This window comes from Pinus tabuliformis, chromosome 9 (genome assembly GCF_031772625.1).
Source record: "Pinus tabuliformis cultivar Carrire ecotype Pingquan chromosome 9, CPIR1, whole genome shotgun sequence".
Classification (NCBI taxonomy): Eukaryota; Viridiplantae; Streptophyta; class Pinopsida; order Pinales; family Pinaceae; genus Pinus; species Pinus tabuliformis.
The window spans coordinates 891,198,585-891,270,673 of NC_142307.1; the positions used below are offsets into that span (position 1 = coordinate 891,198,585).

The 72,089-nt window shown below is 34.5% G+C and overlaps 1 protein-coding gene and 1 pseudogene across 1 annotated transcript; both read right to left on the reverse strand.

The window, feature by feature from the left end:
• Nucleotides 1–32,295: 32,295 nt before the first annotated feature.
• On the reverse strand, nt 32,296–33,279 carry LOC149151630 (copper transporter 6 pseudogene; annotated as a pseudogene).
• Nucleotides 33,280–67,824: 34,545 nt separating this feature from the next.
• Nucleotides 67,825–68,834, reverse strand: LOC149151631 (uncharacterized). Its single transcript, XM_089439703.1, has 2 exons — nt 68,432–68,834; nt 67,825–68,331 (listed from the first exon to the last, which is right to left on the reverse strand). Exons 1-2 carry the CDS (start codon nt 68,720–68,722, stop codon nt 68,224–68,226), a joined length of 399 nt encoding a protein of 132 aa, XP_089295829.1. The 5' UTR covers nt 68,723–68,834; the 3' UTR covers nt 67,825–68,223.
• Between the last annotated feature and the right edge of the window lie 3,255 nt (nt 68,835–72,089).

A 72,089-nucleotide genomic window follows, 5' to 3' on the forward strand; every position in this document is an offset into this window, starting at 1 on the left:
ATTATTGGCCAAAGATGCATATTGATATTAAGATATTTGTTGAGAAGTTTAGGGTATGTCAGCATGTTAAAGGGAGAAGCCAGAATACAGGACTGTACCAGCCATTGCCAATACGAAACCAACCATGGGAAGCAGTTAGCATGGATTTTGTGTTGGGCTTACCTAAAACTCAAAGGGGGAATGATTCTATTTATGTTGTGGTAGATAGATTTTCCAAGATGGCACATTTCATTGCATGTAAGAAGACTAGTGATGCAACACATATTGGTAATCTATTTTTTTCAGAAATTGTAAGATTACATGGATTGTCTGTAAGTATTGTGTCTGATAGAGATACAAAGTTTGTAGGGCATTTTTGGAGAACTCTTTGGAAGAAACTAGGAGCTAACTTCAGTTTTAGTTCAGCATACCATCCTCAAATAGATGGACAAATCGAAGTAGTAAACAAGAGCTTGGGGAACATATTGAGAAGTTTAGTGTATCAAAGTCCTAAATAGTGGGATTTAGCACTAGCTTAGGCTGAATTTGCTTATAATGATACTCCAAACCGAAGTACTGGGATGAGTCCATTTCAGATTGTTTTTCGAATGAATCCAAGAGGTGTGTATGAGCTCAGAGATTTGGGAAAACAGGAGATCAAGAGTGCAAAAGCTTAATAGTTTGAAGAAAAAATGTAGAGACTACAAGAAGATGTCAAAGGCAGATTGCAGGAAAGCAATGGAAAATACAAACAGAGAACAGATATGAAGAGAAGAGAGAAGGCATTCCAAGTGGGAGATTTAGTGATGGTGTATTTGAGAAAAGAAATATTTCCTGCTAATACTTTGTTGGAAATAATACTGAGAGGGGGGGGTGAATCAATATTATCAAATCAAACACTTTTTCATTTCCATACTCAGATTCATATACACTACTTCAGTGAAGGGAACCTGTGTGTACATGCAACTGTGCCTAATGCAACTAGCATATATCTAGTAAAATTATGATTTAGTTAATCCATTAAATGTTGATCTTAGTTAGTGCATCAGAGCTTTTATTAACCATATGAATAGTAAACAAATGTAGTAAAATAGAATAGATCATCACACACAAGAAGCACACATGAACACCATGATGTAAGTTGGAAACCCAATGTGGGTGAAAACCACCTGCTACAAGTCATCTCTATCTTCTTTTAATAAGAAACTTCTTTTTACAATATTTCTGTACTGGTGCAGTATTATACCAGTACACAGGCTTCTACCTGCAGAAGGCTACAACCTTCTCTCATTCTCCAGCTTCTCCTAGAAGGGAGATGCAACCCCCTTAGCTCTTGTACTAGCCGATGTACTAGTACGTAGGTGCCAGCCTACTCAATGCTCCAATATTCACTCGTTTTCCAGCTGCTACTGGAAGGGAGCTACCACCCCCTTAGCTCTTGTACTAGCTAATATACTAGTACGTAGGTGCCAACCTACAGAAGGCTACAACCTTCTCTTTCATCCTCTAGGTACCACATTTCATAAATTTTCAGACTGGATACTCCTGAAGCACAACACCATAATCTGAAAGGCTACGTTTCATCCAATTTTCATACTAGACCCATTAATATCATTGAAGCACAAAATCAATCAACACTCGCATCATCAATCTCTGAATCACTCAATACTGAATCATTGAAACCCTGTCAACAAACTGCAATCACCATAACACAGAGCAAAACACAGATCTCTGCAACAATATTCAGGACCAACTGTATCATCAGAAATCATGCATACGCCACTTGGAAGAGCCGAACTAGCTTGTATACGCAACTTCGCCAAAGTGAACCAGCATATATGGCAACAATTACTTACTGATAACTTCACTGCACTTCCTGACTTCAGACATACTTAGATCATTACGTATACAAGGATAATACATATGTTAGCAACCAGATCTAGTCCATCAGATCACATAAAGATAAGTCATTATGATCCTGATCCATTATAGATCTCATCCATCAAAACTGAAGCTAAACATAATCAACCAATCTGAATATGCAGAATACTGACACCAGTAAACAGTCACCAGAACTCAGACTTTGCATCGACAACCAGAACCACCTATAACTTCAAACATCATAGTTCATATTGTATACGCTACTTAGATGTATCTAACCTGCATATGTACGCGTTTTTATCAAAGTCAACCAGTGTATACATCTGTAAACATTCATTCATGTTTTGCAGCTATTTCAATCTTAAGTTATACCCAGATCAGAACATTACATGCGTTAGTATACAGGTCTAGAACAAGCATGATCAAACCATATAGAGATGATTCATTCCAAACCATTTGATCTCGATCTATCCTTAGATCTTATTCTCCATCAACCGCTGAAATTCCTCCTTAGCTCAAATCAAGCAAAGCATCGTGAACCCATAACCTGCATACTAGATCTCATACATCATCAGATATTCAAGACTTTCTGAATTACCCTTGCCTAATGATCTTCTTCTCCTTTTATAATCTTAGGCCTTACTCAATACCATGGTCCAAAACCATTTAGAACCAATACTAGGGACCCAATACCTAGGTTCAACTCTTCGGATGCAATACCAAGGTCCAAAACCATAGGTCTAAATACCACGGACCCAAAAATAAGCTTTCCCACATGTACGCGATTTTCCGTGCATGAAAGTGCATGCATACGCATATGCAACTTTTGATAAGCAATCTCACGTGTATACGCGCCTTTGTATATAGTGAACCTACATGTATAACCTGCGTGTATACACTACTTGGTATATAGCAAACCTGCGTATATACGCGACTTGGTATATAGTGAACCTGCGTATATGCTCTTCTTTCTTCATTCTTTGTAGTCTGATCATCAATTCTTTGCTACTGACCCGCTACACTATGATCTGTCGTCTGTGTGAGTTGCCATCAAGGACAACACTTGTATCATAATGCCAACAATCACCCCCTTTGGACTTGATGGCAAAGCTAAACTGTCATCTTAACAAGTTTTCATTGTTCATTACATCTGAACTGATTCCTTTAAGTTGTCCCGTATCCCATGTATTCTGTCACATCTGATATCTCTTATGTAGATTCATCTAGTTATATATAAGTGAGTTGTTCTTCTACAAGTGGGTTGCCATCAAGTATAAAACATGCATCATAATGCCAACAATCTCCCCCTTTGGACTTGATGGAAACAACCATACCAAGTCACTCTCCCCCTTTGACATCAAGGGCAAAGGATGAATCAAGATATTCTCTTCCTTGATATACATTCCTCTGTCCATACTCCCCCTGAGTACCTGCTGAAATCTTTGATTGAGCTCCCCCTTTGTATATGCCAAGTTGTACCAATCTGTCCATGCTCCCTCTGAGTACATGCTGAAATCTCTGCTTTGTTGAAGAGTGTTGTTCATGCTCCCCCTGACTGTAAGCAAGGTCTACAAAAAGATGTTCTACAAGAAGAACATGACTCTATCATAAATGACCTTCCTATCACCAAAGACTCATACACACATCCATCTCCCAACCAAGTGGGGATATACCAATATCGATTCATCCACCCAACCAAGTGGGGATACACTAGATACCAATTGTTTATACATGACTAAAATATTACATCATCTTTCCCGTGCATATTGGGGGTACAAATTACATCATATGACCAAAAGGGATTCATCAAATGACTACAATAGATAGATACAAACTATTACATCATGAGCCTTGATATGACCTTTACATGACATTTATAACAGAGACCAAACATCTAAATAAGACCATGATAGTCATTAGCAACTATCATACACAATGTATGATCTGCTCCATAAGCATTTGTCAACAGCATCTAGACCAGCAACAAAATCATTCACATTATATCATATGTGAAAAACACCATAGCCGTCTCATCAAGATCTGCATGATCCAAGTATCATCACTTTGGGAACATTTGCATCAATCAACATATGTAAGTATCAACCTATCATCATATAGGTAAGAAATCATTATCATCCAGTCTCCGACAATGCAACTTTGAGTAATCATTCATGTATCCAGCACTATGTATATTGAGCTCAAGATCATTTGTCAAGACTTCTTGATATCATCAACAGCAACAATCCTCATCCACATGAGTGCCAAGAACTATAGGAATCTTGCATCATAATTGTATTATATGATCTTTATGCATATGACGACAGCAGCATATGAGTGACTCATCATCACGTAATGAAGATGTGTATTCAAGCTTTGCACTTCTCCTTATCCTTATGAATATCACCATGTAAGCACCATATATGCATCATCAGAGAATCAACCACAAATCTGATCTGAACATCAACTATGTAACCCCAAGAATCATATGAGATTTTGTCATGGATAACTCATAACCATATGATAGAAAGATATATCATTTAGCCATATAAGCATCATTACCAAGGACTACTAACCATAATGCCAACAATGCATTATTAAAAGCATATGCTCCCCCTGAACCTGTGCCATCTGTTCAGTGTCAGATCTGATCATGCATATATCAGCAAGAAGTATCAAGGCGTCATCATCATTAATTTAGGATCAAAACACTTCTAAACATCTTACAAGTATCAAGAAATTTCCACATATCATCAGCAGATTGTAGCCTATCCCACTGCTTTTCTCAAACAGACATATATGCGACTATGCTCTATCTAACTCACGTATATACACGACTTTTCTTCATGAAACTTGCGTATGAGATCTAGAACACTGAAGTTTCACACTCTTAGTTCCCTCTGAGTTTGTTATGTCTATACATTGTGTTGTGCCACATTTTCCTTACTGTACTTCCTTCTTCTTCCATATCTTCAAGTGTGATGATGTTTTCTCCTTTTGGTATGGTGCACGTACTTTGTTCCTGCATTCCTTTGCTATATGTCCCAGCTTGTTACATGCATAACATCTTATATTTTTCATATTCCTTCTGTAGCAATCAACAGCTTTGTTACCAAACATATTGCAAGAAAAACAATATCCCTTAAAGTACCTGGAACGAGATGATCTTTCTGTGTGATGGTCTTAAACCATTCTACTTCTGCATCTGGCTGCAACATGTCCAAGATTATGACATACATAACATTAAACATTATTCATCGGAGGAGTAAAAGAATTTCTTTGAAGAATTTCTTTCCTTGGTTGTTGATGGGATTGACCTCTTATCTCCTTGTTGAGTATTTCAGATTGTGCATTTTGTGAACTAGATTCACCTTCAACAGATTCATGAAAACCAAGACCAGTTTTGATAGCAAGAGACCTTTGACTACTAAGAATATCATCCAAGATCTTAGTACTATCTTGAAATCATAAGAGCTTATCCTTCTCTTCTAAGTTATCTTTTAGAATATTTACCTCAACCTGAAGTTGCTCTTCCTTTTCACGATACTGCTTCTTCATGTTTTCTTCAGCTTTTCTTCCTTCTTCCAACTGGTGTCTTAATTCAAGAACTTCATTTTCTTGTTTTTCAAGAGCTTGGAGTAGTTCTTTATTCTGCTTATTTGATTCTTCAAGATCTTCTTTTAGCGAGAGGATTGTGGCTTCAAGACTTTCATAGTAACTGGATCTTTCTCTGAGTTTCTTGATTGTTGTGCTCCTTTCATTTACTTCATTTCTTAATGATGTCACTTCATCCTGCAACTTTTGACATTTTTCCTTGAATAACTTCCTTACCTTGTTTCCTTCCTCTAGTTGAGCTTTTAGTTTGGTAACTTCTTCTTTGGAGATACATTCCCTTTTGTGCAATAGATCTTGTTGATCTCTAATTTTGTCTGTAAACCTTTTAAATTCTGCCTCTATTTGATATCTTTCATTTTCACCCATAAAAGCAAATTCAGTTGTTTCACTATCACTTTCATCATCTTCAAATGGATGGATAAATGTATCACCAGAGGATAACAAATTCATACCTGACAGTTCTTTTGCTTGTTCATCTTCATTTTGAAGTGATTCTGAATCTGAAGTGCGTCTTCCACATATTCCCCAATCGATTCTCCCACTGTCATAGTTCTTCTGAGATGTCTTCTTCTTCTTAGGCGCTTTCTTCTTAAGCTTCTTTCCCATTGTTCTACGGATCTCCTTCAAGCGATCAAGCTTCTTCCAAAGGACCTGCTCTGATTCCAATTGTTGGAAATAATATTGAGGGGGGTGGGGGTGAATCAGTATTATCAAATCAAACACTTTTTCATTTCCATACTCAGATTCATATGCACTACTTCAGTGAAGGGAACCTGCATGTACATGCAACTGTGTCTAATGCAACTAGCGTATATCCAGTAAATTTATGATTCAGTTAATCCATTAAATGTTGATCTTTAGTTAGTGCATCATAACTTTTTTTAACCATATGAATAGTAAACTAGTGCAGTAAAATAGAACAGATCATCACACACAAGTATCACACATGAACAACATGATGTAAGGTGGAAACCCAATGTGGGTGAAAACCACCTACTACAAGTCGTCTCTATATTCTTTTAATAAGAAACTTCTTTTTACAATATTTCTGTACTGGTGCAGTATTATACCAGTACACAGGTTTCTACCTGAAGAAGGCTACAACCTTCTCTCATTCTCCAGCTTCTCCTGGAAGGGAGCTGCAACCCCCTTAGCTCTTGTAGTAGCTGATGTACTAGTACGTAGGTGTCAGCCTATTGAATGCTCCAACCTTCACTCGTTTTCCAGTTGTTACTGGAAGGGAGCTACCACCCCCTTAGCTCTTGTACTAGCTGATGTACTAGTACGTAGGTGCCAACCTACAGAAGGCTACAACCTTCTCTTTCATCCTCCAGGTACCACATTTCATAAATTTTCAGACTGGATACTCCTGAAGCACAACACCATAATCTGAAAGGCCACGTTTCATCCAATTTTCATACTGGACCCATCAATATCATTGAAGCACAAAATCAATCAACACTAGCATCATCAATCTCTGAATCACTCAATACTGAATCACTGAAACCCTGTCAACAAACTGCAATCACCATAACACAGAGTAGAACACAAAACTCTGCAACAATATTCAGAACCAACTGTATCATCAGAAATCATGCATATGCTACTTGGAAGAGCTGAACTAGCATGTATACACAACTTCACCAAAGTGAACCACCGTATATGTCAACAATTACTTACTGATAACTTCACTGCACTTCTTGACTTCAGACATACTCAAATAATTACATATACAAGGATAATACATGTGTTAGCAACCAGATCTAGTCCATTAGATCACATAAAGATAAGTCATTATGATCCTGATCCATTATAGATCTCATCCATCAAAATTGAAGTTAAACATAATCAACCAATCTGAATATGCAGAATACTGACACCAGTAAATAGTCACCAGAACTCAGACTTTGCATCAACAACCAGAACCACCTGTAACTTCAAATATCATATTTCATATTGTATACGCTACTTAGATGTATCTAACCTGTGTATGTACGCACTTTTATCAAAGTCAACCAATGTATACATCTGTAAATATTCATTCATGTTTTGTAGCTATTTCAATCTTAAGTTATACCCAGATCAGAACATTACATGCGTCAATATATAGGTCTAGAACAAGCATTATCAAACCATATAGATATGATTCATTCCAAACCATTTGATCCCGATCTATCCTTAGATCTTGTTCTCCATCAACCGCTGAGATTCCTCCTTAGCTCAGATCAAGAAAAGCATCGTGAACCCATAACCTGCATACTAGACCTCATACATCATCAGATATTCAAGACTTTCTGAATTACCCTTGCCTAATGATCTTATTTTCCTTTTATAGTCTTAGGCCCTGTCAATACCATGATCCAAAACCATTTAGAACCAATACTAGGGACCCAATACCTAGGTTCAACACTTCAGATGCAATACCAAGGTCCAAAACCATAGGTCTAAATACCACGGACCCAAAAATAAGCTTTCCCACATGTACGTGCTTTTCTGTGCATGAAAGTGCATGCATACACATACGCGACTTTTGATCAGCAATCTCGTGTGTATACGCACCTTTGTATATAGTGAACCTGTGTGTATACACTACTTGATATATAGTGAACCTGCATATATATGCAACTTGGTATATAGTGAACCTGCGTATATACTTTTCTTTCTTCATTCTTTGTAGTCTGATCATCAATTCTTTGCTGCTGACCTGCTACACTATGATCTGTCATCTGTGTGAGTTGCCATCAAGGACAACACTTGTATCATAATGCCAACAATCTCCCCCTTTGGACTTGATGGCAAAGCTAAACTGTCATCTTAACGAGTTGTCATTGTTCATTACATCTGAACTGATTCCTTTGAGTTGTCGTGTATCCCATGTATTCTGTCACATCTGATATCTCTTATGTAGATTCATCTAGTTATATATAAGTGAGTTGTTCTTCTACAAGTGGGTTTCCATCAGGTACAACACATGCATCATAATGCCAACAGACTTACAATAAAATAAAGATGAAAAAGATAGGACCATGTAGAATTAAAAGAAAGTTTTCAAGTAATTCTTATGAAATTGAATTGCCAGAAGGGATTGGGATATCACCTATAGTCAATGTTGCAGATTTGTATCCATACAAGGAGACAGAGACAGAGCTACAGGAGGAAACTACAGAAGATGAAGTTCAAACTGTGAACTGGGAAGAACAAATGCCAAAGACAGCTAGGAAAATAAGTAGAAGTTATTTTGGAGAAAAGAGTATCTAAAAGAAAGAGAGGACAGACTTATTTCCAATATCTAGTCAAGTGGAAAGGATAGCCAGTGGAGGATGCTAGCCGGTTGACAACAGCAGAATTGCAGAAGTATGGAGTAAGTCCTGAAAGTTTGAAGGACGATTATTTTCTTCCCTGGGAGTCTGATGCAGAAGCATCCATACTTAGCCAGCAATGTGAAAGTTTGTTCACATGTTGTGGTTAAACAAGTTGAATTTCATTGACCTGATTGATCAAAAGTCAGTTTTACTGAGAGGGTTGCATCTCTCAAGAAATGAGTTGTATTTCACTATTGTAATAGTTAGAAATTGTCTTATTTTCGGTTCAAAGATGAGTTGTTAGCATAGGTGTGTGGTAGAGCTAGGAATTAGAGATTTGCTATTAGATTGATTAAAAATAGGGATTGAGTTGTTAGGCACATAATAGAATGATATTTGATTGATAAAAGAAGGGAAAAAAAAGGTAATGAAAGAGAGGATTGAGTGGAGCGAGAATCAAGAGTAGTGTGTGGATTTCCTTTTGAAACAGAGGTTTTTTATTTGTGTAATCGGGCCAAGGCCGAGACTCTCTAATCTCTTTTATTATGAATAATTGATGTGTGTGTGTAATTAATTATCGAGCCTGTGGAAATCTCGTTGTACTTTTGTTTCTTTGTATTCGGAATAGGGTTGATGATTTCTATTTTTTCATGCTTTGTATTAGCAAACACAGAGTTAAAAGAAAAGTCGCGGACCTTTGTATTTTAAATAGTGTTGAGTCGGATAAGTTCTCAGCCATTGATTCCAGTTTGAACTAACAGAATGAACCTTCCCCAACCGTCGAATCAACATATATTGCACCACAAGATTATTTAATATAAGAGTGGGTTTGAAATAGTATAAGTTGTATATCAGGTGGAGAAAAGGAAATAACCGGTATTTCAAGGAAGACCTCCGATTCCATTCAATGGAGGACACGTAGCAGCGAGGAGGTGAGAGAAAAAATGCTTTTCGAGTGGGTACTCTCTGCGCAAGTTGTGCCCCCAATATCTTTGTGCACCGTTGGATCTGTCACGGGTTAATCGACGGTGGAGGATCATCGATTAGGTTGGTTGATCGAGAGTAACGTCAGCCGTAGGATCAGTGAATGCAAAGGGATGATGGAGATTAATTTGATAGAGTTCGGGTGAAACGGGCAGACCTGAGAGATTTATGAACACAGGCTCAATCTTTTTGAGATACGGCATTTTATGTGTTGAAGCACGTTTTCATGTATTACTCGTGTGGTTTCAATTTTATGTGTTTCCTGGGAATTTAAGCATTAAATACTAAAAGAACGCTTCTAAAATGTTTTGTGGGTCCATAACCCACAGGTCCATGCATGTTGATTTGAGATTGCAGCTTTGCTACATCATAATAGTAGGGATTTAATCTCCACAAAATATTTTAAAATTTTCTTAATTGTATGCACAAATTCTACTATTTATTTCCAAAGTAGTTATACTATTTTTCCCCTTTAATTAATTGACTAATTAAAAAATGTCTTATGAACAAGTGTTATATGAAATAAGTTGTGACTTTTTGGGCATATGGTATTGATAAGCCATGTTATTGGCCCATAGTATTGTAACAAAGAAATTAAGAATATCCATGATGAAGAATGGTGAATCTTCATAGTTAAAAAAATTGTTAATTTTTGTATTGCATATATGTTTAACTTATATATTAACTCTTTTTATAACATATAATAATATAAAATAAAGTTATAATTTAACTAATTTTTATGAATTTTTAAATTTTAATAATATTATATGTATCTTTCCCACATTCAATTGATCATTTTCATGTTATAAAGTATGATGTAAAGCATGAGATTCAATGCTCAAATGCCCTGTGGATCAATCTAACAAAAAAACATAAAATATGAGATGTATCTTGAAGTAAGTGTTTTGATCTTTATCATAGATTGATGTAGTCATATAAATTAATTGGCTAGTAAACACCTATAGGCATCAAGCCATAATAAACATCAAAATACTTATTTAATCATAATCTCACCTCCTTATTTAATTATAAAAAGAATCAATATATAATTTAAACATATATACATTTCAAAACAAAACATGGAACATGATTCTTAATTATGGAGATTTACTTCCATTTTACCATGAAGATTCTTAATATATAATTAAGCTTTATTAAATTGTCATGGGCCAAACCATGGGTTCTCAATACTGTTGTCATTCTATATTTTTGAGGTTGAGGGAGTAAACACATAGGACAACATCAAAAACACTTTGGAAGCTGGGATCTAGCCCTGCCAGCTTCAGAGAGGGATCTCTGTGTTTAATTTAGCTTTGTTTCATGTAAATTTTAGGCTAGTTATGATTGTACTATTTGTTTTGATTTGATTGGTTTGGTTGATTTAAGTGTTATAATTCCATTGGGCTATGGAGTCTATGAATCAAACTGGATTTGGCATCAAAATTTTAGAGGAGTTCTCACAGGGCAAGCTAGGTTGCACTATTTGGATCTTTTCAGAAATTTAAATGGATGGTGAAAGAGCAGAAGTGTAAGGTTTGGTAGAAATTAACGAACAATTAAGAATTCCTTAATTTGACTTTAGTGGAAAACATGAAAATTATTAACAGCCAGAATAGGGTGCTTTAAATAACAAATCCTATTCATCACAGTTTCTGTTAAATAATTGAGCTTTTCAGAATAACGGAGAAAGAAAAACAATGTTTAAACAAATAAACCGAAGAGACACATCACCATTTGGTACACCACATGCATCCTGTGAAAGGTCCTTGTATTATTGATGCTCCAGTACTTTGAAAATTACAATATGAAGAAGAAATTACACTCAGAAATCAACCCTTAATACTTCAAACAATGAAGTATTTATACTAAAAATTACAAAATCATTTACAAAATCTGTGTTAAACTAACAGTGTATTATTAACCTAATTACAAACAATAATATTTATCTCTGGCAGAAAAATAGGCCATGTAGACAGCTGGAAAGAAAGGTGGATCTGTTTTGGTGGATTCGGTTGTTGAGTCAACCTGAAACTGTGATGCGTTGATGTGTTGATTGTTGTGTTGGCTAATGTGTTGGTCATTGTCTTACTACACCTAAATTACTCTTCAATCTAGTAAATCACAAAGCTCTTCCCATCTCTTTTCATCTGGTATGGTTAATTTAATTACCCTCAGGTAAATTTCATCAACCTCTGTGTATTTGGAAAAAGTAGTTTTCACTATAAAAACATGTTTTACCTTTGACACGGTTTCTAAAAATTCCCTTGTTGTCATGCTACCCTTTATCCCGCTGAAATTGATACTGCTTTTGGTCATTTCCTTCATCTTCAGGACCAAGTCTTCCTAAGTGATCAATTTATCATTTATTACATAAATGATGGGTAGCCCTTTCTGGATCAATGCTTCAATCCTGCTGCAGAACCTGTTTACTCCTAGCTCTAATGTTTCACACCTTTCTTGTAACTGATCAATAAGGTTCCTTTTGGTCAAAACTTTCTTGACTTATAAAATAGTGGTAGTTCTGTCCCTGATTCGTAATTCTTAAAGTTCATATTTTGACTTAGAATTCAGGAATCTGATAATGTTGGAGGCTTCCGTGGGCATTTCTCCAAGATTTTCCCTTCCCTGAACAATGGTTTCTGTAGCTTTTTCTATCAATTCCTTCTTCTCAAAGATGATTTGGATAGATGGCCAAATCTCATTCATAGAATCTAGAATACTCAACCAGATGGTTTCCTTGGCTTGGGCCAAGGTCTGACCAATTGAGGTATCCCTTTCTACATTCTGCAACTTCTCCAAAAGTCTATGTGATTTCTGCATTTTAGTAATACTTGAAGCTTCAACTTTGGCCTTTTGTACTTCTAAAGCTTTGATTTGATCCTGCAAAGTCTTGATCTCTTTTGAGTGGATGGACATGTTCTCCAGTGTCTTGGTCACCTGTTCAGCACTTGTAGTATGAGTGGAAGAAGTAGCTGCAGTGGTTGTTCCTATTGCTGGAAGATGAGAAATGGGTATGGCATCAAGGGGGACAATAGCCATATTCTGACTCTGTTCTTTCTCCTTTATCATGTTCTCAATTTTTTCCTCCATCTATCTAATATGTATATTCTACTATATAATCAGCTTCCTCATGTCTGCCTTTTGGTGCTTCTTTTTCTTCAATGTCATTGGTTAATGGACCCTCTATGGCTGGCAACTTAATTTGCTTTCTGAAGGCTGCAATGTCCAAATTATTCTTCTTGATAATCTCTTCTGCAACATTGACATCTTTAGGATCATATCCTATCTTTAGCACCAAGTCTTCCAAAGACTTGATCCTATTATCCTTTGCTAAGGAGGATACTTTCTCCATTTTCAACTGACACTGAACATTAGAAAATGAAACCTGCAACTTGGACAATGACATAGCAGTGTTAGTTAATGTGGAAGATATAATCTCACCAGTTTGCTTATGCATTTCGATTTGATCAATGGGATGTATGTCTTTGGTGCTGAACTCAATTGTAGTGCTCTTGTAGTTCGCTGTTATTTTTGGCTGTGGAATTTGGGCCTCAAGAAAGGCCATCTGCATCTTTCCATGTTCTATGTCAAACATTGATAACAATATGCTCTGTGAGTTGGAGGTTTGCTTCCAAACCTAATTATAGGTATTGTTTTTAAGAATCTCATTCTTAATCTTAATCTCCCTATACCTATAAAAAATTGTCTTTTCCTTCTATGTTTGGACATTTTCTGCTTCTAGCTCAGTTTCCTTTTGACCTTGTGATGATGAAGGTCAAGTAAAATATGTTACAAATTTGTTGCTTGCAGGTGGCAAGTTTGTAATTATGATGGCAGCCTGCTCTTCTATCTCTTTGTCCACATATGTCCTAGGAGTCAATTTTGTCCTCTTCCTATAACTGATTCTGAACTCTTTGGCATCACTTCCTGTTGTTGATGATGATCCTTCCTCCCTCTGTTTTTTGCTCGATTTCTCCTAAGGAGTGGGAATCTGCAAAGTGGAAGTAGAAAGAGTTGTTCTTTAGCTTTATGCAAGGTGTTTTATGTCCATTCCAACTGATTTGAATACTTCTTTATTTCAGGCCTTGAAGTATGGATGTAGGGAGTATTTTTATTCTCTACTCTGAGCTTTGAAATAATACCACAAGGGTCATAAGACCATGTAAAACTCAGGATGAACTTCATATCTTTAAGAATTTCATCTGCTTCTTCACCTACTGTCCCGGTATTACGTACAAATGGGCCCACCTATGTCTTTATGTGGAATTGTGATTTCTTTTTGGCCACCACAAAATGAATGTCATCAAAATTTAACATTTGTCTAATCTACTCCAGGGAAGAAATCCTCATGGGGAGGTATTTGTGGAGTTTGTATGGTGCCAATTCACAACCATAAACCCTGATCTTTGTGTAGTTTTGGTATAAATACCAATACCCAATCTTTGCCTGATCTGTTAGGTGTAAAATTCTCTTGATTTCTTCATTGATTCTGGTATGTATTGAACTGTTAAGGATGTTCATGGCTGGGTGAACAAATTCCTCAATAAAATACTTGTAAGAGAACTCCTACTGCTCTTTCATAACCAATGAGGTCCAAAATATTACTGGTTACTAATTTCCTGCATCATCAATCTTCGACATTGCAAAATTGAACTTATCTACCTGATAGTAAAGGAACATATAGATTAAAACAGAGGTGTAATTAAACACCTGCTCCATGCGAAATTTTAGAAATTTCTCATGAATGTTGTCAGCCAAGAATTAACTGAAATTGAACACAATGGATGGCTTACTATCTGTGGAAAATATGGAGAGGAAACCTAAAATGAGCTCATCTACCCACTGATCATAATAATAACCCAAAATATAGGAAATTGTGGATATGATTTGGTTGGCTTGATCAGGGAAGATGGAGGAAGGATAGGGAGGGTTCTTCTTAGGTAACTGGGTATTCTCAGACAAGAAGATCTCGAAAATTTTGGCTCTGGTAGCAAAATCCAGCTTCTGATAAAGCTAGGTGAGGGCTTCTAAGGAAAAAAGAGTAGTATTTTCCACAGGGGATGCTAGCATCATTTGGTCAATGGACTGGGCAGTAATTGTAAAGAGAATGTCACCGGATGGGGCCATGATAGATCTTTGAGCAGGGACATAATAGTCCTGACATTTTTTGGTAAATGCAGGGGCTTGGAAGGTTAGGGGGAACATGTCATGGGGAAGATTGGACTCCCAGAGTCCAATTTCATCAGTTTTATCTACATGCTTATCTTCCAACCAACAATATAACTCTAAAAAATCATAGTCACACTGGTTTTCATTAATTTGATAATCCCTATCGACCAAAGGGATGTGATCTAAATCAATGGAGGGAGGGATCAAGGGATTAAAAGTTTTATCTTCAGTTTTGCTTTTGGGAGGCATGATTGTATTAGTGAAAGATAAGAAATTGACAGAAGACCTTACCGGGAAACTTTTTGGGTAACCAATTGTCAGGTGAAGGAGACAAAGGACTATTAGTTTTGATTTGGTTCTGGTCGAGGAAACACTCTGAGAATAGGTCGTTGCATAAATGTTGTTAATTTACAAAGGATAAGCAGTGAAAAGGGAGGAAAGCATCAGTTTAAAAATCTTTTAAACAGTGTTGTGAAAGTCCCGTTGGAAATGGCGCAGGACCGTTAATTTCGAACGGTTACCCAGGAAGTATGAAATTAATGTTGAACAATTATTTCTTTGCCAGGAGTGCATTTAATTAGTTAACAGCTAGGTGACATGGTTGGAGGTGAGAAGCAGAGGTATCATGCTGGGGACGCGATAAAGCAGGCGAGGGGATGATGGTTTCAGAGGGGGTAGAGAGTGGTAACTGGTTTTGGCCAGGGGGGTGCGAAAGGCAAAGACGGTGCCACGTAGGGGATGGGGCCCAGATGGGGAAACAACCTTTTCAGACCCCCCCCACTGTAAAGGTAGGATAGAGAGGGGGGCCTTAAGAAAAATATGGGTCGTGGATCATGAGCTAGAGAGGATCCCGACACTCTGACACTATTGTGTTTTAACCATATACGACAAAGAAACTTTATCACCATGTGCCTTTCACAATTTTCCTTTTTGACTTAGGATAAAAGTTTAGGAATAAGATCATGAAAAGTCACTTTATTCCACTGCGCCCATTTGTCTTTTTACCATATCATTAAAACTTAGGATATAAATGGCATAGGCATATATTTACAAAACCATCTAATTTACCTACCCATAACTAAACTAACATTTTATTTTTTCTAAAGGGTGCACTTAGACTAGAAAACCCACATTATTTTCTTTTATACAAAATGAAAAACTATCTAACCTATCACTTATTTCTCCTATTGATTCAGATTAAACAATTGAATCAATGTCATTTTCTACCTAACTACTGATTTACCAAGATTAGACTATTTGGAAAATCTTTATTCTCTAACCTAATTTACAGAAATTTAAACATGTTTTAGCATGATTACACTATATGATTAAACAATTAGCTAGTCATTGCATCATTTTGGACAAGCTACACACAACCTTTATTTAAAAACAATGAAAAAACCTATCTACCAATAGTGGCATTTAGACTTGCAACACTTTTAGTATTATTCTTTTTTTCTTTTCTTTTTTTCTTTTGATAGTGTTCTATTTTTCATTCTTTTCGTTTTTCCTCTTTTTCTTATTTGTACCCTCTTTTAATTTTTTATTCTATTTTTTCTTTTATTTGAAAATCATTGGTATATTGACAAGTATTTACAATATAAGATTCTTGAGATACAATACTCAAATACCTTGAGATCCTATAAATTATAGGATCCTAACAATAGCTCCAGTTGGGGATGGCACTCTCCCTATAAGGTGCCAATAACATTTGATTAGTAGCCTTGAGTGTTCTATTTCAGTAATATCCACCTCTCATCCCTTTTTGTTGTAGTACTTATGGTAACATATCAATGGAAGCTTAGGGCCTTCTCTGCGGGCTTCAACTTCTGTTAATAGGTCACCCAATCAAAATAATAAAGACAATGATATTTACAATGATTAATGCTAGAAAAATCTCTATTTCTCAGAGAAATAGTGCTTCAACATTCTCCCATTCACAAGTCCACCAGGCATTTCTGTCCCATCTATATGCCTAAGAAAAAATGCATTATGTCCTCTGAAAGCATAAATGACATAAGGTCCAATCCATAGATTGTCAAATTTTCCATGCTTCCCTTTGTCCTCTCTTTTGGAATCCCACTTTAAAACTCTATCACCCAAAGTGAAATCATCTGCTTTAGTTTTTCTATCAAAAGACTTTTTGATATTCTCCTAGATGAGTTGAGCCTGATTATAGACTTCTTCCCTAGATTGTTGCAATTGGATTGTATGATCAATTCTCCTTTGGATGTCATTTGGCTCAACCTGCAATTCCTTAATGATCTTCATGACTAGAAATCCCAAATATGATGGGAAAACAACATCCATTCCATAAATCAATTGGTATGGTGACATGCCAATTGATTTCTTGGTTGTGAGCCTATCAACCCAAAGTGCATTTATCAACTTTTTGTGCCATGACTTTTTGTTCTCTTCTAACATCTTCTTAATGATGTTTACTAGACTCTTATTTGAAGATTCATCCAACCCATTACCATGTGGGTAATAAGCAGTTGAATGTCCTAGAGTAATATGGTATTTGTTGCAAAAATCTATCATTTTCTTATATCTAAAAGCTGCAACATTGTGTATAATGAGCTTATTTGGACAACCAAATCTAGACGGGATATTGGTTTCTAAGAATTTGATGATAACAACATCTGTGGCTAGTCTGGAAGAAGTGGCCTCAATCCATTTGGTGAAGTAGTAAGTAGCAGTAAAGATCCATTTATGTTTGGCAGGGGATGGTAGGTGGATTTCTCCAATGAAATCCAATCCCCATTGTTGGAAAGGACTTTCAACATATATGGGTTTCAATGGTAAAGACAATAGCTTTCTTTTCCCCTCAAATGTTTGGCATTTATAGCAAGAGGTTACCTTCTTATGAACATCTGGGAAAAGTGTAGGCCAGTAAAAACCAGCTCTGAGGATCTTGTTAGCAGTGCTTTTCCGGTATAGATGGCCACCACAATCACCTTCATGAAATTCCTACATTGTTCTTTCTGCATCGTCTTTCAACAAACACTTTAGTAGAATACCAGCAGCATCTTTCCAATATAAAACATTATCTATGATGCAAAATTTTACTGCTTTTAACTTTAGAAATCTAGCCTTTGTCTTAGTTAAACCAGGAGGAGCATTTAAATTGAATAAAACAAAAATGAGGTCTGCATACCAGGGTGAGGTCATAAAAGCCTCATCTAATTGTGGAGTCGTTTGTTCCTCTTGATCATCTAATGCAACTACAAAGTTGATATCCAATGCATTAAAGTTAGATTCAACCATCAATTTGGCTAATCCTTGTCCTTTGATAAGCTTGGTTGGCTTGATTTCCATGTCATACTCAAGAATGATGGCAATCCATTTGCCTCTTTTACCATCTGGTCCATTTTGTGTTAAAATATCCTTAACAACAACATTTGGTACATAAGCAATTATGTGAGAATGGAGGATGTACACTCTGAAATTTTTACTTGGTTTTATCAATGCAAAGGCCTGTTTTTTCATGATATTATATTTGAGTGCAGCATCCCTTAAAGCCTTGCTAAAGAAAGAAATGGGTTGTTCATATCCATCATCATTTTTCTATAAAAGGACAATTGCAATAGTATATTCAGAAGCAAATGAAAAAATCCTTAATAAAATCTCGACTGATAAGGACTGGTGCTTTTATCAATTCTTGTTTAACTTGATCAAATGAATGCCTAGCTTCAATGTTCCATCTGATTTATGAATCTCTTTTTAGCATGTTTTTTATGTTTTTGAGAAGTTCTACAAGGTTAGGGATAAATCTTCTTAGGAAGTTTATTCTACCAATAAATGATTGAAGTTCCTTAATGTTTCTTGGATGATTAATTTTTAGAATAGCTTCAATCCTTTTGGGATCAATTTTAATACCTTCCTTAAAGATGATATGACCAAGAAGTTTTCCCTCTTGAAGGCCAAACATTGTTTTCTTAGGGTTTAGTGAAATCCCAAACCTTCTGCATTTCTCAAATACTCTTCTCAGATGTGACATGTGTTCTTGATTAGTTTTAGAATAAACCGTGATGTCATCTAGATAGATCACAATAAATCTGCCAATTTCATCAGCAAAATAAATATCCATTGCTCTTTGAAATGTGGCTCCAACATTCATTAACCCAGAAGGCATCTTCACATACATGAAGGTACCCCATGGAGTAGTAAATTTTGTTTTATCTTGATCATCTGGGTGAACTAAAACCTGATTATAAGCTAAAAAGCCATCTAATAAAGAAATCCTAGAAGACTCAACTACCTTCTGTAGAATATGATCCATTTTTGGTAAAGGGTAGTTGACCTTTAGGGAAACTTTGTCAAGGTTTCTAAAATCTATGCACAATCTAATTTCACTTGTTTTCTTCCTAGTTGGCACAATATTGGAAACCCATTTAGAGTACCTAAGAGGAACTATGATTTTAGAGTCATACATTCTTTTAATTTCCTTCTCAATTAAAGGCATCATAACTATATTTATTCTTCGAAGCTTTTTTTTAAATGGTTTTTGATCATCTTTAATTGAAATTTTGTGTTGTATAATCTTTGTAGCATATGTTTTAAGATCTTCATAGCTCCAAGCAACAACATCACTGAACTCCTTGAATAAAGCAATGTATTTTTGTTTTTCAGCAGCTGGGAGTGATTTAGATAGTTTTATGATTTTGGGGTCTTTTTCAGTGCCTATGTTACAGTCTTCTACTACTGCTCCTGTGGGCTCAATCTTAGGCTTTTTAGCCACATCATTGAAATCAAATAATTCTTGCAGTGGAGCTAGACCTTTAGGTAAAACATTATCTTTTAGCTTAAGTGTCTCAAACTCTTCTTTTTATGGGTCTATTTCAAGCAATTCTAATTTATTTACAACTTTATGTATGGGTGTATTTACATCTGAGTTTTCTAACTACCTTTCTAGATTATAATGTACAACTATTTGATTTTCTACTTCATATTCCAAATCAATACTATCATCTTGAAATCCATCATTAGATTGCAGAAAGCTTTCAATTTGTTTATCACTACCAAACACATGCCAATACCTCATATTATTTGGTACAGTTGGTCGATGTTTCACTTCCACTGTATATTCTCGATTAGGGGAAGAAATTTTGCATGAACTAGCTGAAAAAGAAAGATTATTTGGAATGATATTTTGTTTTCTAGGAATTGTAGAAAGATCATATTCAAGAAATCTCTCTAGAAAATCAAGCACAACATTTCTGTATGCTCTCATTCTAGGGTGTTTCACTGAATACTCTCCTTTAATTTGCTTTATAATTAACTTGGCATCCCCTTGAATGGAGATTCTCTTGGCACCTAATTGTTTTAGCAACTGCAATCCTAATATATGGCTTCATACTCTGTTGTGTTATTGGTACATTGAAAATTGAGCTTGTATGAGTGACCCTCAGCATGATTGTTTTATGTGTTTACCACCCATATTCCTGTTCCATAACCATCTTTGCTACAAGATTCATCAAAGCTCATGTTCCAAAGAGGTTCAGGAGGAGTATTTGGTTCTATTGTTTGTGTTTGGTTTGGGTCTATTTTAGAAATTTCAGTTTCAGCATTGATCACCTAAGTGTTGATGTCTCCATCATTATAAAGAATGAAGGAGTCTAAATCTGAGTGAACAGAGTAAAGTGGATAGTTGTGAGGCTTGTCTTGACTACTCACCATGAATTTCATCAAAGTTTCCCTATATAATATTCTTTGCTGCCCAAAAACTGGTATGGTGGCAAAGATCATATCCATCTGTAGGGTACCTTGTAATTTCTCTCCCCATGAGCATGACAACAGCATGCCATACTTAGGGGGAATATCTGCAACCACTATGTCCATTACTAGACTTTTTGCAGGGATTTGAGCTAAAGTAACACATAGGTCTTTGATGAGACCTAGGCATCTTACTTTGCTAGAATCAAAGGAATACAAGTCTTTATAAGGTCTGGTAATGTCAAGTCCTAATTTCTCCATAACAGCTTTAGGCATTAAATTGTGGGAGGCACCTGAATCCAACATAGCATTATGGAGAATCTTGTCATGAATATTTAGGCTAACATAGAATGGAGGAACTCCTCCTTCCTATGGTTTTCCCTCAACTTCTGGTCCAAATAAGAGTTCAAGCTGGTCATCATTCAGATTTACAGAGTTTGTGTTTTCCCCTATATTTAGAGCTTTCATCACTTGGGGTCTGTACATGTTTTTGTTCATTAACTCTATTAGAGGAATAGGAATTTTCAATTTTGCTAATTCATTCTCAATGTTGAACAATGTTTGAATCTTAATCAAGTTGGGAAGTTCAGATTGATCTGTAATTTCTTTTGATATAGGATCTTTTTGTTGACTAGTGGTTGGGATATCTATTTGAGTAGTTTTAGAAACACTATCAACTATCTTTTTGACAGGAATTTCTACTTTCTTATTACCAGAATTGTCCACAATTTTCTTAGGAAGACTGTCTGTGGTTTTCCTAGGATCAATTTCAGAAGACTTTTTTAGTCGGATTATTAGAGTTTTTGTTGTTGAGAGTGTCTGAATTATTTTTTCTCCTAAGGTTATATTGCCTATAGACCTCCATGATTTCATTTTCAAAACCTTGTTTATATTCATCTGATTCTTCAAATTCTAGTTCAGTTTGAGCTAGGAGAAAAAGTTCTTGCTCCTCTTGAATGAGAAAATATATTTCATCATCATTTATTCCCATAATATTTATTTGATTATCATCAAAATCTTCAATGGTATTACCCTCATCATCAGTGTAATTTTCCTAAAAATGAGGCTGAACCTACTAGTTTGGACCCTTTTGTTCTCGTTGTTTGATTTGGGGAACATTCCTTCTAAAGTTTTGGTTTCTATTTCGAGGATAATTTTGGTTCTCTCTTGTTTGAGCTTTATCATTTATGTTTACTCTTTGCATCATATTTTCGACTGCCCTCACTAGGTTATCAATTTTGGGATCAGAGCCAGAAGTGGAGAGATCTTCTTTTATGGTAACCCTGCATTTAGATTTTAATTTGGCCTTCTTGGCTAAGATGTTAGCTTCAACTTTTATAGCATTTGCTTGCATTTCTTCCAAAGTTTTCGGGTCCCTCTCTCTAAGTTGATATTCCATGTCTACATCAAAAACATTAGGAAAATATGTTAAAGCTAGGCCAAGGTAGGGCTTGATGTCTATAGGAATGGCATTGTAAACTGTATTAAACCGTTCATAGTATCCTTCCACAGTTTCATTTGGATTTCTTTTCAATCTTTTATATTCATTTAGGAGTTGAAGCAAATTTTTCTTGATTTCCCATCTAGCTAAGAAAGTTTGATGGAATGCATCAAGGTTAGTTATACTTCCTGCAGGTAAAATCCTAAACCATTTTTTGACATCACCTCCTAAACTTTGAGCAAACAATCTCATTTTTACATCAGCTTCATCTACTTCTTGAAGGTCAAACACATTATTCATTCTATCCGCATGTTGTTGAGCAATATGAGAACTAGTGTTACTCAAATGGACTGATAATCTCTAGGCATATCATTTAGCTGGCCTAGTAACACCAATGGTGCATACCTACCTACCATAGCTGGTCTGTTAGATTGAATGGAAAATGGACCTATGATAGGTGTAGTTGTGATAACTACAAGGATAGTAAGAATAACAGCGTGAGATATTATAGGTGAGGAAGCAGAGACTATGGAACGAGTAGGACTAGAGGGTTGTAGATTAACAAATTGGGAAGATTGGTTGGAAAAATAATTTTTTGCAACGGTTAAAGATGAAAATTCAACAAATTGTTGAATATAAGCTTCATCAATGGCTTGGTTCAAAACAGAAACTAGATCCTGTAATTTATCAAATTGTTGTAGGGATTCAAGATCAGGATCTGTTTCAAAAGGTTGGGTTTGGGTTATATATGGTCGCAGTATGGTTTTTTCAATGATAGTCTGATCTACAAAACTCTTGGATTTTGATTTAAAAAATCTATGCTGGAAAGGCAAATCAAACTCTATACTTTAATAGTTTCAAATTTCTCTGGAATAGAATTAGACCTTGACACAGGTTTATTCTCAAGAGGAGAATTGAACCGAGACGAAGGACTATTACTACCTTGGCTCTCTGTAAAACTTTTCTTTCTCACCAATTTCTCTAGATTATCTACAAATTCAGCAGGGTTGGAATCAGGGTGAGCTCTAGTGAAAATTATTTTGGGAGCCAGGTCTATAAAAATTCATCACACAACTAATAAATCAAAATTATAACACACTCAAATATATAAAATATAACAACCTTAGATTAGATATTTCATGATGATATACCAATTTTTGTTTAATTGAAATACTGATTAAATACCAGGGAATAATTATTTTTTAATCTAAAGAGTATTGTTCCCCAGTACGGTCGCCACTATGTTGTCGTTCTATATGCTTGAGGTTGAGGGAGTAAACACATAGGACAACATCAAAACCACTTTGGAAGTTGGGATCTAGCCCTGCCAGCATTAGAGAGGGATCTCTCTATTTAATTTAGCTTTGTTTCATCTAAATTTTAGGCTAGTTATGACTATACTATTTGTTTTGATTTGATTGGTTTGGTTGATTTAAGTGTTATAATTCCATGGACCTATGGAGTCTATAAATTAAACGGTATTTGGCATCAAATTTATAGAGGAGTTCTCACAAGGCAATCTAGGTTGCACTATTTGGATCTTTTCATAAATTTAAATGGATGGTGAAAGAGTAGAAGTGTAAGGTTCAGTAGAAATTAAGGAGCAACTAAAAATTCCTTAATTTGACTTCAGTGGGAAACATGAAAATTATTAACAACCAAAATAGGGTGATCTAAATAACAAATCCTATTTATTATAGTTTCTGTTAAATAATTGAGATTTTCATAATAACAAAGAAATAAAAACAATGTTTAAACAAATAAACAGAAGAGACACATCACCATTTTGTACACCACATGAATCTTGTGAAAGGTCCTTGTATTATTGATGCTCCAATACTTTGAAAATTACAATATGCAGAAGAAATTACATTCAGAAATCAACCCTTAATACTTCAAATAGTGAAGTATTTACACTAACAATGATAAAATCATTTACAAAATCATTGTCAAATCGATAATGTATTATTAGCCTAATTACAAACATTAAGATTTATCTCCGGCAGAAAAATAGACCACATAGACAGTTAGAAACAAAGGTGGCTCTATTTTGGTGGATTCGGTTGCTGAGTTAACCTGAAACTCTGTTGCATTGATGTGTTGACTGTTGTGCTAGCTGATGTGCTGGCCGTTGTCTTACTACACCCGAATTGCTCTTCAATCTAGTAAATCACAAAGCTTTTCCCATTTGTTTTCATCGGGTATGGTTAATTTAATTAGCCTCCAGTAAATTTCATCGACCTCTATGTATTTGGAAAAAGTAGGTTTCACTATAAAAATGTGTTTTACCTGATTTTGTATGTAGAAATCATTTGACATGGTTTCTAAAAATGCCTTTGTTTTCATGTTGTCCTTTATCCCACTGAACTTGACTCTGCTTTTGGCCATTTCCTTTAGCTTTAGGACATAGTCTTCCTAAGTGATCAATTTATCATTTATTACATAAATGTTGGGCAACCCTTTCTGGATCAATGCTACAATTATGTTGTAGAACCTATTTACTCCCAGCTCCAATGTTTCACACCTTTCTTCTAACTAATCAATAAGGTTCCTTTTGGTCAAAACTTTCTTGACTTCTAAATAGTCGCAGTTTTGTCACTGATTTATAATTCTTCAAATTCATATTTTGACTTAGAATTCAGGTATCTGATAATGTTAGAGGCTTTTGTGGGCATTTCTCCAAGCTTTTCCCTTCCCTGATGGAAGATCAGGATGGATCTAATTCAATTGAAAAAAGAAAAAGGAAATCTAGCATCACAGTTAGATTGATTAACTATCAATCAATGAACTTGAGATGAAACAGAATTTGAATTAAATTGATTAACTATCATCACTGGTGAATACAAAATTCAACTTGTAAAGTTTTAATTGTGACATAAAAACATTCAACTTTCACCAGGGAGGAGGGGTGGATCAAGCTGCTATAATAGAATATCACAGTATTGCTTCATTTTTTATTGTTGTATGTATGATCTTTCACTTAGGTTTTGGATGATGTATTGGAAACACTTTCTTATTAGGGTTTTCTCACTTACACATGTATGGTTTGAGAAGATTTTTTGGAAAATGTCTAGATGAAATAAGATATGCAAACTATGATGGAATCTCTAATTAATAATTTTACTAGTCTTTATTTCATAATCTAATATACAACCAGTGTTTTTTTCTTCTGATAAAAAACCTTCAACTTTCTCATCTGAAGTTTTGCAGTGTTGCAAACACCAATTTACAAACTAGACTCACGGTAACACTCAATATTGAGAAATAGTTTTACATAAAACCCCTTTAGACCAAAGCAGAACTATGAAATACATCTCTAAACTTTCTACAAAATACCCACAAATAGAAAAATCAAGAAATATAACGGGCAGCTTTCAGGAGACCATTGATCTTTTGCCCCTCTGATATTTTTAGACTTTTCCCAGAATCCATTCATAGTTTGCTTTGAGTATCTGCATCGTATGATTTCTAATTCTTCAAATTCATATTTTGACTTATAATTCAGGAAACTGATAATGTTAGAGGCTTTTGTGGGCATTTTTCCAAGCTTTTCCCTTCCCTGAACAATGGTTTCTGTAGCTTTTTCTATCAATTCCTTCTGCTCAAAGATTATTTGGATAGATGGCCAAATCTCATTCATAGAATCTAGAATACTCAACTAGATGGTTTCCTTGGCTTGGGCCAAGGTCTGAACAATTGAGGTATCCCTTTTTACCTTTTGCAACTTCTCCAACAATCTCTATGATTTCTACATTTCAATAATACGAGAAGCTTCAGCTTTGGCCTTTTGTACTACTAAATCTTTGAGTTGATCCTACAAAGTCTTGATCTCTTTTGACTGGATGGACATGTTCTCTAGTGTCTTGGTCACCTGTTCAGCGCTTGCAGTATGAGTGGAAGAAGTAGCTTCATTGGTTGTTCTTATCGCTGGAAGCTGAGAAATGGGTATGGCATCCAGGGGGACAATAGCCATCTTCTGACTCTGTTATTTCTCCTTTATCATCTTCTCCATTTCTGCCTCCATCTGTCTAATTTGTATGTTCTGATATATAATCAACTTCATCATGTCTGCCTTCTGTGCTTCGTTTTCTGCAATGTCCTTGGTTAATGGATCCTCTGTGGCTGACAACTTAAGCTGCTTTCTCAAGGCTGCAATGTCCAGATTATTCTTCTTGATAATCTCCTCTGCAACATTGACATCTTTAGGATCATATCCTATCTTTAGCACCGAGTCTTCCAAAGACTTGATCCTATTATCCTTTGCTAAGGAGGATACTTTCTCTATTTTCAACTGAGACTGAACATTGGCAAACGAAACCTGCAACTTGGACAATGACATAGCAATGTTAGTTACTGTGGAAGATATCATCTCACCAATTTTCTTATGCATCTCCATTTGATCAATGGGATGTATGTCTTTGGTGTTGAACTTAATTGTAGTGCTCTTGTAGTTTGCTGTTGTTTTTGGCTTTGGAATTTGAACCTCAAGAAAATTCATTTGCATCTTTCCATGCTCTGTGTCAAACACTGATAACAATCTACTCTGTGAGCTGGAGGTCTGCTTCCAAAACTGATTATAGGTAATGTTTTTAGGAATCTCATTCTTAAGCTTAATCTCCATGTACCTATCAAAAACTATATTTTCCTTCTCTGTTTGGACATTCTGTGACTCTAGCTAAGTTTCCTTTTGACCTTGTGATGATGAAGGTCCAATAAAAGATGTTATTAAATTTGCTACTTGCAGGTGGTGAGTCTGTAATTATGATGGAAACTTGCTCTTCTGTCTCTTTGTCCACATCTGTCCTAGGATTCAATTTTGTCCTCTTCCTATAAATGATCCTAAACTCTTTGGCCTCACATACTATTGATGATGATGATCCTTCCTCCCTCTGTCTTTTGCTTGATTTCTCCTCAGGAGTGGGAGTCTGCAAACTAGAAGTAGAAAAGAGTTGTTCTTCAGCTTCCTATAAGGTGTTTTTTGTCCATTCCACCTGATTTGCATACTTTTCTATTTTAGGGCCTTGAAGTATGGATGTAGGGAGTACTTTTATTCTCTACTCTAAGCTTTGAATTAATGCCACAAGGGTCATAAGACCATATAAAACTCAGGCTGAACTTCATATCTTTAAGCATTTTGTCTACTTCTTCACCTGCTGTCCTAGTATTATATACAAATGGGCCCACCTATGTCTTTATGCAAAATTGTGATTTCTTTTTGGCCACCACAAACTGAATGTCATCAGAATTTAACATCTGTCTAATCTACTCTAGGGAAAAAAATCCTCATGGGGAGGTATTTAGGGAGTTTCTATGGTGCCAATTCACAACCATAAACCCTGATCTCTATGTAGTTTTGGTATAAATATCAATCCCCAGTCTTGGCCTAATCTATTAGGTGCTTCATTGATTATAGGTTGTATTGAACTGTTAAGGATGTTCATGGCTGGGTGAACAAATTCCTCGATAAACTGATTGTAAGAGAAATCTTGTTGCTCTTTCATGACCAATGAGGTCCAAAAGATCAATGGTTGTTGATTTCCTGCATCATCAAGCTTTTGCATTGCAAAATTGAACTTATCTGCCTAATAGTAAAGAAACATATAGATAAAACAGAGGTGTAATTTAACAACTACTCCATGGAAAATTTTAGAAATTGTTCATGAATGTTGTCAGCCAAGAATTGGTTGAAATCGAATACAATGGATGGCTTACTGTTTGGAAACCTAAAATGGGTTCATCTACCTACTAATCAGAATGATAACCCAAAATATAGGAAATTATGGATATGATTTCCTTAGCTCGATCAGGGAAGATGGAGGAAGGATATGGAGGGTTCTTCTTAGGTAACTAGGCATTCTCAGGCAAGAAGATCTCGGAAATTTTGGCTCTGGTAGCAAAATCTAGCTTCTGATAAAGCTAGGTGAGGGATTCTAAGGAGAAAGAAGTATTGTTTTCCACAGGGGATGCTAGCATCATTTGGTCAATGGACTGGGCAAGAATTGTAAAGAGAATGTCACCGGATGGGGCCGTGATAACTCTTTGGGTAGGGACATAATAGGCCTGGCATGTTCTGGTAAACTCAAGGGCTTGGAAGGTCAGGGGGAAGATGTAATTGGGAAGATTGGACTCCCAAAGCCCAATTTCATTAGTTTTATTTGCATGCTTGTCTTCCAACCAACAATATGACTCTAAAAAATCACAATCACATTGGGTTTCATTTATTCGATAATCCCTGTCAGCTAAAGGGATGTGATCTAAATCTATGGAGGGAGGGATCAAGGGATTAAAAATTTTATCTTTAGTTTTTCTTTTGGGAGGCATGATTGTATTAGTGAAAGATAAGAAATTGACAGAAGACGTTACTGGGAAACAGTTTAGGTAACGAATTGTTAGGTGAAGGAGACAGAGGATTGTTAGTTTCAATTTGGTTCTGTTCGAGGAAACACTCTGAGAACAGGTCGTTGTATAAAAGCTGTCGATTTATAGAGGATAAGCAGTGAAAAGGGGGGAAGTGTCAATTTCAAAAGCTTTTAAACATTGTTGTCAAAGTCCCTTTGGAAATGGCGCGGGACCGTTAATTTCAAACGGTTACCCGGGAAGTATGAAATTAATGTTGAACATTTATTTCTTTGTCGGGAGTGCATTTAATTGGTTAATGGCTAGGCGACGTGGCGAGAGGTGAGAGGTGAAGGTATCGTTGTGGGGACGTGGTAAAGCGGGCGAGGGGACGGTGGTTTTAGAGGGGGTAGAGAGTGGTAAGCGGTTTCGTCCAAGGGGGATGTGAAATGTGGAAAGGGTGCCGCGTAGGGGATCGGGCCCAGTGGGGAAACAACCTTTTCAGACCAACTCCACCTCCCCCCCCCCCCCCCCCGCAGTAAAGTCAAGATGGAGAGGGGGGCCGAAGAAAAATATGGGCCGTGGATCATGAGCGGGAGAGGATCCCGACGCTCTGGCACCGCTGTCTTTTAACCATATACAATAGAGAAACTTTGTCGCCATGTGTCTTTCATGTTTTTCCTTTTTGACTTAGGATAAAGGTTTAGGAATAAAATCATGAAAAACACTTTATCCCATTGCACCTGTTTGTCTCTTTACCATATCATTAAAACTTAGGATATAAATGGTATAGGCATATATTAACAAAACCATCTAATTTACCTACCCATAACTAAACTAACATTTTCTTTTCTCTAAAGGGTGCACTTAGACTAGCAAACCCACATTATTTTCTTTTATACATAATGAAAAACTATCTAACCTTTCACTTATTTCTCCTATTGATTCAGATTAAACAGTTGAATCAATGTCATTTTCTACTTAAATACTGATTTACCAATATTAGATTGTTTGACAAATCTCTATTCTCTAACCTAATTTACAAAAATTTAAACATGTTTAACCATGATTACACTATATGAATAAACAATTAGCTAGTCATTGTGGCAATTTGAACAAGCTGGCACACAACCTTTATTTAACAATAATGAAAAAATCTATCTATTAGTAGTGGCATTTAGACTTGCAACACTTTCAATATTATTCCCCTTTTTTGTTTTTCTTTTGATAGGGTTTTATTTTTCATTGTTTTTCAATTTTTTTGTTTTTCCTCTTTTTTTTTTATTTAGACCCTCTTTTCATTTTTTATTCTATTTTTTCTTTTATTTGAAAATCATTGACAGGTTGACAAGAATTTACAATATAAGATTCTTGAGATAAAATACTCAAATACCTTGAGATCCTATAAATTAGAAGACCCTAACAAATACTACATGTCCAAAATATCATAAGTCACTACATATAACACTAGTTCTTATGATGTTTGTAAAAATATCCTAACTTCTTTAGAGATAAATCTCAATCATTAATTTGCATATACTACTAAAAATATTCTGGAAAATAAATCCTTACCATCCATTTAATAATTATTGATAATTAAATTACAATTATAAAAATCATATTCTAAAATAAACAAACCTATCAATATAATTAACCAAAAAATTTAACTCAAAATAAATATCGTTAATACTTTTACTTTAATTACTTGAACTATATTTATTCGAGCTGATTCATTTATTCAAAACATATCCACTTTACATTAATCTAAACCATATTTTTGCATTTACATTAACGACATATATTTATATTTTTAATCCATATTAAAAACTATATTTGCGATTTTTAAAAAAATAAAAACTATGTTTTAGATTTTTTTTGCTGATCCATCTCATCTGGGAACTTACTTTTATTTTCCATTATTCTGTGATTACTTTAACCATCCCATCTTGTTCGCATCCGTTCTCTTGAACACATCTTTTATTTTTGGGAAGTTCGTTGTTGGCAGGTGCAGCCCGCTCTTTCTAATTTTAGGAAGTATACTGGTGGATTTGCTTTGATTTCTGGAAGTTTACAGTGTTTTTTATGATGGAAGATCAGGATGGATCTAATTCAATTGAAAAAAAAAAGGAAATCTAGCATCACAGTTAGATTGATTAACTATCAATCAATGAACCCGAGGTGAAACAGAATTTGAATTAAATTGATTAACTATCATCACTGGTGAATACAGAATTCACCCGAGGTGAAACAGAATTTGAATTAAATTGATTAACTATCATCACTGGTGAATACAGAATTCAACTCGTAAAGTTTTAATTGTGATATAAAAACATTCAACTTTTACCAGGGAGGAGGGGTGGATCAAGCTGCTATAATAGAATCTCACAGTATTGCTTCATTTTTTATGGTTGTATGTCTGATCTTTCACTTAGGTTTTGGGTTTTGCTTCTTATTAGGGTTTTCTCACTTACACATGTATGGTTTGAGAAGATTTTTTCGAAAATGTCTAGATGAAATAAGATACGCAGACTATGATGGAATCTCTAATAATAATTTTACTAGTCTTTATTTCATAATCTAATATACCACCAGTGTTTTTTTCTTCTGATAAAAAACATTCAACTTTCTCATCTGAAGTTTTGCAGTGTTGCAAACACCAATTTACAGGCTAGACTCACGGTAACACTCAGTATTGAGAAATAGTTTTATATAAAACCCTTTCAGACCAAAGCAGACCTGTGAAATACATCTCTAAACTTTCTACAAAATACCCACAAACGGAAAAAAGCAAGAAATATAACTGGCAGCTTTCAGGAGACCATTGATCATTCGCCCCTCTGATATTTTCAGATTTTTCTCGGAATCCATTCACAGTTTGCTTTGAGTATCTGCACGTTGTCTACCAAATATGTAGAAACCAATTGCAGAGACTACAATGACAACAACGAACACACCCACGTTGTAAGACATGACCGCTAACGATTCTTGGTGGATTTCTATCACTGTGGGAGAAATTCAGCACAATATTCAGGAGTTCCGCCTCCCTGGTACATAGCATATATATTTCTCTTCTCATTTCTGGTACCTTGAATGCACATCTTCTAAAATTTTGAATCCCCATATACGGTGCGTAGCTTAACCTGTTATATTATATATTTCCTCTTCGCTTCATTATTTCTCTATCATCTTCATCTATTCTGATGTCTATTATACAGCAGACCGTTATAATTTTGATATGTCTAGAGACAGTATCTGTCACATACTGATCTGATTAGGATCTATACCATCCCTCTGTCTTGCTTTTGAGATCTTATAGTTTTTTTTACTCAAGATATTTCTACATGGGCTATCTGGGACTCCTCCTACTATCTGCTATATGATGTATATTCAGAAATATTTATGAATATAATTCAGCTTTTTTTCCTTACAAAAAAAACTATCAATCAATGAACCCGAGATGAAACAGAATTTGAACTATCATCACTGGTGAATACAGAATTCAACTTGTAAAGTTTTAATTGTGACAAAAAAAACATTAAAACTTTCACCAGGGAGGAGGGGTGGATCAAGCTGCTATAATAGAATCTCACAGTATTGCTTCATTTTTTATTGTTGTATGTATGATCTTTCACTTAGGTTTTGGATGATGTATTGGAAACACTTTCTTATTACGGTTTTCTCACTTATACATGTATGGTTTGAGAAGATTTTTTGGAAAATATCTAGATGAAATAGGATATACAGAATAGGATGATTTATAGCTTTATGAATCTTATATATCATGGAATTTCTAATTAATAATTTTACTGGTCTTTATTTCATAATCTAATATAAAACCAGTGTTTTTTCCTTCTGGAAACATTCAACTTTCTCATCTGAAATAATCTAATATAAAACCCGTGTTTTTTTCTTCTGGAAAAAACATTCAGCTTTCTCATCTGAAGTTTTGCAGCGTTGCAAACACCAATTTACTGACAACATTCAACTTTCTCATCTGAAGTTTTGCAGTGTTGCAAACACCAATTTACAGACTATTCAGTGTTGCAAACACCAATTTACAGACTAGGCTCACGGTAACCCTTAGTATTGAGAAATAGTTTTACATAAAACCCTTTCAGACCAAAGCAGACCTGTGAAATACATCTCTAAACTTTCTACAAAATACCCACAAACGGAAAAAGCAAGAAATATAACTGGCAGCTTTCAGGAGACAATTGATCTTTCGCCCCTCTGATATTTTCAGATTTGTCCGGAATCCATTCACAGTTTGCTTTGAGTATCTGCACGTTGTCTACCAAATATGTAGAAACCAATTGCAGAGCCTACAATGACAACAACGAACACACCCAGGTTGTAAGACATGACCGCTAACATAAGTAGGTAGCCGGTGGCAACACGGACTGTGTGCCATAGGGTCTGTACCAATCCAGCAGCTGCCCAAGCTTTATTCCCACCATGATAACCTCTGTAATTAGACAGATACTCATTCATTACAGAAATGACAAGAAGTAACACAAGAGCCAAGATATACATCACCACATGGCCTGAAGGCCAGTTCGCAAAAAAGAATTCAACATCACTGCCCCAATAAAAGCTGCTCCTCATGTGTTCCATGGCCATCTGTGTGGATGGTGGCGAAGGCGGTGTGGGAGGTGACATCGTAGGCATCGGAGGCATACCGTCCATTGTATTTCTCTAGGTTTTTGACAACAATAGTTGCAGAATTGTATGAAGAAATGGATCTGGTCTTCTCTTTTTATAAAGAAACGGAGTTATTCATGGAGTTGTTTCTAATGCCATGAAGTTTTACGTGGATTTATTGTTCGGAATTGGGAAAAATTTGAGGTGAAATTTTGATTTTTGATATTTAAATTGGTTTTTTTTACTGTATATAGATTCAGAGACCTGAAAAACCCTAGAGCACTTCTACCATGCAAATTTTATCCATAAATTTATTATTTCAATGAATTTCTACTAAATTTTAGACAAATTAAATAAGAAAAATAAATGAGAAAAGTTTTAAAAAATCACATTAAAAACAACTATTTTATAAAAATAACATAAAAAATAAAATAGAACTGATAAATATATGTTTGGATCTCAATTTTCATGTTAAATAAACCCAGAACATTATCCAATTAAAAAAAAAAGCACCCAAACAAAGTTTGCTATAACTTTATTTCTATTTTATAAAAATAACATAAAAAAATGAAATAGAACTGATAAATATATGTTTGGATCTCAATTTTCATGTTAAATAAACCCAGAACATTATCCAATTTTAAAAAAAGCACCCAAAACAAAGTTTGCTATAACTTTATTTAATCATGGTGTTGTGTCCACAAATTCGTTGTCTGATGGTAGAAATTTGTTGCAATCCAGTAAAAAATAAATTCAAAAAAATCAGAATGTTTTCTCCGATAGAAATCTGTTGCAATCCAGTAAAAAATAAATTCAAAAAAATCAGAATGTTCTGTCTGATGGTAGAAATCTGTTACAATCTATTAAAAAATTAAATTCAAAAAAATCAAAGATCAGAATGTTGTAGGATTAGAAATCTGTTGCAATCCAGTAAAAGATAAATTCAAAAAAATTAGAATGTTTTGTTTGATGGTAGAAATCTGTCTCAATTCAGTTAAAAAAAATAAATAAAAAAAATCAAAATCTTGAAATGTTTGAATAATTTTTATAATAGAAATAAATTCAACTTTATAAAAATCTCAAATTTTAAAATTTAACAACTATAATTTAGATTTTCAAAATTTCTACCAAATTTTATTATAATCTTACTGATTTTTCTATTATTTTTTTTAATTACTTTATAGATATTTTTCGACTACCTAAAAATAAGCTAAACACATTTTACAGCGACTTTGCAGACTCCCTGTAAAGAAACATTCACAACTGATGAACGGCGATTGGGACGCATGTCCCTTGTCCCTTCTGTTTGTTGTCTTTTCAAGGAATTAACTAAATACCAGTCTCATTTATGTCTGACATGTTTGTTAGGTAGTCCTACGTCCTCGTGGCTGTCAGACTGAGACACACTGAATCTCTTATGAATTTAGATAGAGTCTATTAACCAACGAGAGAGGCGCCCATATCAATGTAATTTGAGATGTTACTTTATTTTTATTTTTTTTAAATTATATAAAAATAAATAAATTTATGATGTAAAATATTATTGTAAAATTGAAGTTTTTAAAAATAGTTGGTTAAAATTAACTTAAAAAAATACTGTGAAAAGGAATTCTATCTATAAGTTAAATTAAATATATATAATAAGATATAATATTTTTAATTTATGGTGTTTTTTTAATGTGAGTTTGTTTTTTTTAAACCATAATGAATTGTTGAAGTAATTTAGGTAAATTAAGAGTATGTTTAATAGTCTACCAGTCAAATATACTTATAATTTATGCCTTAATAAAAAGTCACGTGGATAGAGGTACCTACTCTTCAAACTTTATAAGAATAAACCAAACTTTTTAGAATCGTAAATTTAAATTGTGCCCCTGAATTTTCCAAAACTTTGAATGAAGCATAGTAATTTTATTAAAAATTGTATTCCCAAGTTTTGATGCAGTGGTGTTTTTTTGACATATATTTTAATTATTTGTAAATAAAAAATTTGGATCATAAATCTAAATTGTTGAGTATATTTACTATAAATTTTCAAAATATTTTTTTAAATGTTAAATCCATTTATACATTTAAAAATGCAATTTAAACCATAAATTTGATTTGATTAATAATAATATAAACCATAACAAATTATGATTTCACCCACATTTATATAACCAAAAACTAATATTTGTGAAAAAAAAATTACTTTTATAAAAATTACATTATTTTTTTTAAATTAGATAAATATTAAAATTCTAATTCTAATATAATTATCAAAATATTGAAAAAAATATATTAAAATTAAATATAAAATATTGAAAAATAATATTAAAACTAAATATAAATCATCATACGTCATCCTCCGATTAAATCATAATTATTTATTTTAATAATATTTATTATGTTTAAATAGTTTAAACTTGTATTTTAATTATATCATTTTAATATATTAAAAGTAACTATAAATCATCATCTATCATTGTATTAAATCTTCATTATTTGTTTTAATAATATTTATTAGGATTAAATATTTTTAAAAATATTTTAATTTTATCATTTCAATGATATTTATTATAATGAGATGTTGTAAAATCTGATTAAATCATAATTATTTATTTTAATAATGTTTATTATGATTAAATATTTTTTAAAATATTTTAATTATATCATTTTAATAATATTTATTATAATGAAATGTTTTAAAAATTAAATTTGATGAGAAATATATTTCATTTTCATATATATATATATATATATATATATATATATATAATTAATTTAATATGGTTTCCTTAAAAAAGAGTTAAAAAAAACTATAAAATCAAAAGACATGAACCATGTTAAAACATTTTAATATAATTGTCAGGCCAGGAGTAACTCCAGTTTGGCAGAAAACTCAGAAAATTTGATTTGTGTATATTCCATAGGTAACCCATTGTTATATACAATAGGGAGTGATTGTTCAGTTCATCTCCCGATGACTGTTCACCTTCCCAATTTATTTATTTACATAAAATTCCCAATCATGAAGATTAGGTGTCAACATTCCCCCCTTTAATCTGAAGGGATGTTGGTGAGTCCAAGCATCATTCTGAATCGTTCAAGCTTTTCCCTTCCAAGTGCTTTGGTGAAGATGTCTGCAATTTGCTCATTTGTGGAACAATGACGGAGATGGATTGTTTTGGCCTCAACATGATGTCGAATCAGATGATATTTAGTATATGCTTTGTTCGATCATGGAACTTTGGGTTCTTGGCAAACTTTATTGCAGAGGTATTATCAATCATGAGTGGAGTTGATTGTACTTGTTTTACCTGCAAATCTTCAAGAATTTTCCTGAGCCACACAATTTCTTTCGTTGCTTCAGCTGCTGCCACGTATTCTGCTTCTGTTGTGGAATCTGCTGGAACTGATTGTTTGCATGATCTCCAGGAGACAGCTCCTGATCCAAGGCTCATGGCATATCCTGAAGTAGATACCCCAGTTTCTTTGTCTCCATCAAAGTCTGAATCAGAGTATCCAATCAAGCTGAAGTCGTCCACCTATGTATACTTGATTCCAAGGTCTTGAGTTCCCTTCAAGTACCTTAGAACTCTTTTTGCAGCAGACCAATGTCCCTCACAAGGCTTTTGCATGAACTTGGAGAGGATTCCAACAGTAAATGAAATGTCTGGTCAGGTAGTAGTGAGGTAGATGAGACTTCCTGCAAGCTGTCTATACTTTGTTGCATCCTCAAATTCCTTTCCTTCAATAGATGTGAGCTTTAAGTTTTGTTCCATTGGAGTAGAAAGAGGATTGCATTCTGTCATGCCAAATCTGTTTAACAAATCTCCAATGTATTTCTTTTGAGAAAGAAATATGGCTTTTGGATGTTGGGTTACTTCAATGCCAAGATAGTAATTAACATAGCCCAAATCAGTCATTTCAAAACTTTTCCCCAATTCCTTCTTTATGGATGCAATGTAGCTTTCATTGTTCCCTGTCATTAAAAGATCATCTACATATACCACAAGATACACAACTGTTTTGCCAACTTTCTTGACAAACAAAGTTGCATCATCAAGATCAAAATGATTGAAGTTGAGTTTCAGAAGATGCTCAGTTAGTTTTTCATACCAGGCTCGCGGTGCTTGTTTGAGGCCATACAAGGACTTCACAAGTTTGCATACTTTATGTTCATGTCCTTTCACAGCAAATCCTTCAGGCTGGGACATAAAAACATTCTCTTTTAGATCTCCATTCAAGAATGCAGTTTTTACATCCATTTGATGGACTTTCCAACCATTTTGAGCTGCTAGTGCAAAGAGTGTCCGGATGGTGGCCCATTTTGCTGTGGGGGCAAAAGTTTCCTCATAATCGACCCCTTCCTTCTGTGCAAAACCTTTTGCCACAAGCCTAGCTTTGTGCTTGTCAAGTGAGCCATTAGCTTTGTACTTGTTCTTATAGACCCACTTGCAGCCAATTGGTTTGGTTCCAAATAGAGGATCAACCAGCTTCCAAGTGCCATTCTTTATGAGAGCATCATACTCCTTTTGCATCGCTTCTTTCCATTCATCATGAGAAGCAGCTTCTTTGAAGGAAGTTGGTTCAAAATCTGTAGACAAGTTCAATTCACAATCATAAGTAACATCCATATCAACAGGTGAATTAGAGTCATCTACATCACCTCCATTTTGTTGGTTTGAATTTCTGGTTCCTATTTTTCCAATTTCATCAGGATGAACACTTTCAAGTGTCTTTGTCAGCCACTTTGGGGGACCTTTATGAGATGGTCCAGGCTGCTCTGTCGATTGAGTTGGGACTGAATCAAGATTGAGTCTCCCAGTTCTATCAATTACATCACTTAAAGCATCATCCGTTGTTGGAGTTTCATGCAGGGGAGATTGTTCTTCAGAAGAAGATTCCACATGTTCATCTAGTATAGGAATCCCCCCTTCAAGATGTGGAATCTGATTATCAAATTCTTGAAATGATTTCGTTTTTGCTAATCTATCCAAGCGATCAAGTTGCCGCTCAACAACATTGTCAGATTTGGATGATTCAAGAAAAATGACATCTCTAGATACAACAAACTTTTTATTTACTTCATCATAGAGGTGGTATGCTTTAGAGGTGTTTGAATACCCCAGGAAGATACACTTGTGACTTCTAGCACCAAGTTTGTTTCTATGTACCTTTGGTATCAAAGCATAACAGGTGGAACCAAAGATCCTGAGATGTTTTACCGAAGGAACATGTCCATACCACAATTCATAAGGAGTCTTGTTTCTTATAGCATTTGATGGACATCTATTCTTTATATATGCAGCACATAGAACAGCATCAACCCAAAACATTATCTTTACATTTTTGAAGAAAAGCATGGATCGTACCATATTCAAGATTGTTCTATTCATTCTTTCTGCTACACCATTCTGTTGGGGATTATAAGGCACAGTTGTTTGATGTTTGATCCCATGTTGGCGAAGATAGTTTTCAAATTCATTTGATGTATATTCTTTTCCATTATCAGTGCGAATAGACCCAATATGAGTTTGTGCATCATTTTCAATCCATTTATGAAAATTCTTGAATGTTTGAAAAGCATCAGATTTGTTCTTCAATAAATAAACCCAACACATTCTGGTGTAATCATCAATAAAAGTCATGAGATATTTATTTCCATTTGCAGAAGGAACAGGCATTGGACCACATAAATCTGAATGAATGAGTTCAAGCTTCCTATGTGCTCTTGAATGTGAATCATGAAAAGACTGTTTGCTATGCTTTCCTAGAATGCAAGCATCACATTGCTTATGTTTCCTAGGAATTGTAGGCAAACCAGCAACACCATTTTTCTTCAATAAGCGGAGACTGTCATAGTTTAAATGTCAAAATCTAGCATGCCATAATAAACTTGATGGAAGTGTACCTTCTTCATGATGAGAAATATATGAGAAATGTTGTGCATGAGCAGAGGTTCCTTGCAGTTTGAGAAGTCTTTCTTCTTCTATTCCCCTCATGACAAGTGAGTGGTCAAATGCTTTTCTTACCTCAAGCTTCCCATCAAAAATATGAATGGAGTGACCTTGCTGGCGGATGTGGACCAAGGACAGCAAGTTTCTCTTGAGCTGTGGGAGATATAGAACATGATCCAGAAGAAAGTATGGAAGACCAGGCAGTTTAAGCCTGATTGTGCCAAGCCCTGATGGCTTGATTTTTGACTGATCTGCAAAGTATACTGCTCCATCAACATTGTCAGTGAAATCTTCAAAAAAATCTTTTCAATGAGTCATATGACAGGTTGCTCCTGAATCAAGCAACCAATCATTTTTCGAAGAAGCAAGTGAAGCATTAAACAAATCTTCATTTACTCCAATGTTACATTGTGCCTCAATATAGTGAGCGGATTCAGGTGCTTTACCTTTGTCTGTATCATCAGTTTTACCTTTCTGCTGGTTTCTTTTCTGCTCAATTTTGTCCCATGGTAGCTTGCATGTAGAAGCATCATGTGATCCATTTCGTTTGCAGCGAATGCAATGCAGATCTGCTTTTTCTCCTTGAGAATGTCTGCCCCCCCTGCCTCTGAAGTATCTTCCTCTTCCTCTTCGTCCACCTCTTCCTCTTGTAGAATCTTGAGCAGGATGCTTTTCTTTATGAGCAAGGCAAACAGTCTCTTCAGAAGATTTAGGGACCGTCTTCTTTCCAAAGGCTTTCTCTCTTTCAGCAAACTTTTTCACAAGAGAGTCAAAGGTTATATATTTAAGATTTCCATTTGCTTGTAAAGACTCAAGATAATTGGAGTAGGTAGGATAGAGTGCCTTGAGAAAAGCAATAAGAGGGATATCCAACTCAACCTTAGTGGATTTAATATCATGCATTATAGACTTTACTTCAGATGCAAGAGCAAGAGGATCATTATTTTTCAGTTTAAGAGTGAAGAGTTTAATCATGAGCTGAACAACTTCAAGTGTAGAATGTGAGTCATAGAGTTCTTTCAGCTTTTGTAAAGCTTCAAAGGCAGTTGAATATGATGAAATATGGCGACTTACTTCTTCATTTACAGATGTTGTGATTAATGCATAGGCTTTGTTGTTCTTGTTTTCCCAAATGACGAGCTCTTTGTCTGATGTAGGTTGCACTGGGTCATTTTCTCCTTCTCCGACACACACTCCTTTCCACAACTCATTGAAGATGAGGGTGTGTTTTATCATCCGGGACCATTAAGGATAGTTCTCCTTGCCAGTGAGAATTATTCCTACCATAGAGATGATTGAATGCATTCTGTAAAAAAAAATACTTCTGCTGATAAAAAAAACTTTTGCTGATAAAAAGAACTTTTGCTGACAAAAACTAGAAGTTTTGTTGCAAGCTTTCCTAGCCTATTCCTTCTACCACAGATTCCAAAAAAAATTATCAATCTTTAGATGTTTAAGACACTCGTTCCTTTATAGCCAAAAACTGTCTCCAGGGAAACAACACATGCTACAGAGTAATTCTATACATTTTGACTTGTTCTCGGCACATTGCAGTGGTACATTGGTACATTATTCTATGTATCTATCCTGGTAGCACACCTTTCTCTATGATTAGCATTTCGGTTTTGGCTCTGCGTGTTTTGTTACCAACAAATTGGTTGATTACATTACTTTGGCTTCATCAACAATTGAAAAACATGTCGTTGGGACCTTTGCTTGGAAGTCGGAGGGCGAATTCTCCGTACCACAACACGGATGTGTTGGATCTCTCTGAATTCATGGACTTGTGGGCTTCTAACAGGCTGTCCAATGTCCTCGAGCATTTACACCTTCCGGTGGACTGGAAAGAGACCGCAACGGCACATATCATTAACGTCGATATTCCGATTTGATCGATAAACCCTGTCAAAATAAATTGTTTTCCACAGATTGAGAGGGTCGGACACCATTCTCAACGGAGCAGACTAAAACAAATTGTTTCCATCTCTACTGACTGGAAAAAAAACTCGATGAATTATACCACCATGCGTTTGCTGATGCTGAATATACGATTTCTGTGTGTCAATGTCAGGCAGCGTTCAACAGCGTTCACAATCAGGCAGCGTTCAACGATCTTGTCGATGGCGTTTTCGCTGCGCATGGAATCCCTCAGAATGGTGAGAGCGTTAGGTGAGATAATGGTGAGAGCATTGGGTGAGAGCGAAATGAGGCACCAACGCATCTCTGGGTATGTCAGGCCATCGACAGAGGCAGAGCAGCGCTCAGAACTGACGCAGTGGCAGACTATTTCAGGACAGAGGCAGTGGCAGAGATGAAGGGAGTTACGACTATTTTTAGGACTGGCTCTGACACCATGTCAGGCCAGGAGTAACTCCAGTTTGGCAAAAAACTCAAAAAAACCGATTCGTGTATATTCCATAGGTAACCCATTGTTATATACAATAGGGAGTGATTGTTCAGTTCATCTCCCGATGACTGTTCACCTTCCCAATTTATTTATTTACATAAAATTCCCAATCATGAAGATTAGGTGTCAAAAATAATTTAATTATTTTTTAATAATTTTTTTAAACTATAAAATTAAAAAACACGAACCATGTTAAAACATTTTAACATAATTTAATTATTTTTTTTATAATTTTTTTAATTAACATAGATTAAATAAAAAATTTAAGAACGAAAGTCGTGAAATAGAAAAACTATATATGATTTAATTCTCAAAGTAATGAAAGTAATTTTAAGGTATCTTTACATGGAAAAAGTAATTAGTTTTTCAACTGGAGAATTTTTTTTTTTTTTACAATTATATATTAAAAGAATGTTCATTTAATTACTAAATGAAATAGTGTTTTTTTTATTTTTTATGAATTTTTATCTAGTTAATTTAACTAAGATCATGCAAAGATTTTTAAAAACTTAGTTTAAGTTGTTTAATTTATAGAATTTGGGTGTTCCATAAGGAGCTAAATCTATTTATATATTGAAAAAAGTATTTTAAATAATAAAGAATCACAATCTTAGTTGAAATTGTAGGGTCACATTTCTATGAAAAACCATTTCATCTATAAATTAGAGTATGCCTTCAAAAATATATTTAAACTAAACATCAAATTTTATTATTGATTATATTAAATAATTTATAATGTTATAAAAATTTATTGAATATTTATTGAAATTTAAATTATACATAATTTTTTCCCTGATGGGTGTTGTATACAACCAAGTAGAAGTCCAGGACATGGGCGTCCATGTTAGTCCCACATGTCATTAATGTTTATGAAGCATATCAAGCAAGCCTCAGGGGTGAGGAGCGGATGAATGTTCTAGAGAATATTTAGAGTATAATCGGGTTTTTATTCGCAGTAGAGTGCATTTGTAAGTGTCAGGTCATGATGGATAGGAGTGATGGGGGTGATGTGTGTTCGAGTGAGATTGGAGGCTTTCCAATCAAGCCATTCCCATTCTTTGATAGGTCATTGTGTAAAAAGGGCAATGGGAGGAAGAAGAATGGTGTGGTGTTGGTGCTTTAGGTGATGCAAAGTGTTATATGAGACCTGTAGAAATTTTGAATAATATGACACTTATTCACAAAGATTATCCCGATTATACACTATTGCAAAATACATGCATAATACATAACCTCCTTTACGTTGATCATCAATTTAGCAGCATTAAAATCAATGAAACATCAATCGCATGCGCACATTAACACAATATGTAACCCGGGGAAACCATACAGATGAAAACCCCACACTATCTGTATATTATAATGATTGAGAATATGTAACAATACATAGTACAATACTCCTCACAAGTACTCAGTACTATCTCCACCTGTTACACACAAAACTAGCTCAGATCTGATCAATCACAGCTCAAATCTCCTCCACTGCTTTGCCTGCCTCCACTACGCAATCCTGCAAGAGAAATCACGTGAGCACAAGCTACAATTGCCTTGATATTGGCCCACACTGCGCAATCCTCATTGGCATTACTCAATCCATGCATGTGCAAAATGTCATGCACAACTGATAGTCACAACTCACCCTTTCACTTACCTCTAACACCTGTCTCTGTTGAATTGTCCATGCACTGAGTTAACTGATGTATTCTTTAGTTTCTTTATGAGTTAATAATTAGTGAATTAATTAATATTTAATTCACACAACTCATCACTAGTGTATTCTTTAGTTAGACTAAATACAACTAGTTCAACTAAGTCAAACTGAACACAACTCCATCAACTCCACATCCAACTCCACAGAACTCACATGCCTGAGTTCTAACTGAAGTCCTCCATGCAATAGCTCAACTAACACATAAGAAACCACGTGATTCCTTTTGTCAGCTGCATGTGTCACATCCATAGCTCGAACTGAAGTGCTCCAAGAGAATAAGATAATGTTTAGAGTCCAAATATTACTAAGGGCTAATAATATTTGACTGTTTCTATTTTTAGCCTGGCAGTCTAAAAATAGACTCTGATCACTTTGTTGTGAACCAAAAATAGAATTCCATCTATTTTTCCCAACATGACCAATCATCCATAAACAACATCCTGCAACTCATAGACCATGATCCATATGTCTAAAAATAGACATAGTCTAAACATAGACTTTGCGCCAAAAATAGTCTGCAGGCCCACTTAGTGAAGGCGACTCCTTTCCACTAAGATCCATCATCTTGTTGCATTTTCAACACTCCCTCTCAACAAGATATGGATTATCTGCAACCCCTATCCTGCAACTCTAGAATGTTCTGCATGCAACACATTTGCCCGGTCCACTTGCTCCAACAACACTTGGAACAAAAACGCTCCCAACTGACCACTCTGTTGGGTTAGGAACATACTCTGATGCTGAAGCTCTACCTGCTACTGACAAGTGCTCCCTCTCTGACATCTGCACTACTGCAACATCTCCATGCATCTCGCACCATTGCACACCTCTCTGTGCCACCTAGCACTGTGCAAAACACTTGTGCCTCTCACATTGTTGCAGCCTACTAGCTATGCGCTGTCCTGGGATTCCCTACACTGTCGCTCTCTCTGCTGCTCCATCCGCATCTGTCTCTACCCAATCAGTCGGTTCCTGCCACTCCACATCGGGGCTACCGTAGCAAGGTCTCATCCAAGAGGTTGGGTACCTCAAGGATCCTGCCCCTCCTCCTTGGGACGATCAATCTACATCACCCCACCTCCTACCTGGAGGTATGGCTGCATGCGATCCCTCAGCCCACTTGGCTCGAAGTTTCCCCCTACTAGAGGTCTCTGCATGAGTAGATGTCTCTACTCGATCTCCTCTCAGCTTCCCTTGTTGTGGCTGCTCCACAACCTCCTGAAGCTATTGCACCAATCGTGGCTCCTCCACAATTGTCTGAGACTTCTTCTAGCTCTGCATGTTGAGGGGTAATATACGCTCCCTCTCAACCACCAAGTCTCCATCAGTTGCCTCGCTGCTCAAGGCTTTGCATACATCTACATGCAACTGATAAAAGTTCCTGACTCGAACCCCTATCTTCCGGGTTTCTCCAGTTGTCTTGTTGCGTAGGAAAGACTTTCCCTCGCTGAAGACAACATCATATCCCTTGTCTTCTAACATCGCCACAGAGATAAGATTCTTCTTCAATCCTGGAACATGCATCACTTCCTTCAATCTGAAGGGTTTACCAGACTCCCTCTCAAAGGAAATGGTACCAATATCGGTCGCACTGTATCTACCATCATCGCTCATCTCGATGTGCACTCCAAGATCTTTCTCATCCAAATCAGAAAACAAATCTCGATCTCCTCCCATGTGAGAAGACGCACCACTATCCAAGAACCATACCGATCCCATCACACTTTATACTAAGCATATGATCAGCAAAAAATCAAGCTCAAACTGCGAGGCTAGAGCCTCTCCTACTGCAGATCCAGTAGCTTGCTTGTTCTTCTTCTTCTGCGGACAATCTGTGGCATCTCCATTCTAAGCTTTGATGTTTCTGAGTTTATCCTTGAGCGCCATTCCACCAGCTCAAAACTCAACCGCTTCTGATCTAAAATTCGTGAGAAAAAAGTATTTCTTGTACAAAGATCAACTGTATGGGCATTCACCAGATATCTCACCTTCCAAAAGAAGGATGAATCCAGAAGCTACCTGGCCCGATTACAGACTCTGCCTGAAGAAATAAAATGTAAACACTTTCTGAATAATAGATCTGATGATCAATCCCGCTTTGATATCCTGTAGAACTTTTTCTACAAATCAACCAGCTCCGATACCATGTAGAAACTTTTTCTACAAATCATCTAGCTCTGATACCATGTAGAAATTTTGAATAATATGACACTTATTCATAGAGATTATCCCGATTATACACTATTTCGGAATACATGCATAATACATAACCTCCTCTACATTGATCATCAATTCAACAGCATTAAAATCAATGAAACATCAATCGCATGCGCACATTAACACAGTATGTAACCTGGGGAAAGCATGCAACTGAAAACACCACACTATCTGTATATTATAATGATTGAGAACATGTAACAATACATAGTACAATACTCCTCACAAGTACTCAATACTATCTCCACCTGTTACACACAAAACTAGCTCAGATCTGATCAATCACAGCTCAAATCTCCTCCATTGCTTTGCCTACCTCCACTGCGCAATCCTGCAAGAGAAATCACGTGAGCACAAGCTACAATTGCCTTGATATTGGCCCAGACTGTGCAATCCTCATTGGCATTACTCAATCCATGCATGTGCAAAATCTCATGCACAACTTATAGTCACAACTCACCCTTTCACTTACCTCTAACACCTGTCTCTGTTGAACTATCCATGCACTGAGTTAACTGATGTATTCTTTAGTTTCTTTATGAGTTAATAATTAGTGAATTAATTAATATTTAATTCACACAACTCATCACTAGTGTATTCTTTAGTTAGACTAAATACAACTAGTTCAACTAAGTCAAACTAAACACAACTCCATCAACTCCGCATCCAACTCCACAGAACTCACATGCATGAGTTCTAACTGAAGTCCTCCATGCAATAGCTCAACTAACACATAAGAAACCACGTGATTCCTTTTTTCAGCTGCATGTGCCACATCCATAGCTCGAACTGAAGTGCTCCAAGAGAATAAGATAATGTTTAGAGTCCAAATATTACTAAGGGCTAATAATATTTGACTGTTTCTATTTTTAGCCTGGCAGTCTAAAAATAGACTCTGATCACTCCGCTGTGAACCAAAAATAGAAGTCCATCTATTTTTCCCAACATGACCAATCATCCATAAACAACATCCTGCAACTCATAGACCATGATCCATATGTCTAAAAATAGACATAGTGTAAAAATAGACTTTGCACCAAAAATAGCTTGCGGACCCACTTAATGAAGGCGACTCCTTTCCACTAAGATCCATCATCTTGTTGCATTTTCAACAAGACCTTGGATCTCAAAAAATTATGAAGCAGGGGGCCAATTTAATGTTGGTTAAGTGGGAGGTGGTGCGTGAAGCAAGGATCTTCTTCTGTCTAGGCTCTGGGCTAGCAACCCCCACCTAGTTGAAGGTAAATCTATCTTGTTTGGGTTTTCCTAGTTTCAATAGTCGGTATGGTCTATATATTATGTGTGGATTGGGCCCTGGTGTAGGTCTTGGGTTGGATAAGAGGGTCTCTACATCATATCGGTGGCCCTAGTGGCATTCCTCTAATAGCAGTTTCTTTCTCTTGCATCTGTTGGTTTTAATTTCCTGATGTTTTACTTTTATATTATCTTTCAGATGTTCTAGGGCCTTGGAGAGAAGGGTGGTTAGTGTTAGAAGCCCCATGACTAGGTCAGGGTGGTCAATTGTATCGTTCAATGGTGTAAATGGGCGATTGTGGTATTAGTTGGTGGTTTTCTTCCCATAAGGGGCATTGTTTTGAAGGTTGTAAGGGAGAAGATATCAGTGTCCTTGGGGTTACAGTCAGCAGTGGTCAGCTTAGTCAAGGAGTTTTTCGTTGGGGGTTGTTTTATGGAGGATGGGAGTGGGGCATGGGTGTTGTAGGGGATGTAACTTTATGTTCCAGTGAGCGCACATGTGCCACCAATTCAGATTTGGGTTGGAAGAGGTGGTGGGGGCCAAAGGATATCTACCACAACATGAACATGCTTTGTCAAAGAGGTCGACCCAAGAGAGGGGTGAGACCAAGGGAATGGGGAGTTGTGCATCATGCTACATCACAAGATGATTCAAAGGAATTTGAGCAACCACATGATGTCTCCCTTGGGAACATGGACATGCCTCTACCCTTTGTTTCCCTAGAGGCCCAAATTCGTCAAGTGACAATAGTGGTTAAAAAATTGGCCCAAGATAGACATAATGATTGTAGTGAGGTCATTAGTTTCTTGAATGACATATAACATAATCAGTGTCATATTCTTGATTGACTTGTCTCCCTCTGTAGAGGTCAGAAGCAACTCCAAGAATAACTAGATAAATTTGAAGGGAGAATGGCACACATAGAATCTCATGTTCATGAACCATTTCACCACCCTACGGGTGGTGAGCCTGATAAGCCGACTCCAGGTAACATGGACCGTTAATGATGAGTGTGGGATGTATTTTGGTATTTGGATAGTTATGGTCCATTTGGGCCATTGATCTTGGGTTCTCTAGATTTTTTGTTGTTGATGTCATTGCCTTTTTGTTTGTATCTATTGGCCAATAAATTCAACAACAGTGAGGCCTATTTTGATTAGAAATTGTGTTCACCACGATGTAAACTTTTCTTGAATTAATAGAAATGATTGAGTTACAAAAAAATAAACATAAATTTTAAAACTTTATTATTATTATTAAATAGGTAATTTCTTTTTAAAGTGTTAAATTGTATATTAAAATGATGTATCTATGTACAAATTATAATAAAAAGAGTAAAGCCCTGACCCGATCCCCTACGAAAAGAGCTTTGCAGCTCCAACGAGAACAAAGATTCCTTCCCCAATGAGGGAAAGTAGCTCTCGCTTAGCGAAACCTTTCTAGCAAATACTAACTTAATCACAACCTAGGGAAGTTTGTTAAGATTATTATTTTGGAACTTGACTTTAGACCAACACCACTAAGTTATGGTATCTCATTCCTTGAACCACCGAGCCATTTTTGAGACAAGCGTGCTACCACACCCTTGTCAAAGTGGTAAATTTCGGGGGGGGGGGGGGTGGCCTAGCATAGACAATGCCATAGTTAGCAGTATATGCAAATCCATCAAGTTATACACCATTAGGGAAGTAAATCCTCTTTATGATTCAAAGATATGCCTTATAACTTTCAGTGATACCTAAAGCAAGTGCCTACAACTGGTCACATGGTTGGTTACATGGTTCTCATTCATATCATCTTTATTGAAAGTATATTTTTTTGGATTTATTTTTAAAATTTAATATATATTAAAGAAAATTTCAAATGAGAAAGACATAAAACAAGGAAAGTATGAAATATTTATATTTAAATTTATATATTTTTCATACAAAAATCACAAGCATGCCAAATTTAGAACCATAAGACTTAACGGGGAAAGAGACAAAATATATTTTGGTTAAGGAAAATTTACAAACGTTTGGAATGAAAATGAGGTATCCATTATATGTGATGGTTGGACAAATGTTAAAGGTAATTCATTGATAAATATTATTTGTCTTTTATTGGTCCCAGCATCCTTTCATCACATGACTATTCAAATCATTATAGTAGTGGCATCAATGCTACAAAACCCTTAATTAAACTCACCCAAGAATTTGTTCGTACAATACCATTCAAGTCAATTCATAGTCATCGTTTATAACACTCATAATTGTATGTCAAAAAGAGAAATCATTGAGAATATGTATCCTAACATTTTTTGTTACAGTGTTTGGTTTAGACATTGAACCTCTTGATGCATGATATGGTTTAGATGAATAACCATGATTATAAATGGATTTTTGAATTATATAATAGAGGAAGGAAAATGATAACCTTATTAACAATCATAGCATGGTCTACCACACTTTCCACACTCACTCCAGTTTAAGTTATTAAAGATTGCATAGAGAATATTTGCTAACTATTACCTCACCTTTACACGCCTTTTGAACGTAAGAGATTCAATGGATACACTAATACATATGGTGTCTATGTTAAATGGGGAATTTCAATGATATGGATGAAAATAATTGTTTCTTTTTTCTCTTCGTGCCCTAAAATTTGTTGGATGTTTGACTATGGTTGATCTTATCGGACTTGCAATTCCCCTAAGACAGTTTGTAATAGACATATCTACCAAATCACTAGGGACACAAAGCAACCTTTCATGAAACATTAGCAAATTTATTGTCTCATGGGTGCATTTGGCCCCCAAGGGCTTAAATATGCCTACGATGGGGACTAAAAATGCCTAAAGAGGGTTTATTATTCCCACCAATGCTTATTATGATTGTGGGTTTAGTGTGAAAATGATGTTGCAAGTATGATGAAAATGGTATTTATGTAGGTATGCTTTCATATTAGGTTTACAAAGTGTGTGTGTGTCATACAATTTCTAGAAGAGATATGCATTTACTAGATTCGTTGGACATATATATATATATATATATATATATATATATATATATATATATATATATATATATATGATCCAAACTGGATCATTATATTGTTTTTCATCCATATCAATGCTTTTAGAGTGGAAAAAGTGGAAGAATTAGCTCATAGGACCATTTTTACTGGTGGGGCATAGTTTGGCAAATCAAGGTCTAAAACCTTCAATGAGTATTTTGAGACATCAAATGATGTTTTTTAGGGGTAAAAAATCTCCTCTTTAGTGATGCACCTCTTTTTCATATTCTTCACATAGAAACCTTTCAAATGATGCAAGAATCGCCTCAATTAGAGATGACATGCAAAAGTTATGCCACTCAGAAGTTGACCTTCATGTTTTCACCACCATAATTCGAGAGAATGGCACATAATCCCCAATTATTCATGGAATATGGGCTATACACAAGATTATGATAATAAGACTCTAGAATATTTCATATTGTAACTCTGGTCAATAATTGAGTTAGTAAAACCTAACCACTAGTAGGCTATCAAGTTGTGTTATAACCAGGCCATTGAGAGGAAAAGGGGTTCCATTATTTTCGAGTGAATTTGTTCCATATATGGCAAAAAATAGACAATAGGGAGAGGAGATAGAGCACAATGAGGATTTGTGCATTGTAGTATCCCATGAGCACATATAATACTTCTCTATACTTGCAACCATTTTCTATTCAGAGAAAGAGAGAAGAGTGACCTCACCTTCTAGCTAAGTTTTCTTGAAAATGGGTTTCCCAAATCATATCTTTTGTCAAATTGTGGTTTGTGAGTTTTCTTTTCCTTTTTCTCTATTTTATGCATAATTTTAATTTTCATGTATGCATAATTAACAATAATCTACATATCTAGAAATATAAAGAGAAATAAAATCCTAATAGTGTAGATTTCATATTGTTAAATATAGTTTTATCAAATCTCATTGTGACGAATTATCCAGTGGAATGTCCATGGAAGTTTACGGATCATATTGCTATCAAAGCAAGCTACTTTGGGTATATTGTGGAGATTTGTAGGGGATCTAGATTGGGTAAGCAAAAAGTCATAAAACCATAGTCATGGATGATGAACATGTGAATAAACCTCTTAATCCTACAGAGGAGAGGCTTTCACAGTTGGAAGCACAAGTTGCAGATAATTTAATTATCCTCATGCCAACCCTGAGAAAAAATCTTAGGCTATTTGGATAATATGGGGGTTCTACTGTAGAGGACAGATCAGAGGGGAGATCATGAGATCAAGAAGAAATAAGAAACCAACCAAGGAAAGAACCCGAAAATTATCAACCCAGTTCGAGTGCCTTGAATATTCACAATCACTATTGAAAATGGAAGTGAATTTCGATATCAAGTGGTAACAAGGTGACATTGATGCTCTAAAGCTAAATCAATTGTTGTAGCAATTAGAAGTGTATTTTAGTGTCCATCATATTCAGGAAGAATAAATTATTTTATTTGTGTGGCTGAAATTAGAGGGCCATGTCTTGAATTGGTAAGCAAGCCACACAAAGACCTTGAGGTTGGAGATAGAACCTCCAGTGACTAAGTGGGAGGACTTTAAAACCTTCATAAAGTCTTAATTTCACCCTATTTGGTATGTAGAAGACCAGTGGAGCTGGTGGCACTACTTCAAGTAGAAGTTTGGGCAGAGTGTACAAGAATACACCACTAAGTTCATAAAGATGACCATAATGTCGGGTGATGATATTTTTGTTTTTCTGAATATTGTTGAAACACATAGTCAATTTAATTGTTGGTTGAGGTTGGTGAGCTTGTGAGACTCTCAACGCTATATGCATGTGAAGGAAATATTTCTAACTTATTATGATGATACAAAATAGATGCATAATATTGGAGGTCACATTTAAAAGGCTTTACCTATTAACTCAATTCAACTCAATGTCCCTTCGGTTACCCAAGATCACAATAGGTAAGCTCAATGCCACCGAAAGTTAGCAAGGTAGTATACTTGTTTTAATGTTCAATTTTGTAGTGATTTAATTGTTTATGACCTTTACATATGAGACTAATACCAATCCTATTTTAAACTAATTAAAAGAGAACCATACTAAAATAAACTTTGCATAAATTTAAAAATAAAATTAAAGATAAACTATTCTATCATACAATAAAACATAACACAATTCGAAAATAACAATACTATTCACTTATAAACCAAAGGATGATACTATTCAATTTGCATAAAAAAATAAACTATGGGCACTAATCCATGCCTTTGTAACAACCCTGGTTAAAAATCCATGTAAAAATATATTAGGCCACAGTGATGGGACACATATTCCAAGATGAATGGTGGGAAAAAAATCCTAGTGGGTGTTCATTTCAGTTATTAAGGCTAAAGGAAATTGGCAAAGGCAATGGCAAAGGCTTTGGAAAGGAAAACACATTTTTGACACATTTATTTATGAAAATAAAGGAAAATAGGAGAAAAGGAACGTGAAAGGTCACAGGTTGCATGTGAGGAGGAAATTGAAGAAAATAGATGCCTCATTGATAAAAAGGATTTTGAGGATCAATTGGCAAGCTTTTTCTTAGGTTTTTAATTGGATCAAGAAAGGAAAAGAAGGCAAGAGGAAGAAAGGAGCAAGCAAGGAAGAGAAGGATCAAGAACCTACAATAATATTCACTGCAAGTATCAATTTCCATGTGTATTTTCCTTGTTATATTTGGAATGCATGGTATTGCATGTGGTTCTTCACTGTTATGGCATGGGTTTTTCCAGGTGTAACAGTGTTTTTAGCCTAGCCTTTCCATTTCCAGATAGCCATGGTGTGGTGGGGTTCTCATGTTTTGGTTGAGCTTGATTTTTGAATGGATTTGAAGCTGAGTGAGGTGGATCTTCGAATGATAGAGCACATGACCTAGTGGTCCTTGAACCGAACTATGGATCATGGTAAAGCCACTAGCCTAGTGACCCCTGAGCTAGACTTTGGGTTGTGATAAAGGCAAGATTATGTTGCCTCGTTGGGCCTAGGAATCCTTGTCAGTGAATGGCAGGATATACGGTAAAGCCAAGAGGTGGTATGCTCTTTCTTGCACCTAGTAATCCTAGGTTTGGGATATGCAATAAAGCTTGGAGAGTAAGTCTCGGTTTAGGGCCTAGTGATTCAGGTTTGGATTGTGGTAAAGTTTGAGAGACTAGGAGACATGAAAATTCCTCACTATGTAGGTGGTGAAATCTGGTGGCATCCATGCTTGTTTGTCCTAGTGATGTGGTGGAGATCATGGTAAATCATGCTATTACATGTTAATTGTGTTGGCCTAGTAATTTGGGATGGATTACAGTAAATCCTGGTTTCTATTGCTGAGGGTGAGGTGGTTTAGCCTCGGGATGCCATGGTTGGTTCTTTTAGTTTGTGTCTCACATTCATGCTTGAAATATGGCACGGGGGTGAATGGCTGAAGAGAGATTTGGCTCAGCCATTCTATGGTTAGGTGGAATGTGGAAGTCCCATCTCGAGTTTAGATTTTGCATCATTAATATGAGTTTATTTCTCCTTGTATTTCTATGAGTATTATAATGGTTTATATGTGGATCATATAGTTTTGATTTCATTGGTATTTCTGTTGCTATTATGTTGGTTATGTATATGTATTGTGACAGTGGCTATGTATGGCTCACATCATTTTTTTACTTGTATTTGAATGAACAATGTATCTATGGCCTAATGGATAAAACTACAACTAAAGTGATAAGGAAACAATGCCTCATAGTGAATCTCAGATAAGTATAAGACCCCTATGCTTAGATTTGTCATTTACACTTGTAGATTGCATTGATGCCAAGTGTTTGAAAGAAAGTCAGTCCCGGTTGAATATGGTTAAGCCTAGTCCTGGAGTTAGTTTTTGGTTTATTAGTCTTGTCGTCATGTGTTTACTAGATTCTGGAAGTTACAACATGTTTTGGGAAGTGGCCAAAATTCTGGGCTTGAAATGTGCCTTAAAATCCCCGGAATCTAGCACATGCGCATTGGAAATAGTCCCTGGACACAGGCATGTAGGCTTGTGGGAGTGTCTAGAGCCCTCTGGACATTAGCATGCCCACAGCATGGGAGCGTCCAGAGGTAAAGAGGTCTAAAACCTCAGTAGGACTTAGGGGTTTGTTAGCAAAAAGATTGGGATGGTTCTTAGGAGTCCTCTTGTTGATGTTGAAGATCTATATGGTGTTTTTCTGTCATTTCCACTTCCTTCACATGACTTAGGAGGTCGAATCATATCATAGTAGCCTCTCGTCACATGTTTACATTAGTTTTTTAGTTACTTAGATAGATGTGGGAGGAGGGTGTCATAGAGTGGTATAAGAACATAGTTCACCCCTCGGATTGGATGGCTTTTGTGTTGGTCATACAGAGTGAGTATAGAGCACTACTTCTGACAACCTTCTATCATTCCCTATGTGATAAGTGTTGTGGGAGTTTACCTACAACTAAGTAATTAACAATATCTGCAAACCAAGGCATATTAATAGACAAGGAAAAGAAATGTTCATAATGGAAAACATCTTCTATAGGATTAGATTCAGTGGTATGATGGAATTGTGATAAGAAATCAGAAACAACATTCTTCTTCCTAGGTTTATCAATGATAGTAATAAGAAATTATTGTAGGATAAGAACCCATCTGGTCACTCTACCATGTGTAATTGATTTATTCATAAGATATCATATGGTAGAATGATAAATATGTACAAATATAGGATAACCCATAATATAATGACAAAACTTGTTTATTGTATGAACCATTGTGAGGAATTCCTTTCCAGCGATAATGTAATTCAATTTGGTTGGGGTCAAATTCTTACTAATGTAATAAATAACATAAGGTTTATGTTCCTAAGTTTCTGACCTAGTATGGCTCCAATGGTTGTATCTGAAGCATCAATGTGATTATGGAAGGGTAAGGATTATTTAGGGCCTCACAAAATAGGGGTAGAGGATAATATTTTCTTAAGAGATTTAAATGTGGATTGACATTGATCATCCCAATGAAACTCTGTAGTTTTGTTAAAATGCGAAATAGTGGGGATGATGCTTTTGTGAAGTTTTCTATAAACCTCTGATAGTATCCTGCATAGCCTAAAAAATTGTGGACATCCATTTGTGTGGCTAGGAATAATAATTTTAGGATTACCTCTATTTTGGTGGGGTCTGCCTAAATTCCTTTAGGAGAAATATGGTGTCCTAACATGATCCATTTTGTGAGAAGCATTTGATGTTTCTCATTAATAAGAGAAAGGTTGGTTTCCTAACATCGGATTAATACATTTTCAATATTCTTTAGAGCTTCTTCAAAAGGTCCCCATATACGATAAAATCATCTATATAAAGATCAACACATTCATTGGTCAAGTCAGAAAATATCCCAAGAGTGACCTATTGAAAATTTGTTGGAGCACTACATAATCCAAATGGGAGTAATCAATAAGCATAAGTTCCAAATGGGTAGGTAAAAGTGGTTTTCTCCTTGTATTCAAGGGTTACTTGAATTTGGTTGTAGCCATTGAATCCTTTGAGAAACAAGAAAAAATTATTTCCTATTAAAGTATCCAATACTTGATCGATAAAGGGCATAGGAAAATAGTCTTCTAGTGTGTCCTTGTTTATCTCTCAATAATCAACACATACTCGCCACTTACCATTCTTCTTGGGGACAATAACTAGGGGATAAACCCATTTAGTATCAGAAATAGGATAAACGAATCCCACATTCGATAATTTCTATAAATCTTCTTTAACTATATATCCAAGGGTTGGACTCATCCTCCACTAGGGTTTCCTGATATGTCAGGAGTCCTCTTTTATGTAAATGTGGTGAGTACAAAAATTAGGAGATATTCCTTTCATATCAGCGTAATCTCATGCAAACGCATTACTATTCTTCTTGAGAAATTCCACCAATAACTTCTATTATGAGGGTTCTAGCCAGGCATTGATATTAAGATTTTTTCCAAGGTAGATCTTGATAGATTTAATTTGATCTTCCATAGTATTAAAATGAAGCTATCGATTTCACTTGTTGTGTCAACTTAATGGGTGAACATGTCTCCTAAGATTGTTTTCTCAAGACTATGTCAATTGAAGAATTGTTGTTAATATGAGGGTGTGTTAAAAAGGTACAAATCACATAATCTTTAGTTTGTTCTTTAAGAATTAGAGCTAGGTCAAGAGTCAAAATGGATTGAGCAGATTCTTCATCACTATCCTCAAATAAAAGAGGGTTCTCAGAGTCTAGAAAAGGTCTAGCAGAAGGGAGAGAGTGAGCTTCTTAGTTTAATTCTTATGGGAAACAGTCATGTCCCTATACCTACAATTGATATAAGCATGTATTGTGGCTAACAAAGGCCTTCCAAGGATTAAAGGATAACCTCCAATATTGGCCTTAGGTTAGGATGATAAAACCAATCGTGTATTCACATGATTCTATGGAAACAATGATGTCTTATACTACTCCTTTTGGCTTGGGTGAATACATGAAGACGGGTTACACTTTTGGGCCAAATGTGGAAATGAAATTTCAAGTTTTTCCTCTTTTATCAAATTACAACCTTTAAAGTTCATATAAGCATTGTGAATTTCAACTCGGAGTAAAAATACAATGTTTGGAGAATTATGTTGTGTCATAAGGATATTTTTTTCAAAAGAATTTAGTGTCGTATAATCTCTCAATTTTCCATTAAATGCAATATTTGTCATCGCAAATTTTCACACATATTAAGAAGTATGCATGTGTTTATGTAGCATAACTTAGTCTATATATATATATATATATATATATATGAGAATGATCTACATGGAGAGAGCTAAGTTTTTCGCATTAATATTTTATTTTTTTATGAAAAATTATATTCTTTATTATTTTTCAAAGTTGGGGAAGTAATATTTCAATTTCATTTTGGAGACACATGTGTCCACGTAAGATTTTTTTCAACTCTTTAAATAAATTGAAAAAACAAGAGTACCCTTTTGAAGAGGACTCATAAACGAAGATAATGGTATTCTTTGAAATTTTTTCATCGTGTATATTTTATGTTATTGAATTTTTATTCAGCCCCTTTGAATCTATCTAAAAAAATTTGAAGCGTTATGTTTAAAAGAAATTAGATGAAAAATATCATATGAATCCAAAAGTGTCAAATTCATATGCCATTGGACAGAGGATTCTTTCACGAATCCATCATGATCAACTCCTCCACTTAAGAACAAATTCTGCCCTAAATCCACTAGGGTACAAAATGGGGTTACAGAGAAATCTGCAGAAGAGATGTTGAAACTCTGATTTTTAGGACCTACGAAGCTCGATTGAGTGCTTCAAACACTTCATCAAACAATTAAATTCAAAATTCAAATTGCCTGATTGAGCATTAAAGAAACCCTTGATCGACCTATATAGGTGGTTAACAAGCGGCTCAATCGAGCCATTAAAAGGCTAACCACCGCTAATTTCCTACCAACTTTTGTTAATGTTGTTTATAAAAAATCCTAACGCTCAAGGGCTCGATCAAGCCTCTACTTTCAACCCCCAAAAAAATAAAAAAATTAGTCTCTGAATTCAAATGTAGAAAAAAAACGATAAACATTCATTCATATAAAAATATACGAGCGTGAAAATTACACAAGAATTCACAACAAACGTGGGAAATTGGAGATTAGGATCTAGAAAATGAAAAAAAAATCCATCCATAGAGGAAATGCGAGAAAAAGCTAGAGAAAGGATGAGAAGAAGACATCAAACATTGAGAGAACAGGAAGATCATGCAACTCAATAAATTCATGCAAATATAGGAATTCAAATTATCTCACTTCTCATATTACTTGCTCCATCTTGTATGCATTAGGAAATATGATTAGAAACTAAAAACAAATGGAGAATGAAATAATAAAACTAAGATAAAATAAACATTGAAAGTAATACTATGTAGTTAAAAAATGAGATGTAACAACAACTGAACAAAACAACTTGAAACCATGCAAATTATTGAAAACCACTTGAAACCATGCAAATTATTGAAAACCACTTGAAACCATACAAATTATTGGAAACTAATTGAAACCATGGTTTATTCAAATTTTTTGAAACCACTTGAATTAATGAAAATTATTAGCCACCTTAGAATTGTAATGGTTTAGGATAACCCACAAAAACTAAGGATGTGATTTAACTAAAAAAACCATCGGAACATAAATTCCATATATTATTTACATGAATTACAATTCATGGTAATTTATTTACAAGAGGATTATCAAAAATAGTTGTTACATAGGTGCTCCAAAACCTATAAACATTAGTTTTATTAAAGCTTCATACCCTTGTAGGAGTTAAAAGAGATAAAATGTGTCAAGATCTAGAATGATCAAGGATATCCCTATTTCCAATGTGCATGAACTGAGAAGACATTATTTGTTAGACATATATAACAACATTAATTCTTCATAACATTCATCATCATATATAACATTTAATGGTTCCTTGGATCTTAAATGATGATCCTTACCTTTGAAAACCTCACAAAATTCTTCTTTCAATTCACACATGAAGGTTATGAGAATTTTTTAAAGAGAACAAGTCTTTTAAAGACATAAAAAGTGTAGTGTAGATTCGTGCTTGCCCAAAAATGAGTGTAATATTGCATATAACTATAACGCTCCATGGAAGGCTCTTGTGATTAATCAATATTAAATTCATAAACCATAAATGCAAAAGAAATAAATTAGCATGCATGTATTGATGATATGCTAGAAATGTTTACAATGTTAATCTTTTTAGACTATGGAAATCTAATGTCGAATAAATTCATCTAGTTGTTTCTCAACACGCAATCGTGAAATATATTGCAAAATATGGTTCAAAAGTAAAAAGGAGGAGTTCCTTATTTTAAACTTTGTCAAGATTTGATGAAAATAATTGAAAACATAAAAGACATTGGATATCCATGTTTTCACATGCATAAAAAAGGTTCCTTATAGAAACATATAGTTCTTGTGCCTTACTTGATTTTTGTGTTAAAAATTCCATGTACATTCTCCCAAAAAAACACTCAAATCATTTGTGCCGCTCTACACCAAAAATGATAACAATGCACATTCATTGTTGATAAGACTTTGAAGCATCTTTCTTGTTCTCTAAATCCATTAAAACCTTTATCTCTTGATTTCTTTTCGTTTCCCTATCAACAATTTCAATATCCTCCTCATACTTCTCTTCCTAGATTGCTTCAAAATTTTATTTGGAATTGTGAAATTATTTGTAGTTATGATAAGTTTTTCCTTTAAGAATGTTCTTCTTACTATTTTTTTTATGGTAATTTTAGTTACACATTTTAAAACGCTAAATGATATGGTGCTTACAAGGAAGAAACATTTTTCCAACTAATTTGATTTTGTATAGTAGGCTTTCAAATATTAACATACTTAAAACTAGTTGAATAGGTTCCTTATTGTATTATGGAGTGTGTATTTATGTATTGTATGATTATTTAGTCCCAATTTATCTTATAGTTGATTAAATTTGTATAAAATTATAGATATAGATTTTGTTTTCTCTCATGAAATAAACTTGGCCCTTCAATTTGGTAATCATTATCTTGATTTTGCAAGAATCTCCCATTCTTTCAAATTCAAAAGATTCACCATATCATTAAGTTCTTGAAGTAATAATTCCCTCTGTAATATGTATTTAGAAGTTTCCTATATAAAAATTTAAACTTAATTTCTATTAGTCTTTCGTTCAACAACCTTACAAATTATTATACAAATGAATAGATATAAATAATTGATATTGGATTTAAATAATTGAAATGTTTGGTAAATGAGATATATGAAAACAAATCTAATACCATCCTTGTTACAATAGGGATCACTTTTATCTTGGAAATTATATAGTCTTTTGAAGAAATACAAAATTATTGCTAAGAAGAAGTAAATTTGAAAAAGGTCTTGAAATGCTTCACTTGGTAAATGTGACTTGTGAAACCAAACAAAGCTTAAAACTAGATTTACTAGTAAACTTTTGGTGTGATATCTAACAATAGATCACCTTTATCACACACCCTTCACTCCTATGCCCAAATCGTTTTAAGTTTTTTCATTTCTTCCAAAGTTGTTGGGTCCCTCTCTCTAAGTTAATATTCCATGTCTACATCAAAACCATTAGGAAAATAAATTAAAGTAGGCCAAGGGAGGGCTTGATGTCTGTAGGAATGGCATTGTAAAAAGTATTAAACTGTTCACAATATCCTTCCACAGTTTCATTTGGATTTCTTTTCAATATTTTATATTCATTTAGGAGTTGAAGCAGATTTTTCTTGATTTCCCATCTTGCTAAGAAAGTTTGATGGAATGTATCAAGGTTAGTTATACTTCCTGCAGGTAAAATCCTAAACCATTTTTTGACATCACCTCCTAAACTTTGAGCAAACAATCTCATTTTTACATCAGCTTCATCGACTTCTTGAAGGTCAAACACATTATTCATTCTATCCGCATGGCGCTGAGCAGTATGAGAACCAGCGTTAGCAAAGGTCAGAATTTTGGACTGGTAATCTCCAGGCATATCATTTAGCTGGCCTAGTAACACCAAAGGTGAATACCTACTTGCCATAGCTGGTCTGTTAGATTGAATGGAAAATGGACCTATGATAGGTGTAGTTGTGATAACTACAGGGATAGTAAGAATAACAGTCTGAGATATTACAGGTGAGGAATTAGAGACTATGGAATGAGTAGGATTAGAGGGTTATAGATTAACAAACTAGGAAGATTGGTTGGAAAAATAAGTTGTTGCAACGGTTAAAGTTGAAAATTCAATAGATTGTTGAATGTAAGCTTCAACAATGGCTTGGTTCAAAACAGAAACTAGATCCTGTAATTTATCAAATTGTTGTAGGGATTCAAGATCAGGATCTGTTTCAAAAGGTTGGGTTTGGGGTATATATGGTTGCAGTATGGTTTTGTCAATGATAGTCTAATCTACAAAACTCTCATATTTTGAATTAAACAAACTATGGTGGAAAGGCAAGTCAAACTCTATATCTTGAATAGTTTCAAATTTCTTTGGAAGAGAATTAGACCTTGACACAAGATTATTCTCAGGAAGAGAATTGAACCTAGACAAAGGAATATTACTACCTTGACTCTCTGTAAAACTTTTCTTTCTCACCAATTTCTCTGGATTATCTACAAATTCAGCAGGGTTGGGATTAGGGTGAGCTCTAGTGAAAATTATTTTGGGAGCCAGGTCTATTAAAATTCATCACACAACTAATAAAATCAAAATTACAATACACTCAAATATATACAAGATAACAACCTTAGATCAGATATTTCATGATGATATAACAATTTTTGTTTAATTGAACTACTCATTCAATACCAGGGAATAATGGTTTTTTAATCTAAAGAGTATTTTTCCCTAGTATAGTTGCCACTATGTTGTCGTTCTATATTTTTTAGGTTGAGGGAGTAAACACATAGGACAACATCAAAACCATTTTGGAAGTTGGGATCTAGCCTTGCTAACTTTAGAGAGGGATCTCTCTGTTTAATTTAGCTTTGTTTCATCTAAATTTTAGGCTAGTTATGACTGTACTATTTGTTTTGATTTGATTGGTTTGGTTGATTTAAGTGTTATAATTCCATGGGGCTATGGAGTCTATAAATTAAACTGTATTTGGAATCAAATTTTTAGAGGAGTTCTCACAAGGCAATCTGGGTTGCACTATTTGGATCTTTTCATAAATTTAAATGGATAGTGAAAGAGCAGAAGTGTAAGGTTCAGTAGAAATTAAGGAGAAAATAAGAATTCCTTAATTTGACTTCAGTGGAAAACATGAAAACTATTAACAACCAAAATAGGGTGCTCTAAATAACAAATCCTATTCATTACAGTTTCTGTTAAATCATTGAGATTTTCCTAATAACAAAGAAATAAAAACAATGTTTAAACAAATAAATAGAAGAGACACATCACCATTTGGTACACCACATGAATCCTGTGAAAGGTCCTTGTGTTATTGATGCTCCAGTACTTTGAAAATTACAATATGCAGAAGAAATTACATTCAGAAATCAACCCTTAATACGTCAAATAGTGAAGTATTTATACTAATAATGACAAAATCATTTACAAAATCGTTGTCAAACCGACAATGTATTATTAGCCTAATTACAAAAAATATGATTTATCTCCGGCAGAAAAATAGACCACATAGACAGTTGGAAACAAAGGTGGCTCTGTTTTGGTGGATTCAGTTGCTGAGTTAACCTGAAACTATGTTGCGTTGATGTACTGACTGTTGTGTTGGCTGATGTGTTGGCTATTGTCTTACTACACCCGAATTACTCTTCAATCTAGTAAATCAAAAAGCTCTTCCCATCTCTTTTCATCTAGTATGGTTAATTTAATTACCCTCCGGTAAACTTCATCGACCTCTGTGTATTTGGCAAAAGTAGGTTTCACTGTAAAAATGTTTTTTACCTCATTTTGTATGTAGAAATCATTTGACATGGTTTCTAAAAATCCCTTTGTTGTCATGTTGTCCTTTATCCCATTGAACTTGATACTTCTTTTGGCCATTTCCTTTAGCTTCAGGACATAATCTTCCTAAGTGATCAATTTATCATTTATTACATAAATGTTGGGCAGCCCTTTCTGGATGAATGCTACAATTATGTTGCAAAACCTATTTATTCCCAGCTCCAATGTTTCACACCTTTCTTCTAACTGATCAATAAGGTTCCTTTTGGTCAAAACTTTCTTGACTTCTAAAATAGTGGCAGTTTTGTCACTGATTTCTAATTCTTCAAATTCATATTTTGAATTAGAATTCAGGAATCTGGTAATGTTAGGGGCTTTTCTGGGCATTTCTCCAAGTTTTTCCCTTCCCTGAATAATGGTTTCTGTAGATTTTTCTATCAATTCCTTTTGCTCAAAGATTATTTGGATAGATGGCCAAATCTCATTCATAGAATCTAGAATACTCAACCAAATGGTTTCCTTGGCTTGGGCCAAGGTCTGAACAATTGAGGTATCCCTTTCTACCTTCTGCAATTTCTACATTTCAGTAATACGAGAAGCTTCATCTTTGGCCTTTTGTACTGCTAAACCTTTGAGCTGATCCTACAAAGCCTTGATCTCTTTTGACTGGATGGAAATGTCCTCCAGTGTCTTGGTCATCTATTCAACACTTGCAGTATGAGTGGAAGAAGTAGCTGCAGTGGCTGTTCCTATTGCTGGAAGCTGAGAAATGGGTATGGCATCCAAGGGGACAATAGCCATCTTTTGACTCTGTTATTTCTCCTTTATCATCTTCTCCATTTCTGCCTCCATCTGTCTAATTTGTATGTTCTGATCTATAATCAGCTTCATCATGTCTGCCTTCTGTGCTTCGTTTTCTGCAATGTCCTTGGTTAATGGATCCTCTGTGGCTGGCAACTTAAGCTGCTTTCTCAAAGCTGCAATGTCCAGATTATTCTTCTTGATAATCTCCTCTGCAACATTGACATCTTTAGGATCATATCCTATCTTTAGCACCGAGTCTTCCAAAGACTTGATCATATTATCCTTTGCTAAGGAGGATACTTTCTCTATTTTCAACTAAGACTGAACATTGGCAAATGAAACCTACAAATTGGACAATGACATAGCAATGTTAGTTAATGTGGAAGATATCATCTCACCAGTTTGCTTATGCATCTCCATTTGATCAATGGGATGTATGTCTTTGGTGTTGAACTCAATTGTAGTGCTCTTGTAGTTTGCCGTTGTTTTTGGCTGTGGAATTTGGGCCTCAAGAAAAGTCATTTGCCTCTTTCCATGCTTTGTGTCAAACACTGATAACAATCTACTCTGTGAGCTAGAGGTCTGCTTCCAAAACTGATTATAGGTACTGTTTTTAAGAATCTCATTCTTAAGCTTAATCTCCACGTACCTATCAAAAACTATCTTTTCCTTCTCTGTTTGGACATTTTGTGACTCTAGCTAAGTTTCCTTTTGACCTTGTGATGATGAAGTTCCAATAGAAGATGTTACAAATTTGCTGGTTGCAGGTGGTGAGCCTGTAATTATGATGGCAACCTGCTCTTCTGTCTCTTTGTCCACATCTATCCTAGGAGTCAATATTGTCCTCTTCCTGTAACTGATCCTGAACTCTTTAGCCTCACTTCCTATTGATGATGATGATCCTTCCTCGCTCTGTCTTTTCCTTGATTTCTCCTCAGGAGTGGGAGTCTGCAAACTGGAAGTAGACAAGAGTTGTTCTTCAGTTTTTTGCAAGGTGTTTTAGGTCCATTCCAACTAATTTTCATACTTCTCTATTTCAGGCCTTGAAGTATGGATGTAGGGAGTACTTTTATTCTCTACTCTAAGCTTTGAAATAATGCCACAACGGTCATAAGACCATGTAAAACTCAGGCTGAACTTTATATCTTTAAGCATTTTTTTTGCTTCTTCACCTGTTGTCTTAGTATTACATACAAATGGGCCCACCTATGTCTTTATGCGGAATTGTGATTTCTTTTTGGCCACCACAAAATGAATGTCATCAGAATTTAACATCTGTCTAATCTACTCCAAGGAAAAAATCCTCATGGGTAGGTATTTAGGGAGTTTATATGGTGCCAATTCACAACCATAAACCCTGATCTCTATGTATTTTTGGTATAAATACCAATCCCCAGTCTTGGCCTGATCTGTTAGGTGTAAAATTCTCTTGATTTCTTCATTTATTCTAGCTTGTATTGAACTGTTAAGGATGTTCGTGGCTGGGTGAACAAATTCCTCAATAAACTGATTGTAAGAGAAATCTTGTTGCTCTTTCATGACCAATGAGGTCCAAAAGATCAATGGCTATTGATTTCCTGCATCATCAAGCTTCTGCATTGCAAAATTGAACTTATCTGCCTGATAGTAAAGAAACATCTAGATTAAAACAGAGGTGTAATTAAACAACTACTCCATGGGAAATTTTAGAAATTGTTCATGAATGTTGTCAGCCAAGAATTGATTGAAATCGAATCCAATGGATGGCTTACCGTTTGTGGAAAATATGGAGAGGAAACCTAAAATGGGTTCATCTACCCACTAATCAGAATAATAACCCAAAATATAGGAAATAATGGATATGATTTGCTCAGCTTGATCAGGGAAGATGGAGGAAGGATATGGAGAGTTCTTCTTAGGTAACTGGGCATTCTCAGGCAAGAAGATCTCGTAAATTTTGGCTCTGGTAGCAAAATCCAGCTTTCTGATAAAGCTGGGTGAGGGCTTCTAAGGAGAAAGGAGTAGTATTTTCCACAGGGGATGCTAGCATAATTTGGTCAATGGACTGGGCAATAATTGTAAAGAGAATGTCACCAGATGGGGCCATGATAACTCTTTGGACAGGGATATAACAGGCCTGACATGTTCTGGTAAAATCAGGGGCTTGGAAGGTCAGGGGGAAGATGTAATGGGGAAGATTAGACTCCCAGAGCCCAATTTCATTAGTTTTATTTACATGCTTGTCTTCTAACCAACAATATAACTCTAAAAAATCACAGTCACACTAGGTTTCATTAATTCGATAATCCCTATCAGCTAAAGGGATGTGATCTAAATCTATGGAGGGAGGGATCAAGGGATTAACAAATTTATCTTTAGTTTTTCTTTTGGGAGGCATGACTGTATTAGTGAAAGATAAGAAATTGACGGAAGACGTTACTGGGAAACAATTTAGGTAACGAATTGTCAGGTGAAGGAGACAGAGGACTGTTAGTTTGAATCTGGTTTTGGTCGAGGAAACACTCTGAGAGCAGGTCGTTGTATAAAAGTTGTCAATTTACAGAGGATAAGCAGTGAAAGGGGAGGAAAGTGTCGGTTTCAAAAGATTTTAAACATTGTTGTCAAAGTCCCTTTGGAAATGGCGTGGGACCGTTAATTTCGAACGGTTACTCGAGAAGTATGAAATTAATGCTAAACGTTTATTTCTTTGTCAGGAGTGCATTTAATTGGTTAACGGCTAGGCCACGTTGCGGGAGGTGAGAGGCAAAGGTATCGTTGTGGGGACGCGGTAAAGCGGGCGAGGGGACGGTGGTTTCAGAGGGGGTAGATAGTGGTAAGTGGTTTCATCTAGGGGGGATGCGAAATGTGGAAAGGGTGCCACGTAGGGGATGGGACCCAGCGGGGAAACAATCTTTTTAGACTCACCCCCCTCACCCCGGCAGTAAAGTCAGGATGGAGAGGGGGGGCCGAAGAAAAATATGGGTCGTGGATCATGAGCAGGAGAGGATCCTGACGCTCTAACACTGTTGTCTTTTAACCATATACAACAGAGAAACTTTGCCGCCATGTGCCTTTCACAATTTTCCTTTTTGACTTAGGATAAAGGTTTAGGAATAAAATCATGAAAAAACACTTTATCCCATTGCACCTGTTTGTCTCTTTACCATATCATTAAAAATTAGGATATAAATGGCATAGGGATATATTAACAAAACCATCTAATTTACCTACCCATAACTAAACTAACATTTTATTTTTTCTAAAGGGTGCACTTAGTCTAGCAAACCCACATTATTTTATTTTATACATAATGAAAAACTATCTAACCTATCACTTATTTCTCCTATTGAGTCACATTAAACACTTGAATCAATGTCATTTTCTACTTAAATACTGATTTACCAAGATTAGATTGTTTGGCAAATCTTTATTCTCTAACCTAATTTACAAAAATTTAAATATGTTTAACCATGATTACAATATATGATTAAACAATTAGCTAGTCATTGTGGCATTTTGAACAAGTTGCACACAACCTTTATTTAACAATAATGAAAAAATATATCTTTGAGTGGTGGCATTTAGACTTGCAACACTTTCAATTTTATTCCTCTTTTTTGTTTTTCTTTTGATAGGGTTCTATTTTTCATTGTTTTTCAATATTTTTGTTTTTCCTCTTTTTTCTTTACTTACACCCTCTTTTCATTTTTATTAAATTTTTTCTTTTATTTGAAAATCATTGACAGATTGACAAGTATTTACAATATAAGATTCCTTAGATACAAAACTCAAATACCTTGAGATCCTATAAATTATAAGACCCTAACAAATACCACATGTCCAAAATATCATAAGTCACTACATATGACACTAGTTCGTATGATGTTTGTAAAAAGATCCTAACTTCTTTCGAGATAAATCTCAATCATTAATTTGTGTATACTACTAAGAATATTCTAAAAAAAATTCTGGAAAACAAATCCTTATTATCCATTTGATAATTATTAATAATTAAATTACAATTATAAAAATCATATTCTATAATAAACAAAGTTATCAATATAATTAACCAAAAAATTTAACTCAAATAAATAACATTAACACTTTTACCCCAATTACGTAAACTCTATTTATTCTACCTCTCTATTTATTCAAAACATACCCACTCTACATTAATCTAAACCATATTTTTACATTTACATTAACCACATGTATTTATATTTTAATCCATATTAAAAACTATCTTTGAGATTTTTTTAAACATAAAAACTATGTTCTAGATTTTTTTTTGCTCATCGACTTCATCTGGGAACTTACTTTTATTTTCCATTATTCTGTGATTACTTAACCATCCCATCTTGTTCGCATCCGTTCTCTTGAACACATCTTTTATTTTTGGGAAGTTCGTTGTTTGCAGGTGCAGCCCGCTCTTTCTAATTTTAGGAAGTATACTGGTGGATTTGCTTTGTTTTTTGGAAGTTTACAGTTGTTTTTATGATGGAAGGTCAGGATGGATCTAATTCAATTGAAAAGAAAAAAGGAAATCTAGCATCACAGTTAGATTGATTAACTATCAATCAATGAACCCGAGATGAAACAGAATTTGAATTAGATTGATTAACTATTATCACTGGTGAATACAGAATTCAACTTGCAAAGTTTTAATTGTGAAATAAAAACATTCAACTTTCACCAAGGAGGAGGGGTGGATCAAGCTGCTATAATAGAATCTCACAGTATTGCTTCATTTTTTATTTTTGTATGTATGATATTTCGCTTATGTTTTGGATGATGTACTGGAAACACTTTCTTATTAGGGTTTTCTCACTTACACATGTATGGTTTGAGAAGATTATTTTGGAAGATGTCTAGATGAAATAGGATATACAGACTACTATGATTTATAGCTTTATGAATCTTACATGTGATGAAATCTCTAATAAAAAATTTTATTAGTCTTTATTTCATAATCTAATATAAAACCAGTGTTTTTATCTTCTGAAAAAAACATTCAACTTTCTCATCTGAAGTTTTGCAGTGTTGAAAACACCAATTTACAGACAACATTCAACTTTCTCATCTGAAGTTTTGCAGTGTTGCAAACACCAATTTACAGACTATTCAGCGTTGCAAACACCAATTTACAGACTAGACTCACGGTAACCCTCAGTATTGAGAAATAGTTTACATAAAACCCTTTCAGACCAAAGCAGACCTGTGAAATACATCTCTAAACTTTCTACAAAATACCCATAAACGGAAAAAGCAAGAAATATAACTGGCAGCTTTCAGGAGACGATTGATCTTTCGCCCCTCTGATATTTTCAGATTTTTCCCGGAATCCATTCACAGTTTGCTTTGAGTATCTGCGTCGTATGATTCTTCTTCAATGGCACGTTGTCTACCAAATATGTAGAAACCAATTGCAGAGCCTACAATGACAACAACGAACACACCCACGTTGTAAGACATGACGGCTAACATAAGTAGGTAGCCAGTGGCAACACGGACTGTGTGGCATAGGGTCTGTACCAATCCAGCAGCTGCCCAAGCTTTATTCCCGCCATGATAACCTCTGTAATTAGACAGATACTCATTCATTACAGAAATGACAAGAAGTAAAACAAGAGCCAAGATATACATCACCACATGGCCTGAAGGCCAGTTCGCAAAAAAGAATTCAACATCACTGCCCCAATAAAAGCTGCTCCTCATGTGTTCCATGGACATCTGTGTGGATGGTGCCGAAGGCGGTGCCATGGACATCTGTGTGGATGGTGCCGAAGGCGGTGTGGGAGGTGACATCGTAGGCATACCGTCCATTGTATTTCTCTAGGTTTTTGACAACACTAGTTGCAGAATTGTATGAAGAAATGGATCTGGTCTTCTGTTTTTATAAAGAAACGGAGTTATTTATGGGTTCGTTTTTAATGCCACGTTGTGAAGTTTTATGTGGAATTATTGGCAGTAGAAAATTTGTGGTGAGATTTTGATTTTTGATATTTAAATTGGTTTTTTATTGTATATATAGATTTGGAGATTTGGAAAATCCTAAAACACTTTTATTATGCAAATTTTATTCACAAATTTATAATTTCAATAAATTTCGATTAAATTTTAGACAAATTAAATAAAATAAATAAATTTGAAATTTTTTCAAAAAATGACATTAAAAACAACTATTCTATAAGGGAAAAAAATAAAACAAAATGAAATAGAATTGATAAGTATATGTTTGGATCTAAATTTTCATGTTAAATAAACCCAGAACATTATCCAATTTGAAAAAAAAGAACACCCGAAACAAATTTTGCTATAACTTTATTTAATCATGGTGTTGTGTCCACAAATTCGTTGTGTCTGATGGTAGAAATATGTTGCAATCCAGTAAAAAATAAATTCAAAAAAATCAGGATGTTTTGTCTGATATAAATCTGTTGCAATCCAGTAAAAAATAAATTCAAAAAAATCAGAATGTTTTGTCTGATGGTAGAAATCTGTTGCAATCTATTAAAATATAAATTCAAAAAAATCAGAATGTTTTGTTTGATAGAAATCTGTTGCAATCCAGTAAAAGATAAATTCAAAAAAAACCAGAATGTTTTGTCTGATCGTAGAAATCTGTTTCAATTCAGTAAAAAATAAATAAAAAGAAATATTAGTGTTTGAATAATTTTTTCTATGGTAGAAATAGATTCAATTTTACAAAACCTTAAATTTTGAAATTTGACAACTATAACTTAAATTTTCAAAAATCTCTATCAAATTTTATTATAATCTTTAGTGAATTTTCTATTATTTTCTATTATTTTTTTAGCTACTTTATAGATATTTTTCGCCTAACCGAAAATAAGCTAAACAAATTTTACAGCGACTTTGCAGACTTTATTTAAAGAAACAATCACAACAGATGAACGGAGATTGGGACCCACCTGTGACCTAAGGACCCATATTAATAAAAGAATAGAGGAAACTCAATTATGATCACATGATGGTGACTTCCCTTGTCTTTTCAAGGAATTAACTAAATACCAGTGTCATTTATGTCTGACATATTTATTAGGTAGTCCTACGTCCACGTGGCTGTCAGACTGAGATACACTGCATCTCTTATGAATTTAGATAGAGTCTATTAACCAACGAGAGAGGCGCCCATATCAATGTACTTTGAGATGTTACTTTATTTTTATTTTTTTTAAATTATATAAAAATAAATAAATTTATGATGTAAAATATTATTGTAAAATTCAAGTTTTTAAAACTAGTTGGTTAAAATTAACTAAAAGATATTGTGAAAAAGAATTTTATCTATAAGTTAAATTAAATATATATAATATTTTTAATTTATGGTGTTTTTTTAATGAGTTTGGTTTTTTTAACTATAATAAAGTGTTGAAGTAATTTATGGTGTTTTTTTAATGAGTTTGGTTTTTTTAACTATAATAAATTGTTGAAGTAATTTAGGTAAATTAAGAGTCCGTTTAATAGTTTACAAGTCAAATATACTCATAATTTATGCTTAACAAAAAGTCACATAGATAGAGGTACCTACTCTTCAAACTTTATAAGAATAAACCAAATTTTTTAGAATGGTAGATTTGAATTGTGCTCATTAATTTCCCAAGACTTTGAATGCATTTATATATTTAAAAATGCATTTCAATTAATGAAGCATAGTAGTCTTATTAAAAATTGTATTCCCAAGTTTTGATGTAGTGGTGTTTTTGACATATATTTTAATTATTTGTAAATAAAAAAATTTAGATCATAAATCTAAATTGTTGAGTATATACTCGAGATATTTTTTTAAATGTTAAATCCATTTATACATTTAGAAATGCAATTTAAACCATAAATTTATTTGATTAATAATAATATAAACCATAACAAATTATAATTTCATCTACATTTATATAACCAAAAAACTCCCAACCAAAAAAACTCCAAATGATATTTAATATTTGTGAAAAAAAATAATTACTTTTATAAAAAAATTATATTAATTCTTTTAAAAATTAGATAAATATTAAAATTCTAATTCTAATATAATTATCAAACTATTGAAAAAATATATTAAAATTAAATATAAATATATGAAAATTAAATATAAATCATCATACGTCATCCGATTAAATCATAATTATTTATTTTAATAATATTTATTATGTTTAAATATTATTTAAACTTGTATTTTAATTATATCATTTTAATATATTAAAAATAACTATAATCATCATCTATCATTGTATTAAATCATCATTATTTGTTTTAATAATATTTATTATGAGTAAATATTTCTTAAAATATTTTAATTATATCATTTTAATAATATTTATTATAATGAAATGTTTTAAAATTTTAATGAGAAATATATTTTATTTTCAAATTAATTATATATATAGATAGATATATACATGGTTTCCCTTAAAAAAGAGTTGAAAAAACTATAAAATCAAAAAACATGAACCATGTTAAAACATTTTAATATAATATAACTTTTTTTATAAATTTTTTTAATTAACATAGATTAAATAAAAAATTTAAGAACGAAAGTCGTGAAATAGAAAAACTATATATGATTTAATTAATCAATTTTAAAAAAACTATAAAATCAAAAAACATGAATCATGTTAAAACATTTTAATATAATTTAATTATTTTTTAATTAACCTAGATTAAATTAAAAATTGAAGAACGAAAGTCGTGAAATAGAAAAACTATATATGATTTAATTCTCAAAGTAATGAAAGTAATTTTAAGGTATCTTTACATGGAAAAAATAATTAGTTTTTTAACTTTTGAAATTTTTTTTTACAATTATATATTAAAAGAATGTTTAGTTTAATTAATAAATAAAATAAAGTTTTTAATTTTTTATGGACTTTTATCTAGTTAATTTAATTAAAATCATGTAAAAAACTTTAAAACTTAGTTTAAATTGTTTAATTTATAGAATTTGGGTGTTTTATAAGGCGCTAAATCTATTTATACATTGAAAAATGTATTTTAAATAATAAAGAATCATAATCTTACTTGAAATTGTAGGGTCACATTTCTATGAAAAACTATTTCGTCTATAAATTAGACCATGCCTTCAAAAATATATTTAAATTAAACACCAAATTTTATTATTGATTATATTAAATAGTTTATAATGTTATAAAAATATTTCCGAGTTTAGACTTTTGTG

Coding starts and splice junctions, on each gene's coding strand:
- LOC149151631 (XM_089439703.1), bottom strand. CDS start 68,722: ATGGACGGTATGCCTACGATGTCACCTCCCACACCGCCTTCGGCACCA. Junction 68,332..68,431: donor CTTGGGCAGCTGCTGGATTG/GTACAGACCCTA, acceptor TTGTCATTGTAG/GCTCTGCAATTGGTTTCTAC.